General features: G+C 34.6%; 4 protein-coding genes and 3 pseudogenes across 5 annotated transcripts; 2 read left to right on the top strand and 5 right to left on the bottom strand.

The window, feature by feature from the left end:
* The first annotated feature begins 6361 nt into the window (after nt 1–6361).
* Nucleotides 6362–7807, top strand: LOC120125562 (annotated as a pseudogene).
* Nucleotides 7808–13441: 5634 nt separating this feature from the next.
* Nucleotides 13442–19981, bottom strand: LOC120125561 (annotated as a pseudogene).
* A 1329-nt stretch (nt 19982–21310) lies between these two features.
* On the bottom strand, nt 21311–27567 carry LOC120125523 (annotated as a pseudogene).
* Nucleotides 27568–28601: 1034 nt separating this feature from the next.
* LOC120125524 lies at nt 28602–28871 on the bottom strand. The gene has a single exon (XM_039143935.1). It carries the CDS (start codon nt 28869–28871, stop codon nt 28602–28604), a length of 270 nt encoding a protein of 89 aa, XP_038999866.1.
* Nucleotides 28872–31513: 2642 nt separating this feature from the next.
* LOC120125563 (trafficking protein particle complex subunit 12-like) lies at nt 31514–32954 on the top strand. The gene is made up of 2 exons (XM_039143966.1): nt 31514–32658; nt 32813–32954. The coding sequence occupies exon 1, from the start codon at nt 31561–31563 to the stop codon at nt 32650–32652; it is 1092 nt and encodes a 363-aa protein (XP_038999897.1). The 5' UTR covers nt 31514–31560; the 3' UTR covers nt 32653–32658; nt 32813–32954.
* Nucleotides 32955–36359: 3405 nt separating this feature from the next.
* On the bottom strand, nt 36360–36869 carry LOC120125546 (chaperone protein dnaJ 20, chloroplastic-like). The gene has a single exon (XM_039143951.1). It carries the CDS (start codon nt 36834–36836, stop codon nt 36360–36362), a length of 477 nt encoding a protein of 158 aa, XP_038999882.1. The 5' UTR covers nt 36837–36869.
* Nucleotides 36870–51948: 15079 nt separating this feature from the next.
* On the bottom strand, nt 51949–65870 carry LOC120125509 (FCS-Like Zinc finger 5-like). 2 transcript variants are annotated; one of them, XM_039143926.1, is made up of 4 exons: nt 65866–65870; nt 54145–54154; nt 52406–52748; nt 51949–52325 (listed from the first exon to the last, which is right to left on the bottom strand). In XM_039143926.1, the coding sequence occupies exons 3-4, from the start codon at nt 52741–52743 to the stop codon at nt 52202–52204; spliced, it is 462 nt and encodes a 153-aa protein (XP_038999857.1). In that variant the 5' UTR covers nt 52744–52748; nt 54145–54154; nt 65866–65870; the 3' UTR covers nt 51949–52201. The 2 variants fall into 2 exon arrangements, with proteins under 2 accessions (XP_038999857.1, XP_038999858.1); XM_039143927.1 differs by lacking the exons at nt 54145–54154; nt 65866–65870 and having other exon boundaries at nt 52406–52791.
* Between the last annotated feature and the right edge of the window lie 6219 nt (nt 65871–72089).

The following is a 72089-nucleotide window of genomic DNA, read 5'->3' on the forward strand; positions in this document are numbered from 1 at the left end:
AAGTGATTTTCCCTTCCAAGTAGAGCAAGCCCACACTATAAGAGCATCCCAAGAGCGAATTGTAAAATGAAGACCAGAGTGTGAGAAAACATAATTCCATAATTGATCAGCCATAGGGTATTGGATGAACAAATGTTCCCTTGTTTCACACAGATCATCGCAGAATATGCATTTGCAGTCAGTGATAAGTCCTATTCGGTGGAGTCTATCTTTTGTAGGAAGTCTATCAAGCAATGCCATCCAAGTAATCAAACCATATTTGGGGATATGAAGAGGGAACCATATAATTTTTTGCCAAGGAACATGAGGCCTTCTATCCCGTAAATCATCCCAAATATCATTCACTTTCAATGCTTCAGCAGTTAGAATGGGGTAGGCCACAGATCTAAGTTTAAAAATACACCTTAGGTTCCAGCTATAAGAGGAACGAATGTCAACATTCCAAAAGTCACTGCCTTTGAGGACATAGTATTAAATCCAAGCTACCCATAAAGAACCTTCACCCGCTAGAATGTTTTTAATTAGGTGGATCATACAAGCTTTGTTCCAGGTATTCAAGTCTTTAATACCTATCCCACCTCCATATTTCAAGAGACATATATTCTGTTAGCTCACTCTAACACCAGATGCAAATTTGTCAGCTCATTTCTAGAAGAAACGTGAGCATAGTTGCTCAATCTTGTTTAATACCGAATGCGGCAGAAAAATCTGTCTGCACCAGTAGTTAGAAATATACTAAACAATACTGCTTTAATTAATTCAAGTCTCCATGCATAGCTTAGAGTTTTAACAGACCAATGATTCAACCTTACTCTAATATTATCAATGAGAGCCCCACAATCCTTTTCAGTGATTTTTCTAGAGACCAGTGGGATTCCTAAATACCTTACAGGAAGACTACCATTTTTAAAACTAGTGATCGATTGAATGTCCTCCAGAATTGAAGAGTGCATTCCAGCATCATATAAGTCACATTTAAAGGCATTAAGTTTGAGGCCAGACATCTCATAAAAAAGATCTAAGACACTAGTAACCCCAATAATCGATTCAATAGTACCTTTGCAGAAAATTAAAAGATCGTCAGCAAAAGAAATGTGAGTAAGGCCTATTCCTTTACATTTGGGATGATAACCAAAGATGCCTCTAGCAGCTGATAAATTGAGAAGTCTAGAGAGGACATTCATTAAAAGAACCAATGTTATTAAAATCGGACCGGACCGGCCGGTTCGACCGGTTGAATCGTGAACCGGTGGCCTGTCCGGTCCGGTTAACTCCCAAAACCGGATTAGCACAGAACCGGTAAAGAACCGGAAGAACCGGCTGAAAACCGGGGTGAACCGACGGTTCACCTTTTTTCTTTAAAAAAAATTAAACCAAACAACGTCGTTTGTTCAACGAGCCGAGTCAAATTCGAGTATTGCTGAGCTCGACTCGAACTCGAAAACTTTAAAAGTAAGCTCAACTCGACTCAAAAACTCACGAGCTAAAAATTATCAACTCGAAATATAATATTAAAACTTGAAATCGAAAAGGCTCGAACTCAAAAAAAAATTAGAAGTTCGATTGAAGCCTAAAATTTGAGCTCAATTGAAACCTAAAATTTGAGCTCAATTGAAGCGAAAGAATAGTTTTTGCTTTGTGCTCACCAAAAGGCTCCATGATTTTTAATGTCAAATTACCTCTATTATTTATAGAAGTAAGTTGGGATGCTCTTCTATGTTTCTTAGCCATGTGGGATTGTTTTGTTCTCATATTTTTACTCTTTAAACTTTTTGGATACTCTTCTATGTTTCTTAGCCATGTGGGATTGTTTTTTTAAAACAATTAAACCAAATGACATCATTTGTTATGATTTTTTAAACCCCAATTTTATTTTTTTTATTATAGTTATATAATTATTTTTATTATTTAATATGTTTTACCTTAAATATTATGTTGTAGTTGATTTGAATCATTTTTTTTCACTTGATTTTATGGTTTTTTATTTATACATGTTATGACTTGTGATATTTTTATACCTTTTAATATTGTAAACTTAAAAAAAGTGTTACATATATATTAATATTATTATTATTTTGAATATTATATAAAATTAAAAAAAATATTATTTTATATAAAATCTGGTTTAACTGCGGTTGAACCCGGTTGAACCAGTGAACCAGTAAACCAGCACCTTCACCGGTTCAATGTTCAGTCCGGTTTTGAAAACATTGAAAAGAACAGATAATAATGGGGAAAGGGGGTCACCTTGTCTAATTACTTTGGCTCCCTTAAAAGAACCAATTAAACTCCCATTAAAGGAGATAAAATACCTTGCTGTAGAAAAACAGAGTTCGATCCAGTTAATGAAGGTACTTGGGAGTCCAATAGCTTTCAAAATGGCAGAGATGAAGTCCCAATTAAGAGTATCGAAAGCTTTGTGAAGATCAATCTTTAGAGAGCATCTTGAAGAGATATTATTCCTGTTGTATCCTCTGACCAATTCTTGGGCAAGTAGAGTATTATCTACAATGCTTCTTCCTTTAACAAAAGCATTTTGGTTGAGGGAAACTAAATCATGAATGAGTTTTTGCAGTCTACTAACCAGAATTTTGGAGATGGCTTTATAAAAGACAGAACAACAAGAGATGGGTCTGAAATCCTTAATTTTGCTTGGATTAGAGATCTTTGGCACCAAAGCTATGGTGGTATCATTAAAATCTGGAAGAAGAAAAGAATCAAAGAAGAATTGCTTAACAACAGCAATGACATCTTCTCTTATGATATGCCAAGTTTTTTTTTGAAGAAGTAATGAGTAAAGCCATCAAGGCCAGGAGACTTGTTATTTCCTTGGCAAAAGAAAACAACCTTGAGTTCTTCATTTGTGATTTCCTTTACAATGTCTTGGGCATTATCATCAGTCACAGAATACTACAGAATGTCTTTCAGCAATGAATGATCAATAGTTTTTACCTCATGATCAATGGTGCCAATCAAATTAGTAAAGTATCTTATCACCTCTGTTGACATTGAATCAAAAGTTTCCAGCCGATTACCTTGGTCATCAACTAGGATTCGAACGGTATCTCTTTTGTTCTTTAGAGCAAGAGCAGAATGAAAGAGTGTAGAACATTTCTCTCCCTCTTTTAGCCATTGAATATTAGCTTTTTGCTTAAGGAATAGGATTTCAGGTGCCTCAAGGCTTTTAAGTTCATTTTGCAGATGAATTTCCTTATCAATATAATCTTCACCCCAAAGAGTTTTAAGTTGCTAATGTTCCAATTCAGATTTTTTTTTGGAGGACCCTTGCAGTAATATCACTGTAGTTAGACTGATTGAGTTCTCTAAGCTTGATTTTCAGCCGCTTTAACTTAGAAAAGAGATATTGAATTTGGTTTCCTTGAGCAGGAATGATCCAAGATTGTTGAACAATATTTAAAAAGTTGGGGTGGTGAGCCCATAAATTGAAAAACTTAAATGGTTTTGGTCTATTTGCTTGAACTTCTTTAGAGGGCCAGACCAAAGACAAGAAGTGATCATAGATCCAGGAGCAAGAAATTCTACATGGGAAGTCTTAAATCTGCTTATCCAGTTTGGATTAACTAGGACTTTATCTAGATTCCTAGTAAGGAAAGAATTTTGCTGCTTATTGCTCCAAGTAAAGGATGGACCAAAAAAAGGATGATCGATGAGGTCAATGTCAGAAAAAACATTTTGAAAGTCTCTCATATCAGAAGAAACTATAGGGCCCAGAAGAACGGAGTCAGAACTTTCATTAGGATGAAGAGTGACATTGAAGTCACCTCCAAGAATCCAGGGGAACTGACCAAAACTTGAATCCAGATCACGAAACTGTTGCCAAAGTAATCTTCTCACAACACTATCATTACTCCCATACACAGTAGTTATAATGAGAGAGGCCCCAAGAAATAACCCCTTTATAGAAATACACTGAGCAGATGATTGAATAACAGAAAAATCCAAACCAGATTTCCAAAGAAGCCATATTCTGTCATTCGTAGCATAATTATAATTAGTAGCAGCAGTCCAACTTTTAAATTTGGTATGCAGAATACTTTCAGCCTTTTCAACTTTTACTCTAGTTTCCAACAAACAGAGAATTTCAACTTTATTTTGGATATCTCTTTTAACAACTCTTTCTTGTTTTAGAGGACAATTTAGTCCTCTAACATTCCAAAAAGCAATAATCATTGAGAATGATTTTCAATGGCAACCTCTTTGCCACCAACCACATTAGACTTAGCCATTTCTAATTTATATTTCTTCTAAGATTTTAGATCATTAGCTAGAGTTGCCACACCTAGAGAGGACTTTCGGGCTTTCGATTAAGGTCTATTGAAACAGAGGTTGAGTCATCAACCACACTTAGAACTTCAAACCTGTTAGAAGAAGAAGGTAAGGAAGCATTATGTTTGTCCTTAGTCGGCTTACCCATAAATTTCTTAATAACAGCCAAAGAGTTATCATATTTGTCAATAGTGTGAGGAGCATTGGGATCAGAACAAGATGGTACCTCCACTGCAAGAGCCCTAGGTTCCACTTCAGCCTCTTTACTAACAGTTTCAGAGGCTTCATCATTTTTGTTTTATTCCATAGAGTCCTGATGAAAAGGGAGTTGTTTTTCTTGTAGTAGTTCGATACCCCCAACAGTAGACCTAACCTCAGCAACTTTTGGAGGTATTTCTTTTTTCCTCCAAGTTTGAGTCTTTACAGGAACTTGGTTTTTTAGTTCCTTACAAACTTTATCAGAATTCCCAAAAATGTTACAGGACCTACATCGAGGTGGCAACTAGGTTACCTTGACTACAACCAAAACAGTTTTACCATCATTTAGAACCACATCGATCAATTTATGTATATTGTCAGTCACCCCTATTTCTATGCAAATTTTAGCATATTCTATATGAGACTTAGCAGTTGTTACAGAGTCCATGGAAATAGGAATACCAATGGCACTCACAATGTAGCTTAAGCCAGCATGGGAAAATAATTCTAGGGGAATATTGCAGAGATTAACCCAAACGGGTAACCTAGAGAGATCGAAGTTTAATCTACGTAGGTTTGGTTCCCATTTCCTAAGAATCAAGAGCTTGTTTAGGATATGCCAAGGCCCGTTCTCTAGTACCCAATCCCTGTCTGATTCGGAAGAAAATGAGAAAACATAGAGATTGTTGCCAGCATAACTTACCTTAACGTTTTTTCCAGCTAAGGCTTTCTTCCATAGGTTTTTCATAATTCGCTGCATATCTGCAAATCTGGGAGCTGCACCAAGAAATTGAACAACAGTCACGCCATCACGAACCCTAGGTGGAAAGTATTCTAACCCTTGACACACTGTGCACCCAAAGAGATTTCTCCAATTCGTTAGGCCTTCGCACATGATTGAAAAAGGAAATGAGCAGAGCATCGAAAGGAGAGGAGAACGGAGGTGGAGAAGCGACAGAGATCCTCATATTCCGTTAGGTCAGCTAACGTGCACCTAGAGAAATCTTATCGTGCGCCGTTTTTTCTAGTATACAATTAATAGTTCAATTAATAATAATTCATGCCAATAAAGAATTTTTATTTTTAGGTTGATATCTGAAATTTAATTTATCTATTATTTTAATATATTTACTAATGATATTAGTTTTTGGTGATATGATAATATAAGATTATGTCATATATCAATAATGATGTCATCAGGTGAATATAGTTTTAAAAAAAATTAATAAAAAAATATTAAAAATACCAAAAGTGTGAAAGAACTTAAAGTTCAAAAATCAACTTGAGACTAAATGTTCTTTAGGTTCTGACTTGGAAGTAAAAATTCTTTCAACTTTCAGTATCAACTTGATACGAATGGAATTTAATTTGGAGGGAGCTGAGGATTGCCAAAGTAATTTATATTACGAGGGAAATTGGTGTTAAGTTGTGTTTTGGCAATTGTAAAAATATAGTAAAATGAAATGCTTTCAACGTAAGCAAATTCATAAACATAAATGACAGCTTTGCTTCAACTATATATTCTATATCACCACGAAAAATATGTGCTATTAGAATTTGAAAAATTGAGTTTAGTAAATTAATTTATAAGACGAGTTTAGTAAAAATGATGTAATTGATATTGATTAATTATAAAATTCCATCGTCATCAAAATAATGGAGTAAGCCGTAATTCTACAACCCAACTCCAAAACCGTTTCTCCCAAAGGATTCAAGAACATTCCTAAGCCTCTTCATTTTACCGATTCCACGCGCCACCCTTCTCTTGACGTCTTCCTCCCCTCCTTATAAATACCCTATCCACTGTGTTTCTCGTTTCCCTTTACTTTTCAAGAATCCAAACAAACAACTCCCTCACTTTCTTCATTTCATCGAAATGGCGGTTATTTCTCTAAATCTCGTGATCTTCCTCATCTTTTCTTTTCTCTCCGTCGTCTCCCTCTCCACTTTCCTCCCAACTCTCAGCTCCACCATCACCAACGACGCCACTGTTCCGCCACCACTCTTCACGACCTCACCATCACCGCAATGACCCCAACAAGTTTTCCCGGGACAAGGGATATTTTCTCATACTTCTGCCCTAGCTCCGATCCTCTCTCACCTCAGCTTCAACGAACTAGCCACCGCTACTCCTTCACTCTACGGTGACTCCGTCACTACCACCACTTGGACAGGTCCTTACACTATCTTTGTTCCATCCGATTCCTCCATCCTTACGTGCATTTCTTGCTCCATTCCTTCCATCCTCCGTGAACACATGGTTCTCGGCCTTTTCACTAGTGATTACCTTCGAAAACTCCCTTTACGTTCCAAATTCGAAACTCTCAGCCCTGGCCATTGTATAACCGTTACCTCTACCTCCAGCGTCCGAAATGATCTGACAATATACAAGATATTTCATCGGCGGAGTTGAAATCACTCATCCGGATCTCTTCAACAACGGCCTAATCGTAGTCCATGGCCTCCAAGGCTACATCTCACATCTCTCTCCTTTCTCTTGTGATGTTGAACTGATGACCTCATCACTGGCTTTACAGTTCCACTACGATCATAGCCACAATAACTCACTTTCTCCACAGCAACATGTCACTCTGATGCGATTCATGCTTCAGGACTTCATCTTACGGCTGAGAAACAGTGGATTCTCCGTTCTGTCACTCGCTCTAAAACTCAAATACACCGAACTTGTCTCTCTCAGAAATGTCACAATCTTTGCTCTTGATGACGTATCAATCTTCTTCGGTTCCTACTCTTACATCAGTAGTGTAAGGTTACATATCCTACCGAACCAGCTCTTAACTATTGCTGATCTAGAGAGACTTCAAGTGGGAACCACGTTAACAACATTGGGTAGAGATCAGAGTTTGGTGGTGACGACGAAAGGAGGGATTATAAAGAAGTAAATTAGGATCATTTATGTGAGCATCAAGGTTGCTGATATGATGAGGAATTTGAACGTTATAGTGCATAGCCTTTACTTGCCCTTTCCTCATGTTTATCCGATGGCGGCAACGACTGATTCCACATTAGGTGGTGAAGATCAGAGTCCTCAGACACCTACGGTTCCGGGAGCGACGACTGATTCAACGTTAGGTGGTGAAGATCAGAGTCATCACACCAGATGATGCCGGGAGCAACAAGTGATTCGATATTAGGTGGTGAAGATCAGAGTCATCAGACGCCGAAGATGCCAGGAATAATCGATGCTTGTGAATCTTTGGATGAACAAGGCAAATGTGGAATGAACCAAGTCAATCATGTCCAGACTTATGTCAGGCCGCCTCATCATATACCGGAGATTGAAGATCACCACGGTCTTTGAAATGTTGATATGGTGAGTGAAGTGCAGGTTTATCTTATTTTTCTTGTTTTTAATCTGTGTTTAGTCAAATGAGTCAAATTTTGTTAAATCCGTTTTTGATTAAAAAAGGTTCAGTTGGATGATGAGTCTCTAAGTCGTTGTAAATAAGACGGAAGAATGAATACCGTCTCTTTGTGGACTGTTGCATTTCATGTACCTAGAGTACTAAAGAGAAGAATCCATACTTTTTTTTGGATAATTAAAATTTTTATTACCCAAATGAGCTGTGATATGCTACAAAACAAACATCAATAGGAAATCAACAAAAATCATGAATAACCTATTCACAAAACAAATTATAGGTTATTCAATACTCCAATTCTTACAAAGAATGATATTAATACTATCGAGTCTATTGATGTTCTGACCTCTTAGTTGCATTCTGACCATCTCCTTCATAGCTTTAAGAATTTCAACTACCGTTCTAGAGTTTCCTTTGAACAATCTTCTGTTTCGTTCCTCCCATAGAGAATAGAGGAATGCACATCATGTAAGCTTCAAGATAGTGATAAGTAGTGATTTACCTTTCCAAGCAAGGGAAGCCGATGCTAAAAAGTTGTTCCAGGACAAAGTAGTTGACCTTAATCCAGAGAGGTGCAGAATGGCCTTCTAGAGGGAATCCGCCAGTGGACATTGAAGGAACAGGTGGTCTCTTGTCTTCCGATCTTCGTTGCACAGTACACATAAGCCATCAGTTATAATGCCCATTTGATGAAGCCTATTCTGAGTGGCTAGTCTGTCCAAGATAGTCATCCAAGCAATCATGTTGTGTTTTTGGAATGTGTAGAGGAAACCAAATTATATTATGCCAATTAACTTTGTCTTCTTTTACTCGAATCTCATCCCAGATGGCACGAGTCGTCGTTGCTTTTGTAGAAAGAATAGTTTGTGTTTCTCTTTTAAGGTTTAGTAGTTTTATGAAGCTCCAACTAGCATTAGTACCATCTTTTGCATGTCAGAAATCTTTATTTTTTAACACATAGGATTTCACCCAAGCAACCCATAGTGACCCCTCTCCTGCTAGTATGTTTCTAATGAGCTGGATCATGCACGCTTTGTTCCATGCTTTTAGGTCCTTTAGGCCAAGCTCTCCTTCAGATTTCGAATGACATTTCATTTTCCAGCTTACTCTAGCTCCAATGGCAGCCGTGTCAAACCCTTTCCAGAGAAAGCGAGAACAAAGTTGTTAGATTCTGTTTATAATTGACTGTGGTAAAAGTAACTACCTACACCAGTAGTTAGCAACACTAAATATGACTGCTCTGATAAGTTCGAGTCTACCTGTATAAGATAGGTGTCTTCTAGTCCAGTGATGGAGCTTGGATTTGATTTTATCAATGAGAACTATATATTCCTTTTCAGAGAGTTTTCTCGTAACTAGAGGGACCCCTAAGTATCTTATAGGAAAGCATCCATGTGTGAAACCCGTGATCCTGCGTATAGTCTCTATACTATTAATAGGGATACCAGCAGCATAAATTTCACATTTGGCCGCATTGAGATGTAGTCCAAACATTTCGTAGAATTTATCTAGGACATTGATGACTCCTATAATAGATTCCACATTTCCTTTACAAAAGATAAGGAGATCATCCGTAAACATTAAGTGAGTGAAACCAATCTTTTTATATTTAGGATGGAAGCCAAACATACCTTGAGTGGCAACTAAATTAAGAAGTCTGGAGAGTACATTCATTGAGATGATAAATAAGAAAGGAGAAAGAGGGTCACCCTGCCTTATACCCCTAACACCCTTGAAGTAGCCAATCAGACTACCATTGAAAGAGATGGAGTATCGTGCTTGCATGTAACAAGCTTCAATCTAAGAGATGAAAGTCATTGAAAGATCCAGAGCCTTTAAAGATTGCAGAAATGAGTCCTCAATGGAGAGAGTCGAAAGCCTTCCATAGATCAATCTTCATACAACATCTTGGGGAAATAGATTTCCTTCCGTAGCCTTTAACTATTTCCTGAGCAAGGAGAGTGTTGTCAACAATGCTTCATCCTTTTACGAAAGAAGACTGATTCAAAGTTATCATTTCTAGGAGCATATTGGTCAACTTGTTGACTAAAATCTTGGTAATTGCCTTGTAGACACCAAAGCAGCATGAAATTGGTCGGAAGTCTTGAATCTTACTTGAATTTGGTACTTTGGGTACCAATGCAATTATTGTAGCATTGAAGGCTAACAGCAGCAGAGTTTCTTGAAAGAAGTATCGAATTGTATTCACCACATCATCTCCAATTACATTTCAGCATTTTTTGAAAAAGTAAGGGGTGTAACCATCTGGGCCAGGAGCTTTATCATTACATTGATTGAAAATTGTTGTTTTAATCTCCTTTTAGAAACTGCCATGACTAGATCAGATGAAGCTCCAATAGGTAATGTATAATGCAGCAGATCTTTAAGAAGAGTAGGGTCGCAATTGGTTACAGCTTGATCCGCAGTGCCAATAAGGCTCTTGAAGTAGTTTATCACTTCATAGGCCATATTATCAAAGGATTCAAGCCTTCTTCCTTGATCATCGACAAGCACTCTGATTGTATCCCTTTTGTTTTTGGCAGTAACGATAGAGTGGAAATTTTTAGTGCATATGTCTTCCTCCTTTAACCATTGGCCTTTTGCCTTTTGTTTTAAGAACATAAGCTCAGCTTCTTTGAGAGATTTTACTTCATTTTGTAGAGAAAGCTCCTTCTCGAGTGCGTCGTCTCCTTTTAAAGTTGATAATTGATGCATTTCCAACTCTGTTTTCTTTTGCTGGACTCAGATTGAGATATCATTGTAGCAATCTTTATTAAGTCTCTTAAGGCAACCTTTGAGGCGTTTTAGTTTGGAAAAAAGAGCTTGCATAGGATTACCTTGAATAGTAGGTTGCCAAGAATATTGTACCTCATACATGAAACTATGATGAAGAGTCCAGAAATTAAAGAGTTTGAACGGTTTGGGTTTGTTTGCTTTTACCTCTTTGTTGAACGAAACTAAAGCCATACAATGGTCTGAAGGACCTGGAGAAAGGAATTCAACAAATGAATTGTGAAATTCTTTCACCCACAAGGAATTGATGAGTATCCTATCAAGGTTCCTTGCAAGGAATGATTCTTGCTGTTTATTACTCCATGTAAACAATGGACCAAAGAAATGATGGTCTTGTTTAGCAAGTTCTTACGTGACTTCTTGGAAATCTTTCATTTCGGGAGATGAAACAGGGGAAAGTAACTCATGAGCAGAGGTTTCATTCGACTTAAAAATGATGTTGAAGTCCTCTCTTATTATCCAAGGGAGATGGCCATACTTGATATCAATTTCACGCAGCTGGTGTCATAGTAGTCTGCATGTAATATCATCGTTGTTCCCATAAGCTGCTGTAATAATCAGAGTGGTACCTTGGAAGGAACCTTTGACAGTAATGCTTTGAGCAGAAATTTCGCATAATGAAAAGTCCAAGTCTTTTTTCAACAATCCAAATTCTCCCGTTTAGAGTATATTCATAATTTGTGCATACATTCCACTTTGTAAATTTAGTTTCCAGTAAACCCATTGATTTTTCCTCTTTTACTCGGGTCTCCAACAAACATAATACATCAACTTTGTTTTGGTAGGCTCTTTGTAGCACTTTGTATTTTTTTTAGAGGGCTATTTAGACCTCTAACATTCCAAAAGCTGATGTTGATATTCATTGAGAATAAGAGGTCGAACCACCCCTTTACTTTCTACTGTTGAGCTCTTTGATTTATCTAAGTAGTATTTCTTCTTCTTTTTTAGTTCGTTGAGCAGACTTGTAACACCTAAAGTAGCAGTGCGTACTTTCCTTGTTTGATTCTCTATGGCAGAAAATTCATCAATTGAATTGAGAATATCATATCTATTTTTTGAGCCTTCCAGAGAAGCTTTGGAGTTGTCTTTAACCAGCTTGCCTCTTCCTTGTTTAGAATTTGAATGATTGTTAGTGTCCTGGCTATCATCATTTAGAACTGATTGATAAGGAGCAGTGTCCTCATTCTAGGCAGCAGAGTCGTCTAGGACTGCAAATTAAGTGGCCTCAGTTTTTTTAGCATTCGAAGCAGTGTGATTAGAGACTGTTTGCTACAGCAGAATCATTTGGGACTTTAGTAAGATATGTGTAGATTGTTTCTTTGTTGTTTTCACCGGTGTTGTTGCTAGGCAGTTTTTTTATATTTGAGACAATTTGTGCTGGTTCATACGTAGCTTCAGTTTTTCCTTCTGTCGAGGTTTCTGAGGTTATATGTGATGCTTCCTTTTTAATCCAAACCTGAGTTGTGTTCGGAGCAGAAGTTGAATTATCCAGGCAACCTTTATCGCTATGACCAAAAACCTTACATTTTTTACAGCATGATGGTATCCAAGGAACATCAACATCAATAGAAGTTGCTTGCCCATCTTTAAGAATAACGTCTATTTATTTTGGGAGTTCATCGTTGACCCCTATTTCAACACAAACTTTGGCATATTCCATTCTTGATTTTGAAGTTGTAATGGAGTCCATAGAGATAGGGACACCTATTGCACTTGCTATATAGCTTAATCCAGTACGCGAGTAGAGTTCCAGGGGAACGTTAAACAGATTTACCCAAACTGGCATTTTCGATAAATCGAAATTTAGTCTTCGAAGGTTTGGCTCCCATTTTATGAGAATCATAGGCTTGTTGAAGATGTGCCAAGGTCCGTTTTCTAAGACCCAGTCTCTAGCAGTTTCGGAATTAAAAGAAAAAATGAAGAGATTTCTTCCTGCTTTACTGACCTGAACTTGAGAACCTCGCAAGGCGTTCTTCCATATATAGGCAATGATTCTTTGCATTGAAAAGAAGTTTGGTGAAGCCCCAAGAAATTGCCCTACTAGGGAGAGCTTCTATTCTGAGATTCCAGCTTCGAAGACTTCAGATGGGGGATGAACTTTAGGGATCCCTTCGTGATTCGCAGGGGAAAAAATGTAGTTCTTGTGTGGCTGAGCTTCCAAACAGGTTTCTCCAATCCATCGGAGGAAATGAATGATTGATCGCTTGATAAAAAGAAAAGTAGCAGAAGAGATTTGCATATGGAAGGACGATCAAATCTCCGGTGACGCAACAAAATTTTCAGTTTTCATTAGCCCTGCTAACGTGCACCCAGAGAATATTACTATCGTGCGCCATTTACATTCCTTTCCAACATATGAGTTAAAATTTTTATCCATAGTTCAGAGTGATCATATTGTTTCTTTTTAAAAAAAATCATTTCTAAACCCAAAACATTTTCAGCTTAATTTGAAAATTTAACTCCAGGATCCATTTGTCTAAATTTATATATAAAAAAAACTAAAATAAAATGAAATTGATTCGAAATATCATTTACTCCTTGCAAATAACACTATGATCATAATTTTTAACATGAATTTAGTTTACAGAATCAGCTGCTGTATCTGTATGAATAATCAATTTATGTAATTAAACTTAATCTGTTGGACGGACACGACATGACCTCATTTCTTGTTTTATACAATCATTTCTTGTTTTATACAATCAACAAATATTACAGAAAGTGATTTGAAACAATTTGTGATTTGAACATGAATAAAAAAGAATCCATAAATCCCCAGATCAGGGCCTGTAAAGACCTTGAGTTTGACCACAACCCAATATAAACGACGGCAACTTCCCCAGCTTCTCAATCCCTTCTGCAAATAGCACACCCATTCCCATGAAAAAATGGGATTCTATATGGCAATGGAAAGCCCACGCCCCCGGATTATCTGCTCTAAACCTCAAAGCCGTCCGTCCATAAGGATGTACGGGCACTGTATTCTTCATTATCGGATTCACCAAATTGTACTTCCTTGGATCATTGAACTTATCAAACTTCCCTTCTCCGTAGCCAAGAACCCAGAAATCATGTCCATGGATGCGTCTCGCTGTTGTTCGGATTCATGGTGTTCGCATTCTGGAGTATCAAATCCACGGTCGTGTTGAAATCCAGCCTGTATATCCCATTGCTCGAGGTAGTGTTTTGATTCGGTTGCACGATGCGTATATCATAGTTCACCTCATCATATCCATTAGGCGGTGGGTTTTGATCGAAAGCGTCGGTTAAATTTTCCTTGAGTGCAATCAAGTAAGGCGTTTTGGGATGTGTGAAGGAGACATTGTTAACCGACCACCGTCTTCTTCCGTTATCTCGTTTTGTGTGTTGAGAAGAACTATGACCCTGTCGGAGACCGGTGGAGGGGTGATGATATAGCCTTGTCGAGCTTTAATGGCCTGACTCTGTTCCATCCGAGGGCGTCTGTTGTTCCAGACAGGGGCTACCGGAGGGGTTGTCGGAGGTGATCTCCTTAGATGATTTGGATAGTATACGAAAACACCCAGACCCGGAGGAGTGTTGGGTGCCGGTCGACTTACAATGTTCGATGTAATCCAATAATTTCTGGTGGGATCTTGATCGGCTGTTACCAGAACTGAATATGTTTCCTCCGAGTATATGAACAAGTTTTGTACAACAAATGGCTCCACGAAATGCCCATCGGCCTCAACAACTGTCAAATTATGTCCCTATATATAAAATCATTTGCAAAACAGTGAAAATCTGAAGCAATTTATAATCTTATTACAAAGCAACGCAAGAGAATTAATTTAATTACCTGAATTTGGAAGTTGAGAGCTGACAATGAAGTCAAACTGGAGATTCTCAATCGATATGTTTTTCCAGGGACTACTATCATTCTATAAGGAGAACAGTCTGAATGCGAGGCATTGCAAAGGCCAGGATCTGAACTTGGAATAGGTATATTAGAATAGTTGAATCTTCCTCTCCCATGGATCAAAAGTGACTGAAAATTTCAAAAATTATTAAAAAATGCCTGTAAAAACAAAAGGGTTGAACCAATTTCTCTGTGGAATTCACCTGAGGCTCTCCGACCCATCGGAAAGGAACGGAATCCAAGCCAACGGCTTGATCGGTAGTGGTGGTATGGTACCAATCATTGAGGATGATGTTCCTATCATAATCGTATGTAAAAGGTTCGGATTCTCCGTCAGGAAGTCCCACAATGATTGATCCATATAACCCAGAGTCTCTTTGCATCCCATAATGTGCATGATACAAGTATGTTCCGGGCTACATCGAAAAACATAAATTTTGAACTGTCAGTTAATAGTTCTGTACAAAAAAAAAACTATTAAACAGCTGTTCGAATTGCAGAAGCTTACTCTGTCGACGACAAACCGATATGTGAAAGTGGTTCCAGGCAAGATTGGACACTGAGTCACTCCTTCAGTCCCATCAAACCAGGGTGTTCCAATCTGTAAACAATCAAGAAACAGAGATTTTAGAAATGTTGAGGTGAATTGGGTGGTAATATGAAGATTATAGTATAAATAAATAAACAAACCTGTCGAATTCCATGCCAGTGAATAGCAAGATTCTCATTAAACAAATTGTTAGTGACTTCAACGATGATGGTATCATGTTGCTGCGCCCTGATTGTAGGACCTGGAGTTTGACCATTGATGGTTATTACCATTTTCCTGAAGCAATCAGGGGCCTTATATTCATTCTTCACTTCTGTTAACGAAAACGGGTAAAGAAAACAAAAGAACACGAGAATTTTACGAGGTTCGGCAATGTGCTTACGTCCTCGGTGCCTAGGCGGCGCTAGAAGTTTTTATTCAATTATATTTTAGGTCTAGGTTACATCTCTATTTATAATAGAAAACCCTGGTACATAATTACAAAATTAACCCTGTACCGTACCGCGGGGGCTGCGCCCCCGCACCCCCAACCCACATAATTCGTAACCCCACAACGAGACTTTCTTTGTACTGGTATATTTATGAGCCATACCTAACAAATATCCTGCCCCTTGAAAATTCAATGTGGGTTGAGTTACCTTGATTCTTTAACAACTCGAAACATTCAACAAGTCCAAGCAATGCTTGAACTTGTCTGTCGTAACTGGCTTAGTGAACATATCAGCAGCATTTTCATCAGTATGTACCTTCTGAAACAAAACCTCTCCAGATGCAACCAACTCTCTGATCTTGTGGAACCTTACATCAATATGTTTAGTTCTAGCACGATACACCTGATTCTTAGCCAAGTGAATAGCACTTTGATTATCACAAAGCAACTGAACTCCACCTTGTTGAACACCCAACTCCTTCACTAAACCAGTAAGCCATAAAGCTTCTTTTGCAGCTTCAGCCGCTGCCATGTACTCAACTTCAATTGTAGATAGAGCCACAATAGATTGAACAGTAGACTTCCAACAAATAGGCCCTCCACCAAGAGTAAAGACATACCCTGTCGTAGATCTTCTATTATCCAAGTCACCTGCATAGTCTGAATCCACATATCCTACAACCAAAGGATTATCCCGCTGACTCCCAAAAACAATTCCATGTCCCACAGTACCCTTTAAGTACCGAAAGATCCACTTGACTGCTTCCCAATGTTGCTTACCAGGTTTAGACATGTACTTACAAACTTGACTAACAGCATGAGCTAAATCAGGACGAGTACATACCATCGCATACATCAAGCAGCCAACAGCATTAGAATACGGAACCTTTGCCATATCTTCAGCTTCCTTATCTGTCTTGGGGCACTGTTCTGATGAGAGCTTAAAGTGATTCGCCAATGGAGTGCTAACTGGTTTTGCGCTGCTCATCGCAAACCTTTCTAGCATTTTCTCAACATAACCCCGTTGAGATAGCCGCAGTTTCCTTGAGTCTCTGTCCCTGCAAATTTCCATTCCAAGAATTTTCTTTGCAGCACCTAAATCTTTCATATCAAATTCCTGACTCAATAAAGTTTTCAAACCGATAACATCATCCATGTTCTTCGCAGCAATCAACATATCATCAACATACAGTAATAGAAAAATAAAAGAACCATCATCAAGGCTCTTAACATAGACACAACAATCATACTCACATCGGTTGTAGCAAATCTTGATCATATAGGAGTCAAACAGTTTATACCACTGTCTCGGAGACTGTTTCAACCCGTTCAAAGATTTCTTCAATCTGCAAACTAAATGCTCGTTTCCAGGTTGAGTGAAACCTTCAGGTTGCCGCATGTAGATCTGCTCCTCTAAATCACCATGCAAAAAAGCAGTTTTAACATCCATCTGCTCTAAATGCAAATCCCAACTAGCCACCAATGCAAGTACTGCTCGGATTGAAGTGTGCCTGACCACAGGAGAAAAGATTTCATCATAATCAACTCCTTTCTGCTGTGAAAAACCCTTCGCTACCAAACGAGCCTTGAACTTCTCCCCCTCTTTTTCTGTTACTACTGGTTTCTTCTTATACACCCATTTGCAACCAATCGGCTTCTTACCCTCAGGAAGGGGAACTAACTCCCATGTGCGATTGTGATTCAAAGACTCCATCTCCTCAACCATGGCTGCCATCCACTTGTCGTTTTCCTGACTAGTAACGGCATCATGAAAAGTAACCGGATCATCAATGCTAACAATAAGTGCAAAAGATACCAAGTCTTCAAAACCCAATCTGTTCGGAGGCTTTATTTTCGTCCGTCTCACCCTGTCTCTGGCGAGACTATAATCCTGCAAATCATCCGTAGTGGAACCACCAGAAGTCGGTTGAGAAGTTTCTGGTTTCTCAACTGGAAACTGCTCGAAATCCACCACTGTCGTGTCTTGCTTCTGCTGCAACATGGATTGTTCGTCAAAAACGACATCTCTACTAATCACAACTTTCTTCGCAACTGGATCCCAGAACTTGAATCCTTTGACACCTTTCTTGTAACCCAGAAAAATGCACTCCTTCGATTTTGCATCAAGTTTGGATCTCTCATCAGCAGGTACATGCACATAAGCAGGACAACCAAAAATCCGTAAGTTATCAAAACTAACATCATGACCAGTCCATACCTCTTCTGCAACTTTCCCAGCCAGCGATGCCCTTGGCGATCTGTTGATAAGGTAACACGCCATGTTAACAGCCTCAGCCCAGAAGTGTTTGGGAAGCCCCGCATTCAACCGCAAACATCTGGCTCTTCATTCAACGACCTGTTCATTCGTTCCGCAACACCATTCTGTTGTGGTGTCTTGCGCACTGTAAAATGCCTCTGAATCCCATGCTCCTTACAGAATTGTAGGAACTGTGAATCTGTGTACTCCGTACCATTGTCAGACCGCAAACACTTGATTTTTCGTCCTGTTTGGTTTTCTACCTCAGCTTTCCACAGCTTGAACTTCTCAAAAACTTCAGATTTCTGTTTCAAAAAATACACCCAAACTTTCCGTGAAAAATCATCAATAAAAGTAACATAGTACCTAGATCCACCCAAAGACGATGTCGTGGAAGGCCCCCATACATCAGAATGCACATAATCAAGAATCCCTTGAGTTGTGTGCTTCGCAGTCTTGAAACGGACTTTAGTCTGTTTACCAAGAACACAATACTTGCAAAAGTCGAGCTTACAGCTTTTGACACCATGCAACAAGTTTCTCTTGTGTAATTCTGCCATACCACGTTCACTAAGATGAGCAAAGCGCATATGCCACAATTTTGTCGTATCATCACAGGACTCAACAGAGTGAACTCCACCTGCAACAGTACTCCTTAACAATCTGTAGATATTCCCTGCAGTCATCTTGCCTTTCATCACAATCAATGCTCCTTTAACAATCCGAATGGTTTCCCTATCCTCGTCAGCCTTAGGGATAAAACCATTCTTGTGCAAAGTGCCCAAGGAAATCAAATTCTTCTTCAAGTCTGGGATATGTCGAACACCACTCAACGTCCGAACGGAGCCATCGTGCATCTTAATTCTGACATCACCAATACCAACAATATTGCAACATCGATCATCACCCAAATAAACCGAACCAGAATTAACCGGCCTGTATGTCGAAAACCATTCCCTATTTGGCGTGATGTGATAAGAACATCCAGAATCAAGAATCCAAGCATCCGTCAATTGTGTCGTTGAAATAGAAAGCATATCACCCTCACTGCAATCAGAATTATCATCCTCGACCACGTTCACAGACTTGGATGAGCCATCACGCTTCTCATCAGTCTGCTTTTTCAACTTCAGACAGTCTCGCTTCATATGTCCCGCCTCCTTGCACTTGTAACAGTGAATCGTCTTCTTATCCCTGGATTTGGATCTGGAATTCCGCTTCCCGGACCCTGCCTTCTCTGGCTTCCGTCCACGATCTCGATTACCCTTGACATATAAGCTATCGGCTTGAGAGCTTTCCCTTGCATTCTGCTTCCGCTGGTTGTGAGCCAACAAGGCTGCAGTAATCTCCTCAACATTGATAGTCTCTTTCCCATATGTAAGAGTAGTCACCATGTGTTCGTAAGAGGGAGGCAACGAACACAACAGAATCATCGCTCTGTCTTCATCCTCAATTTTCACATCAAGCCGAGCCAGATCAGAAACGATTTGATTGAAGACATTCACGTGTTGCGCCAAATCGTGATCATCCTGCATCTTCAGCCCATACAGCCGCTGCTTCAGATACAGTTTTGTCGTTAAGGATTTGGACATAAACTGACTTTCCAACTTCCTCCAAATTTCGTCTGGAGACGATAGATGCATGACGTGATACATGACCTCGTCCGCCAAGCATAATCGTATGGTTCCTGCCGCTCGCTGCTGCAATTCTTCCCAATCTTCCTCATCCATCGACGCCGGCTTTGTAGATCGCAAAGCCTTCAAGATCCCTTGCTGCGCCAATAGATCCTTCACCCTCGTTTGCCATAATCCGAAGTTACCCTGACCATCAAATTTCGCGACTTCGAATTTTGCTCCTGACATCTGATACCAATTATTGACGAAAACGGGTAAAGAAAACAAAAGAACACGAGAATTTTACGAGGTTCGGCAATGTGCTTACGTCCACGGTGCCTAGGCGGCGCTAGAAGTTTTTATTCAATTATATTTTAGGTCTAGGTTACATCTCTATTTATAATAGAAAACCCTGGTACATAATTACAAAATTAACCCTGTACCGTACCTAACAACTTCCCATTTATACCGACGAATTCTAGCCTCCACACTTGAACAATTTAACAAAGCTATAATCACTGTTAAAACCAGAAGCACGCTTCTGCATTTTGAAGCCGAAACCATGTCGTCAAGTAACTTTGATTAGAACAATCAAGAACTGAAGGGGGAATAAAAGAATTGAATGAACTGAGTCTAAGAGAAATTTGGGTTGGTGTTATTTTCTGAAATCAACCTTGTTTATTGCCTTATGGCCCTGACATATATGCATGGCCGTCTTGTAAATTTTGGTAGTCCTATGCCATAACAATAAAATAGACCTTTTAAAATTAAAATATTAGATATATAAAGAAGTTCACTAATATTTTAAAATTTGGTGGCCCTAAACTATAACAGTAAAATAGGTCTTGAACTTAAAAATTCTTTGACCAAACATTCTAAATATACATATATACAAAAGACTTAAAAAAATTTGGAGACTCTTTCAAAAATTGGGCCCTATGCGGTTGGGCAGCCCGCACAGACCCAAAACCGGCCCTGCATATGTGCCCTTTTATATACCAATCTTTTTGACTGAGCATGTGTGAGTTTAATGTATTAAAAAGTATACAGAAAATGCACAGAAAGAAGGGGTTCAACATTTGAGATTTCACATTTTCGAAGTGAAGTTTAAACGAAGGAACCGAGTAGTACCCAACTTGCATTAAAACAATAAAAGTAGAAAATGCTCCAGTTTGTCTTCCTCGACTTTTATGGTTGTGTGTGTGTTTTTTTTCTTTATTCTTTTGAGATCATAATATATATATAAAAATATAATATAATTGATTATTTGTTCGAAAGATTCTTAATCATTTAATAATAATATTCTAATACTTTTATAAATATCTTATTCAAATTTAAAACATTTAAAAATAACAATTATCTTTTTAATCATTGAATTATTTTGATTAGCGTGAAAGACAAGTAATTAAACTAATGTAAGGATAAAGTATATAAATAGTTTCCTAACTTTTAGGGAGATTGCATTTTGGTCACCCAACTTTTGAAACTTACAATATAATCATTGAACTTTTAGTTCGTTTTCAAAATGACCCCTGCCGTTACCTCATGTCAGTTCTTGCTGACGTGGAACGTTAACTCCGTTAAAACAACACCCCCAAGTCTTCTTCTTCTTCTAATGTAGAACCAAATTAATCTATTTTTATTATTTATTTTGTTTGCTATGGTTATAATCGTTTTCTATTATGTTTTAATTCCCCTTTGGTGTTCGCTTTCTGCTAAAATTTATGTTATGTAGATTCTTTAACACATCAATACTTGTTATATTTGCACCAGTTCTTGTTCTGGAGTTGTATAATTGCAAGTTGCATTAATCCAAAAACATTGAAGGTATGGAGAGTTGGTTGTCCCAATAATTGCAGCAATAGGGAATATAATAATATAATGAAAACCAGGAAAATTGAAAAGACGTCGACGGTCGTGTCTCAACACTTAGAAAGATCGGCGGGCGGAGGTGGTAGCTTCTGTTTACGGCCTTTTTCATCTTTAACCACCCAAGCCATCTTCAATCCGCAGCTTGTATCTACTTCCAAATGGCAGTGCATAAACCAAGCGTCTATTCATGCACCATTTATTCAAGGTCAAGAAAAAGATTATAAAAGTATATGATTTCGTAAGTGAAAATATACAGAGTTATATTTATGTCATGATGTTTCTCACCTGGGTTGTCTGCAAGGAATCGAATCGCAACCTACCCGCCGGATGGCACTCTGACCGTGTTCCTCTCTGCGGGGTCGATGAGATTGAACTTGGCTGGATTATTTTTGGGGTCAAAATTCCCAACACCTTGAGCAAAAACAAAGAAATTGAATCCATGAAGATGTAGAGAGTGGCTTTCTGCTCCAAGGATGCTAGTATCCTGCAACACCAACTCTACTCTAGTGTTGAAAGGTAGCGCCACCACTTTGTTGCCAGTGCTCAACGCGATGTTCTTCGGCGGTGTGTTGGTGTAGTTAAACTTGAAAGGCTAGTTGGTTGGGAAGTTGGTGGTGTAAACTCCCTTTGATAAAGAATTGAGCTTGGAGAAGAGCAATATTTGGTTGTACAAATGAAACATTGTTAACTGCAGCTACAGGCCTAGTGTTGTTGTTAAAAAGGCATATTTACATAAAACGTGCTCCAACTATCTTATTCATCATAATAATCAGTTTACAAAACTAAAGCCTTTATATACAGCCACTAACAGTTACTAACCTCACTTAACAAACTAACTAATTAACAACAACAACCTAACTAATTATCAACAACTTAACTAACTAAATATCTGACAACTAACACCCCCCTCAAGTTGGTGGTTAAAGGTGTTAATTAACCCCAACTTGGAACACAAATATTCATGTTGTTGAACTCCCAAAGCTTTTGTTAGAATGTCTACATGCTGATTTGTTGTCTTCACATACTCTGTTTCAATTATTCCCTCTTGAATCTTTTCTCGAACAAAATGGCAGTAAATTTTAATGTGCTTTGTTCTTTCATTAAAAACTGGATTTGCTGCTGTTTGAAGGGTTGCCTTATTATTACACATCAATTTTGCTGGTCCTGTGTTTTTAAACCCAAGTTCATTCAGAAAACCTGTTAACCACACTATTTCTGCAGTTGTCATCGCCATGCTTCGGTATTCTACCTCTGCAGATGACCTTGCAATTGTATTTTGTTTCTTGGACTTCAGAGATAACAAAGAGTCCCCTAATTTCACACAAAAACATGTTACTGACCTCATTGTCATCGGGCAAGTTGCCCAATCTGAATCACAAAAAGCCTGAAGTTGGGACTAACTTTCTGCACTCAGTAATACTTCTTGACCTGGACTGCTCTTGATATACCTGACCACCCTCAAAGCTGCATTCAAGTGTATTTTCCTTGGTTGTTGCATGAATTGACTCAGTAATTATACTGAATAAGCAATATCATGCCTTGTGTTGGTAAGGTAAATTAGCTTCCCAATCAACCTTTGATAACTTGGCTTGTCCTTTAACAGCTCATCCTCTGAAACCAACCTCTTATTTTGTTCCAAGGGAGTTACAGCAGGCCTTGCACCCCCCTAGTCCAGTTTCTTCAATTAACTCCAATGCATACTTCCTTTGGCTTATAATTATTCCCTTTTTTGATCTTAATATTTCTAAGCAAAGAAAATACCTTAGTTCACCAAGATCTTTCATCTTGAAGTTTCTATTCAGAATTCCTTTAAGTTCTTCAATCAATCCACTGTCATTTCCAGTCATCAACAGATCATCCACATATATGAGCATTATAACTATCTTGCTTCCTTGTGACTTAGTGAACAATGAGTAATCAAATTTGCTTTGAGAATATTCTGCCTCTAGAAGAGCTTCTGTCAGCTTCAAGTTCCACTGCCTTGAAGCCTGCTTCAGTCCATACAAGGATTTTTGCAGTCTGCACACCCTGGTCTCCCCTTGACTGTAAAAACCCTCAGGTAAGGACATGTATACCTCTTCAACTAGATCACCTTAGAGGAAGGTATTGTATACATCCATCTAAAAAAAGAGGCCATTGATGAATAGAAGCAAGAGTCAGGACTGTTCTGACAGTGACCATCTTTGCCACAGGTGAGAAGGTCTCAATATAATCAACCCCTTCTCTTTGAGTGTATCCTTTAGCAACGAGACGTGCTTTAAACCTCTCTACTTCTCCATTCAAATTATATTTGATACGATACACCTACTTACTTCCAATGTGAGTCTTATTAGAAGGTAAGGGAACTAATGACCAGGTATTATTAGATTTCAAGGCTAAAATCTCTTCATTCATGGCTTTAATCCACTCAGGATTTTGAATGGCTTCAGAATATGTCTTAGGCTCAATTAAATGAGAGATAGAAGAAAGGTAAATATGAGTTTTAGCAGGAAGATGAGAATAAGAAAGAAAGTGAGAAATTGGATAAGTACCTGGAAGAGAGGAAGACTGGTAGGACTGCACAAAATCATGTAACCAAGCAGGCTATTTTTTTATCCTAGTAGACTGTCTAAGAGGGATAGTAATGCTACTTGATGAAGAGTCATCAGAAATAATAGGCTGAGGTGAAGGAGGAGGTAAAAAAGAATTATCTGTTGAAGCTTGAGGTGATGCAGACCCAGAAGGTATAAGAGATTAGGTGTGACAGGGCATGACCAGAAAATCAGAGTCAGAAAGTTCTTGAATAGGAAAAAATAGGGAAGAAGAAGAAATGAGAAACTTGAAGGGAAAAATGTCCTCATGGAACTTTACATCTCTATTAACAAAGAATGTTTTTCAAGATTAAACAAGAGGTAACCTTTTTTAGTGGCAGAATAACCCATAAAGATAGAAGGTATTGCTTTTGGGGAGAACTTATCCTTGTAGTTTGGTTGAGTGGCATAACATAAACAACCAAAAATTCTCATATGAGACAAATTGGGAGGTTTACCATAAAGAAGTTCAAAGGGACATTTGCCAGCTAAAGAAGAAGAAGGTAGCCTGTTAATGATATAACAAGCTGTGTTGACACATTCCCCCCAAAACTTAACAGGAACTTGGGAATGAAATTTGAGGGCTCTAGCTACCTCTAACAAATGCTTGTGTTTTCTTTCAGCAATGTCATTTTGCTGAACACAGGAACTTTGATGAATAATACCCAATGAAGAAAAAAATGAAGAATACTCACTAGAAAAAAACTCAGAACCATTGTCACTTCTAATGAATTTAATTGTGACTGAAAAATAATTTTTTACATAGGCAAAGAATTGTTTTAAAGAAAGGATTGCATCACTCTTAATCCTCAACAAAAAAATCCAAGACATCCTTGTGTGATCATCAACAATGGTGAGAAAATACCTATGACCACTATGAGTGGAAATCCTATAAGGTCCCCATAAGTCAATATGTATCAAATCAAAAAGTGCAGAAGCTCTAGATATATTGTGGGGAAAGGGTAACCTAGATTGTTTAGCAAGAGGACAAATGGAGCATTTATGGACACTGTCAGCATCAAACTTATAAGATTGTAAATATGGGATTTTATGTAAACTAGAGAAAGAGGGGTGTCCTAAACAAGCATGCCAAATCTTTGTATTATTGATAGTTGAAAGATTCATACATTTTGAAGAACCCAAAGCAGGAGTACAAGAAAAAGAATGACAATGAGGAACAGAAAAAATACCATAATCAAAAGTTGAAGAATCAAAAAAATACAGCCCACGAGACTCTCTACCAATCCCCTTCATCTTTCCAGTAGAGAGATCTTGTAAAATGCAGAAGTTAAGATAAAACGAAACAGTACAATTAAGCTCTTTGGTCAGTTTGGAAACAGATAAAAGGTTATTTGCAAAATTTGGTATAAACATGACATTTTGAAGGGAATTATTCTGGTCAAGGTAAACAAAACCTGTATGTGTTATGGGATATGTTTGGCCATTAGGTAAGTGTACAAGTCTAGAAGCTGATATACATAGAACATGATATATTAGTCTATGAAAATCTGATAACATATGGTCAGTGGCCCCTGAGTCTAATATCCATTTGAAAGAAAAATTGGTAGTGGCAGAGTTAATACCTGCAGTGTTTGCTGCAGCAGGTGTCACTGTATCCACAGTATGTTTCGTGTTCAAGAGATGAAGTATCTGATCATACTGAGCCTTTATAAACATAGGAACATTGGAGACAGCTTCAGGTTAGGACTCAGAACTTGACTGATTGTGAGACCCGAGAGGAGACCTAGTAGAGGCCAAAGCAACCTGGCCACCTTTCTTCTTGGAAAACTTAAAATCAGCCAGGAATCCTATCAACCGGTAGTAATTCTCACACTTATGCCCTCGAATTTTACAATAATCACACACACCAGAGAATTTCTTTTGATCAGTAGTCCCAGCAGAGGTAGAGTATAAAGCCAAGACCTCAGAGATTGAAGAAAGGACAGAAGAGTGAACCCTCTGCGATTCCTCCTGAACCAACATCGAATATGCCATATTAACAATCGGCAATGGCTGCATAAGCAGAATTTGACTCCGCACAACAGTAAATGTCTTATTGAGACCCATGAGAAATTGAAATAATTTCTGCTGTGTATAGTGAGCTGTTGTGCATTGTGAAAGAGCACAACCACAAGGGGAAATGGGAGCCAATGCTTCATACTCATCCAAGAGCGATTTTAATCGAGTAAAATACGTTGAGATGGAATAATCGCCTTGATTCAGGAGCGCGATTTCTTGGTGAAGGAAGAAAGATCTGGAACCATCAACATTGGCAAATCGCTCCCTCAAATCTTGCCAAACAGACGCAGCACTAGACACAAAAACAATCCCAGCGGAGAGCTCCTTGCTGACGGTATTAAGGATCCAGGATAGGACGAGAGCATTACACCTCTCCCACTGAGGATGTAAAGATTCGTCGAAATCATTTCTTCGGCAATCACCGGTGACAAAGCCTAATTTTTTCTTCGCAAGCAGGGCAATCTTCATCGACCGACTCCACACACCATAGTTCTCGATGCCGAGAAGCTGATGCGAAACAAGGAGAAAACTCGGTGCATCGGAAGCATACAGGAACAGTGGGTGATTGAAATCGAAGGTTGAATTCTTCATGGCTGCGAAGGAGATGAAAAGAGAAGTAAAATCCCTAAATCAATTTTGACCGTACAAAGCAAAGTCAAGGGAAATTATCTGACTCGTGATACCATGTTTAAAAGGCAAATTTATAGAAAACATGCTCCAACTATCTTATTCATCATAATAATCAGTTTACAAAACTAAAGCCTTTATATACAACCACTAACAGTTACTAACCTCACTTAACAAACTAACTAATTAACAACAGCAACCTAACTAATTATCAATAACTTAACTAACTAAATATCTAACAACTAACAGTTGTTGGGACCTTAGCACGTTTGGGTTTTCGCGTAATGGAATATCCCTAACCCGACCTTGAAGAAGAACCGTCGATCAACTACTTTCGGGACTTTTACAGGGAATTTAGCGGTGGCGAGACTGGATTTTCCGATTGAATTTCATAGCATAGGTGGAGTCATTGAACTGTGGAAGTTTTGCTTTTAGAAGCGACACCTTTTTGTTATTAGATTTTGAGGCTAAAACAGATTTCTCATATTCTAGAATTCCTATCGTGGTGGTATTGTCAAAAGTGGCAGGGCCAGTCGCATAAGGCCTAGCTAACATAACAAACTTGATATTTCGGGTATTGGATTTGGCCCTAAGAAGGACATTAATGGTCTGCCCCGATGTAATAAGTACGGTATCGGTTTTGAAGGGTTTTACATACACTGTATCAGCTTCCACAATAGTGAGTGTGTGGTTCGCTATTCTGAAGAGGAGCTCGTCATTGAGTGCAGCGTTGACAAGACGAAGAAGATAGGTTTTACTGGCCTTTACCTTGAGCTTGAATGTTTCTACATATGTTTAGTTAACTTGATTTTAGTGTCCTTGAATTGGACCTTTCCAATAGAGATTTACAATGTTGTAATTGTAAGATGATGAGGTACCTTTTGTTGAGCAATTGTAAGAAGGCCCCTAGAGACCATTAAGGGTGAAGGCATCCGAGATATTCGGTGCTCCTCCAGTTGTCATTGACTGGTTAATTTGGTTCTACATTAGAGATTGGAGTTAAAATAATAAACAAGATATGGTGGATGGGATTAAAGGTTTACTAAATGAAAATGTTTAAGCTTGTAAGGAATAACAGAGGTGCAGCTCATAGTTGCAGCATATTTTTTTAATCTTAAAACTTAGAAGAAGGAAGAAGGAAGAAGGAATAAGAAACAAATAAGGAATAAGAAGAAGAAGACTTGAGGGTGTTGTTTTAACAGATTTAACATGCCACATCAGCAAAAACTGATGGGAAGTAACGGTAGGAACCCTTTTGAAAACGAATTAAAAGTTCAATGACTGTATTATAAGTTTCAAAAATTGGGTGACCAAAATGCAAACGTCTTAAAAATTAAAAGATAATTTATATACTTTACCTTTAATGTAATTGTGCTCAAAACCGCATATAATAGGAAGAGTTTGACTAAAATAATTAAGACATAAAAGTCAAAGTTATGTTGCTTTTGGAAGGGTCTAGATGAAGTAAAGTATCTTTAAATGTGTTTTGCTTTCTATATTGATAATGATGGAATGATTTAAAGATAACTATCAATTATTTGATATTGAACTATTGTACTCTTGATATTATCGATGCTTGAACTCGAAATCTCAAAAATTAACGACAATTCTTTCCCCATCAAATTTATTGATTTTTTGTTTAATATGGAAAATAACAAATAATTTTCAGTTAATGATTATGTGACAGCGCGCATATTAAACATATATATATATATCACATGATATATATAATATAATAGGACGAATTCATCGTTAATTATCAATTTACTCTATTATATATATATATATTAAAAACGTTATTAACGTTTTCTTTTGTAATTTCAATAAGGCCATCTCCAATGCTCATATCTACTCTAGCGCATCTCTATCTCTACTGTAGAGATGAAACAGTAATTCATCTCCAGCGCTATCTCTACATTACTACAAATCTACTTTATTCATAATATTTAACTATTATAATATTGATTTTAAAAATATAAAATAAAGCATATATATTTCTAATAAATATCAAGATAAAAAACATAAATAAAACATTCATAAATAGCAATGCGAAAATACAAATAAATAAGAAAATTACATTTCATAATAATATTGCAAAAAAACATGAGTTACATAATTATATATTTTAATTCTCGGAATTAGAATATTCATTCCACAAATGTTCAATTAGTGCATTTCGTAGAGCAAAATGAGCAGTTGCATCTTTGATTTGTCTAAATCGGGCAAGGAATTCTTGAAATTGAGTGTCCTCATCTTCAACAAATTCGACATTCGGAGGCGGCACATCTCTTTCTTCAACAATTGGAGAATTAAGATCTCGTTCATCCTCGATTATCATATTATGCATTATTATGCAAGCAGTCATAATATCTTTCTTCAAATCATTATTATGCATTATTATGCAAGCAAATCGAAGAAGACTCTGTTCTTGCAAATTCCTTCAATGAATCAACGGAAAAGCTTCGAGAAGCATTATGTTTATCAAAGGCACAAGGGGATATTGCTCTTCAACTGGAAAAAGAAAGAATAGAGGCCATAAATAGAAGATCTGAAATTGCACAATTGAGGAGAGAGGACAAGATTCTAGCGATGGATCCAGATACCATTTCTGACCCCGAACGACGCCACTATTTTCGAAACGAACAACAAAAAATTCTTCGGAAACGAAAAGAAGAAGAACAGTCAACATCTACTACTTTTAATGTGTTTGGAATGAACTTTGATGATCTTGGAGGGAGTGGAGGGGGTTTGTCTGATTATTAGTTAAAGTGTTGTGTTTGAGTTGTTGGTTAAAATGTTGTTCGAGTTTTATTAGTATTTTCTATGTTTTTATGTTTGTTGTAGTTTTTATGTTTCAAAAAATTAGTATGTTTATTTATCTAATTTCAATGTATTTTTATCTATCTTGCAAATTAATCTACTTGAATTTAAAAAAAATCATAAAAAATATAAAAAATCAGAAAAAATACAAAAAAAAATACAAAAAATCAGAAAAATTACAAAACAATTAATATTTTATATATATATAATTTTAATGTATTTTTTATCTTGTAATTTAATTTATTTGAATAAAAAAAAGAAAAAGAAAATTGTAGCGCATGCTGCAGTACCGCGCCAGATGTGGCGCGGACTGTAGCGTCTCGCTACTGTAGCGAGAGATGTGGCGATGGGCTGGAGGGGGTTTTTTCTCCATAGTGGAGATATTCTCCAAATGTGGAGAAGCATTGGAGATGCCCTAAGTGGTTGTTGAATAAGTGGTTGTTGAAAAATTTAATATTTTCTCCTGACCAAATACGATGATGACATTTGGCATCATTTAAATTTTCTTTAACCAATACGATAACGTCACGCTAAATAAAATAAAAAAATTATATTGTTCTTAATGGTAGGGAGAGGATTTGAACTTTGGTCCAGGCTCTCCATCGGCCCCATTATTATCATTTTCGTAAGGTCTATAATCGTGGGACTATTGTTGTAATTGTACCTCATTCTTTGTCTCTGCAGACAAAAATATCAATCTGGAAAGAATAAAAAGTCGATTACGAAGTAGCGGTTCAACCTACGAGGCGGGGATGACATAACTAGAAGGTCGAGGCAAGATAAAAAGAATAAGTTGTTGTTTTTCGAAAGTAGGGTTTATCGTTTCCAGTTGGAGGACTTGTACAACCGAAGTGTTGGGAAAATGTAGCGTCTGAACATCATACAAGGTGATGCTGAAAGAAGGGATAATTTTTATCTCAGCTTATCAGAAAAGGGTAACAGATTATGATTGGGAGATCAACCTTTTTTGAGATAGAGTGAAATCAAAGTAATAGTTTAATAAGATAAATTGGAAAAATAATAATAATTTAAGATGTAAAGTGAGGAAAAACATATACTTTGAAGGAAAAGTTATAAATAAAACCTTATTAATTTAGGTCAAAACAGTTGATATTTGGGATTGATTCAAATTGGTTCATTTACTAAGATCATCTCTAGCCCTCATCTGTACTCTACAACATCTCTATATTTACTCTAAAGATGAATCAGTAATTTTTCTTCAGTGTTATCTATACATTACCACCAACTTTACTTTATTCACAATATTTGACTATTATAATATTGATTTTGTAAATATAAAATAAAACATATATATTTCTGATAAATATCAAGATAAAAAGAATAAAACAAACATTCATAAATAACATTGCGAAAATACTGAGAAAATTGAAGAATTAAGATCTCTTCCCTCTACAATTAGAGAATTAAGATCTTGTAATTTAATTTATTTGAGTTTATTATATTATGTTTAATTTTTATTAGATAGAAATTACAATAAAAAACATAAAAGATATAATAAAAATAAAATAATGTAACAAAGAAAAAAAAAAGAAAATAATAAAAGAAAGTAAAAAAATCAAAAATAAAAAATATAACAAAAAATATATATATATAGATCAACTACAGTACAATATTAGCTATAACGTTGCACTGTAGTCGAAGCATTATCTCTACTCCAAAGTGACGATGGGCTGGAAAAATGTCTTTACTTCAAAGTGGAGATTTACACTTAAAAGGCATGTCAATTATAATGGCATTTTTTAAAAATAATTTGATTAGACATATGCAAGAGTGAGTTGCTCCGATAGGCTTTTATCCTGTCAAAACTGGTTTTGGTACCCAAAAATAATAATATGAACTCAACCATACTCTGAGAATACCAACGAAACAGATTAATTTATTGAAACGCTACTTTAATACACGCCATTATCAAATTAGGGCTTCACCAAGCTTTCAGTTTTATCTCAATCATAATTAGGGATGGACGAAGAGATATGAGTGCGATTGTACTCATCAAAATTTTATATAAATTAAGTATTTTTTATTTCTAAAATTTATTTTATATTTTTAAATTTCTAAAATAATTTTTTAAATTCATAAATTGATAAAATCTTATTCATAATTAATTTTTTAATGATTTACTTAATGTAAAGACTCACATTTTTCATCTAAATTTGCCATCGCCCAGGGTAGTATATATTATTCCAAGGCGAACAAGTGAAAAGTGAAACCGAAGTGAACTTCAGTATTCGTGGTTGTCAGCAATGGACGGACCCTCCCCGACCACCGACCCTCTAAGGAATGAATTCGGATCTCTGAACGACCTAGCCCACGAGCTCGCCTCTCTCCAAGACCTTGCGCTGCGCGGCTCCTGGCGTTCCATTCTCGACAAAGTTTCCCGTGCCCGTTCCCTCGACCTGCTTTCCAAGCCCCACGACCACCTCATCTACCTTTCCTACAACGTCCTCGCCCTCACCAAGCTCCGCCGCTTCACCGACGCTTCTGCCGAGATCGACTCTCTCCACGACTTCAACAGCCACCAGTACAAATACGAATCCTACCCTCAACTTTATCCCTCCCGCTCCGGTTCTATGGTCCCCTTCTCCCTCCGCTTCATCCACGCCCAACTCCCCTTCAAGCTTGAGAATCGCCAAGAAGGGTTAGATCGATTTTACCTTTTGCTTAGTTTTATTCGTCAGAAAATTAAAGAGAAGGGAAGTAACAGTTTTCAGGAGTCTATCAAAATTTGGAGAAAAAGGGAAAATTTTGTGTTACATTGTTTAATTGGGCATCATTTGGGGGCTAAGGATTTCATTGTATGTTTAGATTTGATTAGGGATTTGATCGATCATGATTATTTAGACCCAGTTTTGATTTCCAAATTAGGGTATATTCAAATGCAGGTTGGGGATATTGAAGGGGCAAAAGGATCGTTTCATCGTGTCGAGACAATGTTCAATGAAGGGAAGAATGATGGGTATTCATCCTTGAGTGAGGTTGAGTTTAGAAATCTTGTGAATAGAAACAAGGCCTTGATTTATTTGGTAGGCAAAGATTATGTTTCTGCTGTTAGGGAATATGAGGAATGTATTGAAAGGGATCACACGGATGTTGTAGCAGTTAATAACAAGGCGCTTTGTTTGATGTATTTGAGAGATTTGTCAGATTCGATTAAGGTATTGGAGAATTCACTTGAAAGGGTGCCTACCGTGGCATTGAACGAGACTTTGGTGATCAATTTGTGCAGTATGTATGAGTTGGCACATGTTAATCACTCAGAGATTAAGAGGACTTTGAGTAATTGGATTGCTGGAGTTGCTCCTGATGATTTTGATGCATCCTGTACCAGAGCTTGAGGTATTCTTCTATTGACTTGTTAATTATTAGTAGTTTGTTTCACTGTCTATTTTTTCTGTTCAGTTAAAATAAGATTTAATTAAAGTTATCATATTACTCAAGATGCATTGTATTAGTAGTGAATTCTATTTTAGTATTTCTAACTCATCATTTATGCAGATGCTTTCTTGTGTGTCCTATGATGTTATGCTGGTTGAGGTGGTTTATTTAGTGGTGTTCTTTAGCAAAGTATTTTGGAATTGTGGTTTGTTAGATGCAAATTAGTAAATTATCAGATTTCAAATGAATTATGGTGTTATGCTGGTTGAGGTGGTTTATTTAGTGGCGTGCTTTAGGAAAGTATTAGACAAAAATACTTGCATGGGAGGTTTCTCATTCCAGAACGAGCCTCAGTTTCCATACATATACCTACTATCAGCATGAATGCAATCATTGAGAGAGCTTTAGCACAACCTGTATTAAAAGACAATCATGATAAATGTGGTTTGGGGAGAAAACAACAGGAAGTAAATAAAATTAAAGCTCAAAACGAGTAAGAAAGAAAGAACTTTTGAAGATCAAAGGGTTATAATACCCCCTAGTGTGTGAAATCTATTAATTAAAAGAAAATAATAAGCTGGCTGGAAATTAATTTTCAGCTTATTTATATTAGGTTTACAAATAAAGCTTTAATGACTTATAATACTAACCTAAGGTAACTTAAATGATAACTCATAATCCTTGCCATCTTTCTATACATCTAAATACTAACTAAAATTGAAAGAATAAAATAACATAATAGTAGTAGGTCTTGTACCGCTATAAGTTTGTCATATAATTTGGGGGTAGTGTTAGCTGAGGGAAATGACACATGAGATGCACCTGTGAACTCTAGGGAAAGGCGAAGGAAAGAATTCCTTTACTAACTCTATACCTGCAGCCATGATCTAACAAAACTTCTGTAACATTCCAACCACATGTATGTAACATACACATTTCCACAATACAAGTAGTTGGTAGCTGCTAGACATGGTGAAGAACATTTGGATCTGGTAAATCTACAAGTACTAAAATAAAAAGGGTTTTAGCAGTAGAAAGTTTTGTCTGCATATTCTTTAGCAATTATGAAAATTTCCCAATTATCTACTATCTTCTAATTCTGAGATTTTCTAAGAAAATTATTATTTTGTTTAGGTAGTAATATAACATGTTCTTATGGTCGGCATTTCTTGTTATCCTTGGTGGTTATCGGTGAAGTTGGTCTCATCTCAATTGAACTCTAATCAGCTTTATGTCCTATTTGGTATTCCAGCAATGAGCATCTGATGCAAGTAAACTCCGTTGTTGTCCTTTTATGGTCTATTTCATTCTTTTGGGTCCTTAGTTCGTACCTGCCTTTGCATCAAAAGCAAAACACCGTGTTGGTATCCTTATGGTCTAATGAATCTGAATTTGAGCAGGGTTAGACAGTAAAGCTGCATAGAGTTGGTTCTGAACAGGGACTTGCAAGGTTCAACCTTTTGCACTCTTGTTTCTTTGCCTTGTGGGAGACCGAACTTGTGGAATTCATTGTCATATTTACTACATCCTTCATGGTTTCCTTTTGTTTTTATAGAGAGGAATAATGATTTATCAAGTGACGCACTCATTTATAAAATTTTAAAGATTTTGTAACTTTCACGTGGAGCTTTTGACCTAAAATATCATCAGATGGAGCTTTTAGTCAAAAGACTCTGATAATGATAAATTTTTGTGACTTGAAAACCGAGAAATTATCAATCACATCAAATTAGTTTGATCCCTCTTTATGTTAACTTTTGTTTCACATTTTTTTCTTTTAAGATTAAATTTATTGAATTAAATTAAAATTAAAACTAAAATGATAGAATGTAATTAGGATTGTATTTGTAATTATAAAAATATTTTTAACTGTCACATCAGTATTTTCGTTAATTGTTAATGGTATAACATTTTAGTAGTTGAGTGATTTAATTGAAAAATATTTTAATTTGATGGTTAAAATGAAGTCAACCCTATTATTTAATGACTATTAATATAATTTACCCTATAATAAATTTCTAGATGTATATTTTTTTTTATTTTGATAATTTACCCTATAATATATTTTTATATGCATATTTAAATTTTTAATCCAAATTAAAGTAAAACATGAAAATATTAAATTTTAGTTTTGTTCCTTTGAGATAAAAAGATTATGCACCAAAAACAATAGAGAATTGATATGGCTGCAATTTATTTGTTTAAAAACAATGAAAATTTGTAGCACCAAACTAAGATGACTTTTTCGCTTGTCGGATTTTCATTCTAAGAAGAGGAGCCTTTCTTTTCCCTTTTGCCGGCCCACTTGCTCTTATCCCCACCACATGCTTATCTTAAAGCATTTTAAAATGTTATTCCTTATTTATCCTTTCGAACTTCCTATCTATTTTTATTTTATCTTATTATTAAAACTAAATTTATTAAATGTGTAAAATAAATGATATTATTTTATGAAAAAAATTAAATAATATTATTTAATTAATATATATATTTATACGGTCAACCTTAGGGTAGCCATAAGTTTCAAAGAAACGATTGTTTTAACATAAGCAAACATTAAATGACAAAAGATTAAGTATCCAATTAAAATATTTAATAACTAATGTTTAGCTATGTCTATTGGTCATGCTTCTTTGATCAAACACGTCTATTCTTTGAATCCATTAATCACGGTGATTAATAAAAGTTTTGTTCTTGATAGAGGTCATGGGTTTGAATAGTTGTGTCGGTAAAGTTTATGTGCATTTTCAATAGTTAATAAATATTCTAAATATATATTATCTTATAATCACCTCAAACTATTTAATATATATATATATATATATTCTTTTTTTAATATGTTTAATTGTGTGAAAGATTTTTGTATTTATTCAAAATTTAATAATTATATTTTATAAAATAACGTTTATATATTATTTTTATTTAAAATCTTGATTTATCTCTTAATTTTGGTTTCATTTTAATATTTATTGTTGATCTGATTACTATAAAAAAAATATAAAACAGTATTTTAATTTTTATATTCTTTACCCTTAAAAAGTTGCAAGGGTAGATGATTAAAAAAAATTTATTCGATTAGTAATAGATTTTTAGATTCATAAAAAAAATCTATAAACATAAAGGATCAAATTTTGTTTTTTTCTTTTTACTGGTCAAATCATCAATTAACAATAAAATATAATATAAGTAACTAGAAGAAGGATATTTTCTATGATTAGAATTTAATAATTACAAGATAACATATATTCAAATGATTCTCAATCGTCTGACGATAAACATTCAAATATCCTTATAAATATCGACATACTTAAATCTTTTTAACGTTTTAGATCCGAACGGCATGCTACAACAACTAGCACGCCAGTGAGTAAGAATGATAACGAATACGACATCTGCATTTTTTTAAATTATTTCATAAATACATGTAATCAAACAATACTTAATTTGTGGACATAGATTAGCTCAATTGGTTGAATAATGATCATTATTGTTTTAGTAAATACTATAAGATTCAAAACTTGTCCTATTTAGCTTTATGGAAAACAAAACTAACTTAATTAGATTCAAGGGATGGGTACTTACAAGTTTTGTATTGATGATATTAAAACAAGTAAAATGTAATTAGATTTGAATGAAAATGTAGGTACAAGCCTGATTTCTGGCAGTCCTATTGTTTCATCCTCTGCATTCTAAAGAGAGACCGTTTCTTTAACCCGTCGAGTTGTTTTTCCCAAACATTTCTGGGAAATTTTGATTCTCTGTCCTCCATAAACCCTAAACCCAGCTCACAGTCATACATTTGACGAGAAACCGGATCCGAAAGCGTCTCGTAAGCCATTTGGAGCTCAAGAAATCGCTTTTTGGATTCCTCTTTGGCAGAAGGAGGGCAAACATCTGGGTGGTACTGAAGCACCATTCTCCGATAAGCTCTTTTGATATCGGACAAACCCACGTTCTCGGCATAACCAAGAGACAGAACTTCGTAAAAATTGGCACTTCCTCTTTGCATGGCTAAATTACCAGCCCTGCATGATATACCAGCCCTGTAATTGTTATTATTATTATTATTGTAAGGCTTTTGCTTCAACCCCAGCTTTGCTGTTGTTGCTGCTGTTGAAACCATTTGCATGGAAGTGATATCCATATCAAGTGTGCGTTGAAGAAGATGTTTCCAAAGGAAGAGTTGAAGGGTTGATTTAGGGAGAAGGAGGTGATTTATTTATATAGAAAATGTGCGTTTAGTTGATTGTGTTGTTTAGGTGAAAAAGAGGGAGATGAAGGCAGTATTGGGATTAGGTAGCCGTCCTTGGCTTTGTTAATTCGTCTCGGCTGCTACTTTCTATGGCGGCTGCATCCAAAATTTGAACCTATTTTATTAAGGTTTGGTTGACATGCACGCCAATATGGTTTTCTAAAGTCGTCAAATATTCTATATAAAAAAATAGTAACGAGAAAGAATTGCTATTAGATCTCGTTGCGTTGCGTTGGTGTTATGTTTGAATTCTTTGAATCCAAGCTTCGCCTTTAAGGATATGGCTATTAAAAAATTTAAGACTAAACTATGTATTTAGAAATCTACTTATTCTTATGGATTTGTTTTAGTTATTCAATTTTTTTAAAATAATCAATTTGTTTTAGTTATTCTTATGGCTATTAAAAAATTCACGCCAACACACTAATAATCAATGATAAATTTTTTCAGTCAAAAAACTAAATTAATATATTTTACGAGTTTAATTTAGGGATGTACATGAGTCTTGTTGGGTCAGATTTTCTGTCAACCCAAGCCGGGTTAAGGGAGACTTCACTCGATCTGAACACAACCAATCTTTTTGATATAACGCTCGAACCTGACTGACTTGATCTGAAATAAATACATTTATAAAAAAATGTTATTTTTATTCAACAAAAATAGAGATCTAATTAAAAATTAATATATAGAGAAATATTATAACAATATCTCAAAATATATAAAATATAATTATATTATTTTTGAGATCAGGTCGAGTCGGAACTCGTTGGATTCGGATATCATACCCATTGTTGCGAAATACGACTATCGGATAGAGCAAAATCGCAACTGATAATTTGAGAAAATAAAAATGAAGATAAAGAATACACAAAATTTACGTGGAAAACGACTAAATAATATAGGGTAAAACCACAAGCAATGGTAGAAGAATTTCACTATGAGAAAATATGAATTACAACTTCTCTCGATCTAACAAGGACAAAACAATGACAATTCTCTCTTGATAAAAAAGAGAAAACAACTCTAAAGAAACTCTCTAAATTCTCTAGTATTGGGAGAAAACTAGAATGATTTGAGATGGTTTTGAAGCTAAATGGGTTAGGGTATTTATAGTTGAAGCTTAAGGACTAATCTTGTAAATACCCTAAAGTACAATGACTAAATTGTGATTTTACCATTGTCCAAATTCAACTAAAAAACAATCTAACTTTCAGTGCATTTAATTAGGCACTTTTGGTGCCTACAATTGTTGAATTTTCAATAATCTCCCACTTGAAGATTTGATTAGAATAATCATATCTTCACACCATTTTTTCTACCTTGTACCTTCATGTTTCTTGTCTCTGACAGGCCACAAGAGGATCAACACCAGGTAAATTTATCAACATTGATTGCCTTCGCCATGAAATATGCTATGTTGTTTTTGGTATGGATTTTCTGCATATCTACCATCCCTTCTTCCACATTTTCACGAATGAAATGATACTGAACTCGTATGCGTTTTGTCCTTGAATGAAATGATGGATTACTTGCTAGATGGAAGGCGTTTTGATTGTCACAAAATAGAGAGACATACTCTTGATTGTGCCCAAGCTCCTCAAATAACATCTTCAACCAAATTGCTTCTTTACTGGCTTGTATAGCTGCTACATATTCTGCCTCTATTGTGGATGTAGCCACAACTTACTGCAATTTTGAAACCCATCTTATAGCTCCACCAGCAACTTTGAACACATATCCTATAGTATATTTGCTTTACTGTATTCCAATGCTCTTTGCCTAGATTCACCATGTACCGACTAACAACTCCCACTGCTTGTGCAATGTCTGGTCTTGTGCATATCATAGCGAACATTAAACTCCCCACTGTCGATGCATACAATACTCTAGACATCTCCATCCTCTCTTCTTTACTGCTAGGACTCATATTGGAGGATAATTTGAAGTTAATAGGAAGAGAGGTAGAAATTGGCTTACAATCTTGCATGTTGAATCGTGACAAGATTTTCTTCAAGTAATTCTTTTGTGAAAACCAAATCTTCCTATTACTTCTGTCTCGGTGAATTTGTATCCCTAAAATCTTGTTTGCTAATCCCAAGTCCTTCATTCAAATTCCCTAGCCAGTTATGCCTTCAATTCTTCAATATGATCTTTGTTGGGTCCTGCAACCAACATGTCATCCACATACAACAGCAATATAACAAAATCGTTATCACCAAACCTCTTGAAATAAGCACAAGGGTCTGCTTTAGACCGTACAGAGATTTGTTCAACCTGCAAACCAAGTTCTTCTTTTTTTTTCTTCAAAACCTTTAGGTTGGAGCATGTAAATCTCTTCTTCAAGATTCCCATGAAGAAAAGATATTTTAACATCTAGTTGCTCTAGATGTAAGTTCAATGTAGCACACATTGCCAAGACTACTCGAACTGTTGTTAGTCAAACCACATGAGAAAATATTTCATTAAAATCAATATCTTCTTTTTAAGCATATCCTTTGACCACCAGTCTTGCACGATACCTCTCCACTTGATCGTCACCATTTCGCTTGATTTTAAAGACTCATTTGTTACCAATTGGCTTCCTTCCTTGTGGTAGTGGCACAAGGTATCATGTATTATTTTTATGAAGGGTTTCAATTTCTTCTTGCATCGCCATCATCCACAGTGAAGCATCTGAGCTGTTTATTGCCTCTTGGTATGTTGATGGCTCACCGTCTTCTATTAAAAGACATTATGCAATATTTCCTTCTATAACATAATCTGAGTGCCAATTAGGACGTCTTCTCACACGATCTGATTAACGACTTGTTGGAGCTTCAGAACTCTCTGGTTCTTGTTCATCATGTGCTGGTTCTGCTTCAAAAGAATCTTATTGTTCAAACTCATTTTCCACATGTATCTGCGTAGTTTTTGACTTTTCAGTGCTACTATATTCTTCTTTTCTTTGTAGTTTATCTTCTACAAAGATAACATCCCTATTGATGATCACTTTACGGGCAATGAGATCCCACAAGTGATACCCCTTTACACCATCAACATACCCAAAAATTTGTATTTCCTGGATTTTGGATCCAACTTTGAAATTTATTGGGAGTTGTACATCACGTACACAATACTTCCAAATACATGGAGGTTTGAATAATCAACTGGTTTACCAGTCCACATCAACATTGGTGTCTTCAGCTCTATTGCAGTTGATGGAGCTCGATTCACCAAATAGCAAGCGGTATTGACTGCTTCTGCCCAGAATGATTTTTCTAGGCCTGCATCCCTCAACATTTCTCTTGTTCTTTTTAACAAGGTTTTGTTCATCCGCTCTGCTACTCCATTTTGTTGAGGAGTGTTTGACACTGTGAACTGTCTTTTGATGCATTCTTTCCTGCAAAAGTCATCAAATTTTTCGCTTGTGTATTATCCTCCATTATCTGCTCTGAAACACTTGATCTTATTTCCAGAATCAAGTTCCACCCGTGCTTTGAAGTTTTTGAAAGTTAAAAACACGTCTGACTTCTTCTTAATATGGTACACCCAACATCTTCTGGAGTAGTCATCAATAAATGAGACAAAGTATTTTGCTCCACCTAGGGATGTAAATGTGCTTGCCATACATTAGAGTGAACCAATTCTAGAACACTTTTGCCTCTAGAATTTGATGTGTTGAATTTCAACCGGTGCTGCTTACTTGTTATGTAATGCTCACACAAAGTAAGTGATACCTTTGTTAAGCCTGACAGTAGCTTTTACTTCACAAGGACTTTCATTCCTTGTTCTGAAATTTGTCCAAGTTTCTGATGCCATAGCATTGCATAATCTGAACTACATGAGGCAACAAAGGCTTTTGCTTCTAACAAAGTCGCTCCCTTCAGCATGTACAAGTTTGCTACTATCTTTTCGCCTTTCATCACCATAAGCGCTCCACGAAACACCTTCATTATTCCTTTCCGTGTTTCAATCTTGCTTGCATTATTATCCAACAATCCGTAGGATAATAACTTTTTCTTCAAAACTTTCACATGTCGCACATCTCGAACAACTTTAATTGTTCTATCATACATCTTCAATTTGATGGTTCCCACGCCAACGATCTCTAAGGCATGATCATTGCAACTATACACATATCCTCCTGAGATATGTTCATAATGATGAAACTATTCTCTTCTTGAGGTCATGTGATATGTTACTCCCGAATCAATGAGCCATATATCTGCATATCTCTTTCTACTTTCCACGGTGGTTGACACTTCACAGCATAGAGCATCTTCATCATCTGAAGTGTTTGCGGTATTGCCTTGTGGATTGGAGTTTTTATTTAGACTCCAACAATCCTTCTTCAAGTGACCATTCTTTTCACAGTTATAGCACTTTAAATTCTTCTTGCTTCTCGACTTTGATATACCATGTTTGTGACTGCTGCTTTTTCCACGTTCTGTTGATCTCTCCCCCATCGTTGTCAATGCTTTTGCTTGTTGCAGATTTACTTGTCTGTCTTCCTTGTTCTTACGCTGATTTTCTTCTTGTAAAACAACAGTTGCAACATCATCGAAGACTATACTGGTGACATTACTGTTTGTCAAGTTGATGATGAGTTGATCATACGAATCAGGTAGACTTTGAAGTAGAAGCTCAACACGTTCTTGTTCTCCTATTGTACATCTTAAGGATGTAAGATGAGAAAATAAAATGTTCAGCGTGTTTAAGTGCTCTGTCACTGAAGTAGATTCTGGCATCCGAATAGTGTACAATTTCCTCTTAAGGAAAATTTTATTGTGCAATGATGTGGGCTCGTACAGTTTGGTGAGATGATCTCATATCTCCTTAGTTATCTTCTTCTCCTCGATGTTTGACAATACTTCATCTGCTAATGCTAGATGAAAGTTTGTCATAACATTTCTGTCCATTTCAATCCATTTGTTGTCATCTGTGAAATCTACCGGCCTTTCACTGATAGCTGCTAGACAACCGTCTTTCCTCATGATGGTCTTCATCTTCAATTTCTACAATGAGAAATTTCTCCTATTGAATTTTTCAATATCAAATTTCGTTGTCATAACTTCTATTACGGATAGCTCCCACTATTTCACTATCATAAATAGTTTTATGGAACCTTCAAAGAATGGGTAATATCTTCTTACTTTCTTATGTTGGAGGATCCACCTTTTGGTGGCAACCACAAAGACAATAAGTAGATATTACACACTCTAATCTGGCTCTGATGCAAATTGTTGCGGAATACGGCTATCGGATAGAGCAAAATCGCAACTGATAATTTGAGAAAATAAAAATGAAGGTAAATAAGACACAAAATTTACGTGAAAACCCCTAAATAATATAGGGTAAAAACCACGGGCAACGATAGAAGAATTTCACTATGAGAAAATAGGAATTACAACTTCTCTCGATCTAACAAGGAGAAAACAATGACAATTCTCTCTTGATAAAATGGAGAAAACAACTCTCAAGAAACTCTATAAATTATCTAGTATTAGGAGAAATCTAGAATGATTTGGAATGGTTTTGAAGCTAAATGGGTTAGAGTATTTATAGTTGAAGCTTAAGGACTAATCTTATAAATACTCTAAAGTACAATGATTAAATTATAATTTTATCATTATCCAAATTCAACTAAAAAACAATCTAACTTTCGATGCATTTAATTAGTCACTTTCGATGCCTACAATTTTCAACACCCATCCCTAGTTTAATCACCTAATTAAATAGTATATGTTTTTAGAAATATTAAATTGATTACATAATACAGATTCCAAAATTAAAATACTCCTTAAAACCTAAAATATAGTATATATTAATGATCATGACTTTCATAATTAATCTATGATTGTGCGTCGAAAATAGTTGAGTAATTACTCGCGTATAGTTATGTTTGCGGCTCGAGATATGATCGGATTTTTGAAATCTTTTAAGTTTGAGCTCCGATTCAAGTTGGTCTAACCCAATGGTTTGTTTTATTATTTTATATTAATAAAATATTAAAATATATTCTATATTAATATTAATATACTTTTTTTATAATTTAAACTAAATATAAAATAATTTATTATTTAAAATTAAATTGAGACTCGATTCCTGAATAGATCTACGCCGATACTATATCAGAACAAAAATTGTTTAAATTATATAGAATTAATAATAAAAAAACCAACAGCATGGAAAGTGATGATCGCAAGTAGGAAAAGCATGAAAATGGTGCTGGCAATTAGGAATATTTATATTCAAGCTAAAATCTCGATTCAATCTCTAAAGGGCATAATATTAGAGTCAATGAACAAGAGTTGCTTGTATTTTTATTCACTCAAATACCAGGTTTAAAGTTAACAATTTATAAATCAATCGGATAGAAGTTCTCAAATGACACATTTTCACCTTTTAGATTGTGAATTCGATATCCATTAAGAAAATCATCTTCTCCTCCCTTGAATAAAAAATATTAAAAAATAAATATCATGTTTAAATAATTAATGATTATGCAATGTATATATTATATTATTTGTTAATTTCATTTAAAAGAGAAGGATAAGGGTTAGCTAGAGATCGAGTCCAAGACAACGTTAGTTGAAGATATAATATCAAATCTTTGATCCTTCTATTTGTGGTTTGATCGATTATATGATATATATTTGAGTTTTTATACCTTATAAAATTTAAAATTTGAAACATTATCAATTTATTAAGTGATCTCAGTAACAATAGAAAATATTGGTTTTATTAGAGGATTTTGGGTTCAAATTGCAACATTTATAGGGTGTGTTGTCAACAGGTTAAGAAAGCTATAAACATATTATCTTATAATCACTAGGGATGCATAATAGATTGAACATATTGTGAGTTCGAGAACAGATTTTTTAAATTCTTTTTATAAGTTTTTAGTAGTTGCCTTAACAATATTTAATTAAAAAAGTCTAATTAATATTTTATTATTTTTAATAAAAAACAATAAATATATTAATTTATTAGACTTTACATATAGTTAAAAAAAAGATAAAAATTCAGGTGAGTTTAGCAAGCAACGAGTCGAGTCGAGAAACAAGTTATTTTAACGAGCACGAGTCGAACAAAATTTTATCCAACTTAAAGAGTAACGAATTGAGTCGAGCAACAATTTTTTTTAACGAACAAGTCGAGCACTAGTCAACTCATAATCTACTCACTCGATAAGTACCCCTAGTAATCACCTTATACTATTAAAAAAATTAAATATTTTTAAAATAATAATAATTAGGTTTATTAAATTAATTTTTATTATTAATTTATATTCAAAGTATCAATTATAAATTTGATTTTTTTTAATTAGATAAAAACAATTTTGGTAATTAAAGAAACAAACTAACTTACTATTCTAACTACTCTACCATCTTTTCTTCTACCCATAAACTATAAACTTCTGATGGAGGGTTTTCCATTCTGCAGCTTCATATATGTCCAGCCCGGGCTAGTTCGGCCTAATTAGATCAATTTTAATTGTTATAATTTAGTTATATTACATTAAGTCTAAGGAAAGTCAGTTTAATATAAAGTTAAGAAAAGACATTACCAGAAATGTTAATATTTTTTTAATATTTCCGGTAGAGTACTAGCTAAAATGTTACTTTTTCTACTGGAAATATTAATATCGGACGCTACCTAAAATGTTACTTTTTCTACTGAAAATATTAATATCTGGCGCTACTTAAAATGTTATTTTTTCTACCGAAAATATTAACATCAGAAATATTTATTTTAAGTAGCGAAATTAACATTTTTAGTAAAAAAAATATTTAAATAACGTTCTACTAAAAATATTAACATTTCGGATAGCGCATTATAACCTTATATTATACTGCCGTTATATTATATAGTACTGTTTGTTTAAGTTAAGGCGATGGGAAATTGCAGTGAATTAGCAGGCACCAAACTAAGGTGACTTTTTGCTTGTCGGATTCTCACACTGTTAAGAAAAGCCCTCTGCTTTTTTGTGCCGGCCACTTGATCTTCATTTTTTTTTGCCTATTAGTGATCTTAAATAATTTTAACCCTTTGGATCTGCTCAATATTATAAATAGGAGAGTTAACTTCTCAGTTTTAATCGAATTAATTAATTAAATCGATCGAGAAATAATTAGTTTCTTTTTCAATATTCGTTATGTTTAATTCAGTTCGAAATAGATTAATTAATCGAATTTACTGAAAATATTAAATATATTAGTGTATATTAAATACATATTTTAAGCTCAAATCTATTAAAAATTAAGACCCAATTGTTTTTAACCAAACTAAACACATTAAATTATTTTTACCTAATTAAATTTCAACCCAAATAAAAAAACATCTTTATTAAAATCAAATTAATCAAATTATATATATAACTCAGTTAATTAACTGAATTTTGTTCGATTCAATTAATATTTTAAAAAAAGTTTGGGTCGGTTAACGGTTAAAAATAAGTCCAGTTAATTCGGTTAATAGAAATTCGATTTGGTTGGTGTCCGAATTAACCGTTTGAACACTCCTAATTATAAAGTATCGAAATTCGAATCGAATAAATTTTCAGTTTTTTATTTAATTCATTCAATTGATTGAACATATTCATTCATTTGCACGATATAATATATGTGTTTGGATCCATATACACCTAATGTAAAATTAAAAGTTTTACATTAGATGCAAGTAGATCATACTTCTCTCTCTATATAGTTAAAATCTACTTACACAATATATAATTCTTTTAGTTTTACACCGATTTAAGACTGTTAAATGAATGAAAATAGAGTAATGATATTAACTTATTATTTTTCTCAATAAATATCTTTTTATTTTTTACTATTAATATCAACAATTTATTTATAAATTTGTATAAGACAAAGTTTATATCGTATAAGAGAATCTTTCATACGTATATATTCATTTTAATTTGAATAACAATACTTGATAGACAAATTATACATAATATACTATAAATATCTTTTTGATGCCCATATTGTTTAGGGTAACGAATATTTAGATTTAATGACTCATTTTATTAGTCGTCTCTCTTTTATGATATATTTATTTGTATGTTTTTTGGCACGATTTTATTTATCATATTTATTCCCCAAGGCCTTTGACTGAATCTTACATATTTATTTTGATAATCTACTTAATGTAGGTCACTTTGCAAGTGTGGCTTTAGATAGTTGGACCTATCCTTCTCTATTGGGCAATTAAGAGTAGGCCATCATTTCTTTATATGAAGTGGCCCGTCAGTTCTTTTGTCTTTTCGAAATAAAATAAAGCTAGTTTGTTCAGGATTTAGAACTCTCCTATCATATGGCTCAAATGAATATTTTGTAAAATATTATTAATTGAATTATATTGTGTAATTATGAGTGTATTATACAGTCTCCAATATTCTTGAAAACCAAGTGTATTAATTTGAAAAATAATTCCATAAAATAGAAATCTCATTCAACAGGCACCTTTAATTGCATCAATGTTTATAATTTCAAAATTTTAGTGTGTATATATATAATCACTTGTTCAAGATAAATATAATTTAATATGTTTGTGGGGTTAAGAGAAAATGATGTCTTTTGAGATTCCAAATTAAGAAATATGCTGTTTTTGTGTATGTGTGTGTTAAAAATAGGCTCAAAATTCTTCTATTACATTGATTGATATGTAATTTTCAAATAAAAATTTGGTAGTCATGTAACTAGAAAAAAATGTTATAATAGACTCGAAATTATTTGAATAATTTTAATAATTGGACTTAAATTTTAAAATTCTGAAACTAGAGTCTTATTTTATTTTATTTATTTATTATTAATATGTGGTTATTATAAGATAATATATGTTTGAAAGACTCAATCATTTGATAACGAATGCTCAAATATCCTTATTGACGTCTTGTTCAAACCTAATGCCTTTAGAAATAACAATCATTGATTTAACCACTTAATTTACACAAATAAAAATAAAATCGAAGTATCAAAATACAACTTTGTATTTACATAATAAAATAAATAGAGTATTCAGTGTGTATAAATACCTATGAAGCAGACGTTTGTTTAAAATAAGGAAGGTGGTCAGTAATCCCCGCCAGGAAGCATGGAGGTGGCTTAATTAATACCCAAAATACAATATATATATATATATATAAACCAATTATAAAAAAAATATTGAAAATTCTCATTTTGGTCTCTTTACTTTTATTGTTTTTACAATTTGATCCCAAAATACAATATATATATATATATATAACAAATTATTGACACTTGTCGACAACTTTACCAACATCGTCATCAACTTCCAAATTTATCTACTACTATAACATTCATCCTATTTCTTTAAATAATTTCTCATAATCCCATTTTTTAACAATAGCTAGGTTTTAGTAATTACTTAAATGAAAAGTTAACAACATAATTAGTTTTTTCTCTCTTTATTTTGTAGAGAAAGTGACTTCAAAAACTATAATTAATGGGCATCTACTTGCCCAATTAGAGGGACAATTGACTCCATTTATTAATCCCACCAAATCTTTGTTTCATTATTTATTATTAAAGCTGACAAATAAATCATCAGACAAATTTATTTCCTCTAGCATACGAGGCTCTATTAATATTAGGAAATAGAGTCACTAATTTTAGACACAATATATATAATATTATATTAAAATACGATATAAAATAAAACATTAAATAGAAGTATACAAACGTTATAAAAATTTACGAATATATTGACATTATTAAAATGTTAAAATACATAAATAATTAAATATAAAACTGATTAAATTTAGTTTGAATGAGACAATAATGACTAAAAAAGAGCTTAAATGTAGGCCTCAGCGTTTACTTTCGGTGGCTATAAAAATTATATTCTCTAAAACTATATATAATATTATTATAATTTATTAGTTATTGAATGAGACAAGGACTTTTAATTGAGTCCTCGAAACAATAAGATTTTAGAATTGTTTATTCTTAGTTATTGAAAAAGTAATAATTATATGGGCCTTAAGATGTACACGTAATATTAAATATATAAAGTCAATTGAGTTTACGTATAGAATAACAATTTTCATCTAACATCACATTTGAATTATTAAAGAGTATAAAATTCACTTTATAATATAACTATAACTTAATTTAACATGATAACATATTAAATTCCTTAAATATATTAAAATTTAAAATTCTAATGTTTAAGTGAAATACATTAAATTAAAAGGATTATTTCATAATTTAAATGATGATTTTAATAATTTTTATTTTTCAGAAAACCATTAATAAGATATAAAGACTCTACCCAAAGGCCTAAGCAGAGCAACATCCGATCTCACACAAATAAAATAATCAACAAAAGACTCCAACTTGATAATTTTCATAATTTTAATTATAAACGACAATTTTACAGCTGATGATGCCCCTCTTCTTCCTTCTCATTTTATCTATACCTTAAAAGTATTTATTTGATACAGTTTGATGATGAAACGTGAAATTTTATTATTATCAATATTTTCTTTTTAGCTTAACTATTTTCTTCTGTAATTGTTTAGGCTAAACAATAGTTTAAATTAAAATTGAAATGCACAGATAGAGATTTTAGTGTGCTGGGATTATTTTGATCTTTAAATCATTTCAAGTTGTTGGTAATTAACCTTTTCATTTTCTTAATTTTAAATTTAGATTATTAAATTTTTTAATATATAATTTCAGATTAATCATTCTGAGTGAAATTTATATCGTGTTAAAATATTTTTTAGTTTTAATACATTTGAGATCTTCAACTTTTAAGGGTATCATACTTCCCATCTTTCACTTCATAAGGGATATTATATCAGATTAATCATGTAACCATTAAATATTCAATACATATAATAAATCATCCCATAAAAGAAAGAGAAAAAATAAATCCTGCCATATATTTCTACAAAATAGCCAAACAAATGAACAATTGTTTTTTCGTCCACATAAGAAGGGTTTAAATGGTACATCAATATTAATACAGTGACACGAACCAATTGATTTCAGTGGCTAACGGACTCATTATTTTTCTAGAGGTCAGGAATTCGAGCACCGACATAGGTATGAACATTCATTGTCAATTAGTTGAAAGTCTTTAAATAGATAATGAATCATCTTTACCTCATATGTATAAAAAAATAATATAGTAAGTGAATTTTTTTCGCTATAAGATGTATTAATAAATATTGAATATGGTAATATGATTTATTATAATTTTAAAAAGTCTATAATTAAATTTTATTGATAATATTATTAAAAGAAATACGAATTACGAAATTTAAAGATGAATACTATAACATGAAAGAAAAAGAAAATCATATAAATGGTAAGGTGATTGATTGCACCATTAATGGAAGAATGTCAAAAAAGTATAATTAATAGAAGGCCACCATACATATTTGACAAAATTGAGATTTGACATTTATTGTTTCAGAAAAGGACACTCACCAAAATATCTTAAGCCTCTACCGTAATTATTTGTAAGTGGAAAAATAAAACTAAAACTGAAAATATTTTTGTTAATCTCATTAATAAAAAAATATTATCAATAGATAAAAATAAATAAATTCATATATGATTATTTGTAATTTTAATGTTTAGAATTTTAATTGAGTTTAATATTATCAATTAATCAAGTGTTAATTTAATTGAAAATTTAAAAAAAATATTTTTATTTGTAAAGTAAATATGGTAAGTATTACTGTTAAAGAATTGTTGTTTCTTCACACTTTCGCTTCTAATGTATGGTTTATTATATATGCAAGTCCTTTAGCATTCCACTTATAAACATTTGACAATTTAAATTTTATAAAAACTTCAGTGATCAAAATAAGAGAGAGAGGAGAGTTGAATGATGGTTTAATGTAATTTACTCTTATTTTTAAAAAGGTGAATTGTATTAAAAAAATTAAAAATTGAAATTCCTAACACTCGTAATCTTTTTTTTTTCTTTTTTCATCGGATGGGATTTACCTTGTGCATTCCAAAAGTAAGCTTTACAATTTTTTTTTTTTACATTGAATTTCAGGAAATTAAGTACATTGTGCGATAGGGACCAGAGCAAGGGATTTTCTAATGGCGACGAAGAAAAATACAAAGGGCAAGTTTAAGTTGGAATATATGCTATTTTCACCTCTGAAAAAAAGTCAATTATCAATATTTGTATAAAACTTTTATGTTGTTCTAATTCAACAAGAAAATGCTTTTAAAAATAATAAATTATATGTATCAAAATATAAAAATAACAAATAGTATTATAAAAGTTTTATGTTTTTCAATACTGATAAAAACTTAACCACTTTCTTTAGAGTAATTAATCTATTTTCATCGTTATTTCAGTATCGCCTAAACCTCTCAACATTGAACGGTTACATTCCTAGTATGTATAGTGTTCGAATCCAAATCTTCAAAGAATAATAATAATTCCTTTATCACGGAGATCACTTGATTTGTGTCATCCAATTGAATATTAAATAATAATAATTGAATAAAAACAAAGGACACATCTATAACAAATGGAGAGTATCGTTTGGCATGGGCTAAGTTGGTCGATTGTTGTCCCTATCGCAGTCTGCAAAGTCCATAACAATATTCTTAATAATGTGAACCAAAAATCATACACTGCCCCCACCTTTTCTTCATACCTTACAAGTTTATTATGTACCTTATCAATAAATTTTCTAACTTTTTTATTATTATTTTGTTTTCTAAATTAAAATGTTAAGATTATTTCTTACTTTTGTCATCGATTAATTAGCTTTAGCGATAATAATAATTGTTATGCAAATATTTGGTTCAAATTATTATTTTAAATCATTACAATTTCATAGAGAAGGAAGGACTATCATGGCTCTAGCCTTTTGTTAAAGAATCTAGACTAAATGATCAAGGTCTCATAATAATACATGCACACTAAAAAAATAAACCATGTACTATCAATAATACAGATTACTTTATTACAGCTACATGAAACTGGTAACACAAACAAATTAAGCATAATCATGGAACAAACTATTTAAGGCGTTTAACGTATATCATAGAACAATAAGTTATATGTTGATCAAACACCTATGCTTGTCCCAACAACTTAGCAAATACATAATCATAAAGGAGCGTATCAGAACATGATGTAGAATAATTGTATATGCGTATTATGAAAATGGGGTATCTAGATAGTACCTGCATCGTTAAGGTGAAATAAAAACCCCCATTTAATAGGAGTGTCGATCAGACGATATAATATTCTTGTCATTACAATTTAATATCTAGATGTCACTAAGACAAAATAATTCTATCGATAAAGTAATTTAATTGATTGATTCCATATCGCCACTAAAACCCATCATTATGCTAAACTACCATAACACATCAACATATTAAGCAATCAAGCAATCACGTTACACTCATTCACGAAACACTCAAGATTATAATATTGGATTGAACTAAACCACCATGCATCTTTAGAGGTCTTGAGCTCATCATAAGGTTCATAATAAGGGAAAGAAGGTAATTATCTTTGAGTACCTTGATGGGTGGTGTAACTTCATAAAGTTACCACCTTGAAAGCAAGCTTTAAGATTGAGAAATATAAGAGATGAAAGAGGGGCAAAAGAGAGGGGACAAAATGAGAAAGGCTTTGGGAAATGAGGACAGAAGTTGAATATGAAGGGAATAAGCTAAATGTTAAGCTAAATATTACTGTTATAAGTTTGCAATAATTTTGTATATAAATATTTATTTTAATATGTGATCAACTTTTTATTTTATAATATCTATAAAAAATTATATTTATTTTCTAATATTTACTAATTAAATTACTATAATTAATTCATTCATAATATGATCAATTTAGTTTGCCATTAAAAGAAAAGAAGCAAATAGGCATAAAAGAAAGGAAAATGAAAAAGCTCGAAGATATTGGAGAGAAGTTAAAATAAATGCTGATCTCAAGCTCCAAGATTTGCCAATTTGCATCAGCATCCACATACTCCTACAACAGCACCCACTAATATTTGTATTCCATTTTATATAATATATTACAGCACACCCATGATATTGTTTTCATCATCGTCGTCATCAATCTTTTAATAATACTGTGAAACATGAGAGGGTTTCCGATAATGGAGTGGAACAGATTAGTGGATGACGAAAGGCGATCCAGTTTCACTGTTTCTTATTTTGGGATGCGCTACTTTGGAATCTTTTTGCTTCTTCTTCTCCAGATTTAGAATGTCGGAAGCATGCCACTGCCAGTTTTAGCTATGGATATGCGTATGCATGGCGATCTTCTTTCTTTGAAGGTAAAAGGTTGGATTTTTCCTTTCTTTCGTCTTGCTTCATCTGCTGTTCTCTGCACTCTAGACTACAAAACGCTGTATCCCCCCTGCAATAATTTCAAACTGGACTTAAACAAGGTTTTGTTGGAAGAAAGAAAAAAGAAAAAGAGAGAGGGGAATTAGTTACCTATACATATATATGTCACGACCAGGAGCTAAGTGGCGTTTACAGAGGCAACAGGAGCGTAAAAAAGGAGCAGTGCCGTTGAGATCATGGTTACTAGTAAAACCCGATCTTCTACCATCGCCGCCGGGGTTTCTTGGAGACACCATGGACAACAAACGGAGATCGTAACCGGAGTTGGCGTTAGGGAGTTCATGGAAAGGGTGGTTTTGAAGGTCATCCGATATGATAGGTTCTTGGACAATAACACCATCGTCCACGTTGGAGACGACATCCACCGTGATCCCCGTCATGCTTGTCGTCCTTTTGATAGGATGGCGTATGCGTTTACCTAGCAACATGGTCGTTTATATATGTGGGTGTTTTTTGCACTTTTCTCTTCACTGATTTATTTACAGAAGAGAGAGAGAGAGAGATTAGAAATGGAAGAAAAAGGCAAGACAAGTAGCAATGGAGAGAGAGGGAGGGACAAGAGAGAAGATGATAAAGAGAGTGGAGAGAGATTCTGGGCCGTTACTTACGGGCACTGGTTTCAATGATGTCCACCTCACTGAAACTAACCATTCCAGTATTTCAAATAGTCAATATACAGTGTTTTCTTCTTAATGCTACTACTATTTTATTATTTTACAAAAACAATTAAATTTATAGTATATAATTTAATAATATAATATCTATTAAAATTGAAAAGATCGAGTAAATTTGTGATCCACTTAAATCGCATGATATTTAAATTTAATTCAATCGATAATTCAAACAATATATCTCATTTATACCCTTATGTCGCACTCCAAAATAATAAACCCAAATTTTGTTTTAATTTAAATCATAACAAATAAGTCCATTTTCCTACTTCGTTTTCTATGCCATCTTTGATCAAATTTATTCCACGTCCTCTAAAGATGAAAATGTGAAATTAATTATTCAGCTAACTAAACATTATAATTTTAATAAAATATATTTTTTATTTATAAAAAAGAAAATATCTTAAATCATTTTGATTTTATTAGGGAATGGAACAACATAGTTTGGCAGTTGCAGAAGTTCCAGAATTGTGGCGGTCTCATTCTTACCAATGATCAGTGGGACTCATGGGATCAGATTGACAGCTTTCAATTTTCCATTCTTAAAATTAGAAAAATAATTAAATAATATATGGTTCTCATAAATATAAAAATTATTGCCTAGAGACAGACCAACCTCCGTGAATCAAAGTGAGATTACTTGGATGTATCTGTTCTGTTAAATAAGCTTAACTTGTTTGTCTCAAGAACTCTACTCAAATCATCCCGTTTTAATAATAGTTTTGAGCTATGAATTTTGAGGGTTTAATTCACAAAGAAAGCATATCACATATGAACTAATTAATGACTTCACACCTTAATTAATTAAAACTATTAATGTAATGCATGACTCAACTTAAAATAAACAACAATAATGATTTAATAATAAATATACAACAGTGCTCGAGTATATAGGTTGAAACAATCTGAAGTACCAAAAATCTCTTAAACAAAGTAAAACTTAAGTAATGTCAACCTCTTTTGCTAAACTCTCTAAATAAGACTTACACTGCGTTTAATCGAGAGCTATCACATAAAATATACGTCTGTCCTTACATATTATAAAACTATCAATACCCTAATGCACACATCAGATTGCCCCGATGCAAATCACTTGCAATGTGGCACACAATGAATGTAAATCACATCGTTCAATTCTCGACTAATCATCGTGATGCTTTCTTTTCTCGTCGTGGTGTACTTTGACAGTGATTATCCTTTGTTTAATTTGTTTCTTTCCGTATCAATTCCTAACTTGATTTTATACTAAAAATGATACCAAATGAGTTTAATAAACAAGATAGCAAAATGCTAAAAAAAATGTTATATGCATTCTAATCTTAAAAAGTACATTTTCACTACTTATGATGTAGGATGGTGCATAAGCTACCTAAAAATTAAGCTTAAAATGAGTGAATTAGGAGATAACAATAGGGTTTTTTTTACTTACATATCAACAATACCACTATTTATAAGGCACAATATCTTCCTTTTTTGTTTTCTTTTTTAAAGGGGATAAATTCTAAAAAATAAATTTTTTTAAAAAATATATGTATACTTTTAGAAAAATTCTACAACGTTCGTCGAACGTAGATGAGCACCATTAAATTAATTTATAAAAAGTTAAATTATAAAGTACTAAATATATAAATTATAAATTAGTTAAAAATCTAACTGTAATTTAATTAAAGTACAATATTTATAAAACATTAGTTTTTATAATCTTATTTTAATTATAATTAGATTAAATATTAATTTGGAAAATTCATAAACCATAATTTATTTTTATAGCTTTAAAGTCAGCGCCGTAGCTGCCACCGATACCATCTTTCACGTCGATTTAGTCTTTTTCGTTCGCCGATAGTGAAAGATGATGTCATCAGCGGTTGCGACAGGATCTTCAAATCTATGAAAATAAATTAAGGTTTATAAATTTCCCAAATTAATATGTGATCTAATTATAATTAAAATAAAATTATAAAAACTAATGTTTTATAAATATCATATCTTAATTAAATTACATTTAGATTTTTAACTAATTTATAATTATACGTTTAGTACTTTATAATTTAACCTTTTATAAATTAATTTAATAGTCTCATCGTCAACCGTGCTCATTCGTGTGGCTGCATCATCCATAATTTTAACCAGATTTATGTATAATGATAATTGTTATTATTGAAAATTTTAAAAATATAATATTTTCTTTCATTCGTATCGTATGTGACAAAATCTAATATGTATTGTATACATAAAAGGATCACAATATTTCTTTACTTTTTCATTCTTTTAAAAAATCTTACTTTCAAAATAAGAGGATTTATAATAAATATATTAAGCTATGAAATGTAAATTTATTAACTATCACATTTTAACAAATATTGGCATATTTGAAACAATAAAATTATTGTATAGTAACATTAAAAAAAAACAAAATTCAAGTCTTATGTTATCTATTCCCACTCCAAACTATGATGGATTCAACATTTCACTTCAAAAAATATAGAACTTTCAATAATCATATATGAAAGAGAAGAAGGTGGTCACCTGCTATTTCCTCTGTGTAAGCGATGATTCATGATTATTCCAAATATATATATATATATATATATATATATATTGGATAAATGAATAATTTTATTACCCAAAGAATCAATGTTTGCTACAAAACAATTTCCAATCACTGAACACAATTACTTGAAATACAGAAAAGAGCGATCAGTTAGTAGATACCCCAAGAAGTACAAAGGTTGGAGTTTACATAATCTAGCCTATTAATGATTTTTCCCCTAAGCTTAATGCCAACTAAGTCTTTGATGCTGTTGAATAGTTCGTCATCAGTTCTGGAGCATCCCTTGAAGATTCTTCGGTTACGTTCCTCCCACAAAACATAGATATTAGCACACCAAGCAAGTTTAAGAATAGTAGAGATGAGAGATTTACCTTTCCATGTGTTGCACGCCCAAGTTACCATGTCCTCCCAAGTTGAGAGTGTTTTGCTAAGCCTATTAAGAAGCATAATTTTACCTCGAAGGACAGAGGCAATGGAACAATCAAAGAACAAGTGATTCCGGCTTTCAAGGGTTGTATTACACATAACACAAATTCCATTGGTATTAATCCCCATGCGAATAAGACGATCACGGGTGGGAAGTCTATCTAAAATCGCCATCCAAGCTAACATACTATGCTTAGGAATATGTTGAGGGAACCAGATCAAGGTGTGCCAGGGAACTTTATTATCCTTGTTACGGATCTCTAGCCAAATTTCCCTAATGGTTGAAGCTCCATTCAAAATGATAGGAGAAGCTGAAGTTCTAAATTTAAGAATTCTATTAAAGCTCCAACTAAGGCTAGGACTTCCTTCAAGATTCTAGAAATCCTTATCTTTGATAACGTAAGCATTAATCCATGCAACCCAAAGAGAACCCTCACATGCAAGAATATTTTTAATGAGTTTGATAATGCAGGACCTATTCCAAGACTTGAGGTCTTTCAATCCAAGACCTCCTTCCGATTTCAGTCGACAGATATTCCCCCAGCAGACACGCGCACCAGTAGCCGATTTATCGGAGCCTTTCCAGAAGAATCGGGAGCAGAGTTGATCAATCTTTCTGATTACAGACTGAGGGAGCAGTAATTGCCTACACCAGTAATTAACAATGCTGAACAGAACAGCTCGTACGAGCTCAAGTCTGCCAGCGTAGCTCAAGAGTTTACTAGACCAAATGTTGAGTCTAGATTTAATACTATCAATCAGAGGTCCACAGTCGGTTTCAGAAAGTTTTCTAGTTACTAAAGGAAGACCAAGGTATCTAACAGGCAAGCAACCGTGATGGAAACCAGTAACTCTTCTAATAAGATCAATGTTATTGTTAGAAATACCAACAGTAATGAAGACATATTTTCCAGCATTGAGGTTAAGGCCCGACATTTCATAAAAACGATCAAGAACTGAAATGACTCCTACAACAGAATCCACATTTCCTTTACAAAAGATTAATAAATCATCAGCAAAGGATAAATGAGTAAGCCCAATTTTTTTGCATTTAGGGTGATAGTTGAATAAACCATTAGAGGCAGCTAGGTTAAGCAGACTGGAAAGGATATTCATGGAGATAACAAAGAGGATAGGAGAAAGAGGATCACCTTGTCTAATACCTCTAGCTCCCCTAAAATAACCTATCAAGCTTCCATTAAAAGAGATTGAGTATCTAGCTTCAGAGAAACAAGCCTCAATCCAGTTGATAAATCTCTGAGGAAGATTGAGGGATTTGAGAGTAGCAGAAATAAAGTCCCAATGAAGAGTATCAAAAGCCTTTTGAAGATCAATTTTTAAAGAACATCTGGGAGAAATCGATTTCCTACCATAGCCTTTGACCAGTTCTTGAGCTAAGAGGGTATTGTCAACTATACTCCTTCCTTTAATGAAAGCAGTTTGATTGAGAGAAACAATTTCAGGAATGAGATTAGTGAGTCTCTTAACTAGGATCTTGGTGATGGACTTATAAATAACAGAACAACAAGATATAGGCCTAAAGTCTTTGACTTTGTTGGGGTTGGGTATTTTGGGGATCAGAGCAATTGTGGTTGAATTAAAAGCAGGAAGGAGGGTGGACTGCTGAAAAAAGTATTTAACAGCGGTCACAACATCTTCACCAACAATTGACCAAGCCTTTTTGAAAAATAGAGGGGTAAACCCATCAGGGCCAGGGGCTTTGTCATTCCCTTGGCCAAAAATGGATTCTTTAATCTCTTCAGTGGTGACTTCTTTGACAAGATTAGAGGCATAGTCAGGAGGGAGAGAATAGTTCAACAGATTTTTAAGGAACTGGACATATGTTCCTTTGACCTTAGGGTCAGGGGTCCCAATTAAGTTAGAATAATAAGTTATCACTTCAGTGGCCATAGAATCAAAAGATTCAAGTCTGTTACCCTGGTCATCAATGAGCATACGAATGGTCTCCCTCTTGTTCTTAACATTAACAGCAGAGTGAAAGAGTTTGGTGCAATGGTCACCGTCTTTGATCCATTGAATTTTGGCTTTCTGTTTCAGGAATAACAATTCATCTTCTTCAAGATTTTTTAATTCTTGTTGCAGATGGAGCTCCTTGTCGATAGAATCTTCACCTTTTAAAGAGAGAAGTTGTTGATGTTCAAGTTTGCTTCTCTTATTCCTTACCCGAGAAGAAATGTCACTATAACAAGAAGAGTTGAGATTCTTTAAGCTGAATTTAAGGTGCTTGAGTTTAAGGAAAAGAGTCTTCATAGGGTTACCTTGAAAAGAAACTTACCAAGACTGATCAACCTCTTTCAAGAAGTCAGGATGCAAAGTCCAGAAGTTGAAGAATTTAAAAGGCTTAGGCCTGTTAGTGGGGTTGTCTTTAGAAAGCCAAACTATTGCCATACAATGGTCTGACACCCTTGGAGAAAGAAATTCAACAAAGGAACTATGGAATGTACTTACCCAAAAAGGATTGATGAGCACTCTGTCAAGTTTTCTGGCAAGATAAGATCCTGGTTGTTTATTGCTCCAAGTAAATAATTGACCAAAATAGGGATGATCATAAAGATCTAAAACTTGTGTGACATCTTGGAACTCTTTCATTTCGGGAGTAGGGGAAGGACAAAGGAGTTCGAAGTCAGAACTTTCATTGGGATGCAAGGTTATGTTAAAATCTCCTCCTAAGATCCAAGGAAGGTGTCCAATATTTCTTCCCAGATCGAGCAGATTCTGCCAAAGATGTCTACGGGTAATAGTGTCATTACTGCCATAAATGGCGGAAATAACAAAAGGAAAACCATTGTGCTTACCTTTGGCAGAAATGATTTGGTCAGAAACATGGAAAGTAGATAATTCAATATTTTTGTTCCAAATGATTCAGATTCTACCGTTGGTAGCAGAGTCGTAATTAGTGGTAACATTCCAGTTAGCGGATAAGGAATCAAAGATGACATTGAATTTATCAGCTTTAACTCTAGTCTCTAGCAAACAAAGAATGTTAATGTTGTACTGAGAAGCTCTAAGAAGAACTTTTTTTTTGTTTTAGAGGATTGTTAAATCCTCTAACGTTCCAAAAGCTAACAATCATTGAGGAATTGGTTCAAGGGAGGATCCTTCACCCTCAACAGAAGAATTTTTAGATTTATCCAATTTATCTTTCTTTTTATGTTTTAAATCTTTAACCAATTCGACAACACCCTTTGATGCAATTCGACTTTTCCTTTATTGGGGTCCTCCAAAAGGGGCAGCCCTAGTTTTCTTGTGATAAAAGCCTAACATATAATATATATAAAAATTAATAAAATTATAAATCTATAACAACCGATTGGAATATGACAACACTGTATCATCGTATGATATGGTCCTACCAACAATTATTGCACAAGTCAAACATTACCAAGTGTTCCTTCATCTCATCTCCTCTTGTCATTTTTTCATTTTCTAAAATAACATTTAAGAGGAAAATATTATTAATATATTACTCATGATAATTCACTTTGCGTATAAAATTTTATTTCTAATGTCAATTTTAATTCAGTTAATATAATCTTCAATATATTACACAGAAGAATATAAAATCAAACATATTTAAACATTCAACATCTTTCGTCTTATGGATTGAAATAAATCTATCTGATAAAGACATTACAAAAAAATATGAACTCAAATATGTTATAATAACTAAATAATTATTAACTCTTACAATTTTACATTAAAAGTAAGTTTTCATATAAATCATGACAAGACTTTGATTTCATCAAACTATATTAATGGACTTCAATTATTATAAAATTAGGTCTCTTATATATCTAATTTCGAAACAAAAGTTTGATTCACCATCCACATCCTCATGTGACAGACATGATATCTCAAAGTTTATTATGTAAGAAAAATAACTCATATATGCATGGTAGCAACTTCTACAATAAAATTATTTAATGGAATTACCATTATCTCAAAATAATTTGTCTTTTTGAGACAAAAAGACCCCTCTATGAATAGAAATCATTAGTCAATAAACAGACCAAAATAAGGGTTTTTTGTCTTATAATAAAATATTAGAGGCCAAAATGTTTCAAAAAAGAATAAGGGTTAAAATGACTATTTAATCAAACAAGGCCTTAAAAATGAACGTTGGGGCCAAAATACTCAAAATAAAAAGAATAGGAGTCACAATGATTATTTAGACAAATGTTAAAAGATTTTTTTTCTTCAGCATAATGGGGTTTTGCCTACACAAATATCAGGAGTAGTGAACAATTGTTTTAGCAGTAGGGTCATTTCACATATATAAAAAGATGGGCTCACCCACACATGCAAACAAGTGCATGGCTGTAGGGCAAGAGATTCCATTAAATAAGAGAGGAGGAATAATTGATGCTTCCTACCAACTTAAAAGCAAAAGAAAGAGCAATGGGCCTCCATGGCTTGCATAAAGGACACAGTCCTTCCTACCATCGAGTCCCACTACAGATTGTGTGCAAAACTAAAGGTAATTGCACTCATCAGCCACATCATTGGGAGCCAGAAAACAACACACAGACACCAATAGTCCTTCCTTTCAACTTCAATACATCTTTTATTTTTGGTACAAAAGAAATGATTGCAGACATTCTGGTGCAAACTAAAGACTTACTGGATGTTACATCTTAAGGATGGTTGCATTAACTATTAAGGCTAAACCTGGATTCATACAACTACCTTTGTTCCCAAGGGTTGCACTCAAATATTGAAAATACTCATCTGTTGAGATCTTTTTGTGAGTGCAAAAACCTGGAATGCTATTCAATCGGTTAATACTGCTTTGGAGATTTTATGAGTACATTTGTTTTCTAGTATATGTTTCATTCATGAGGAGGAATTGCTGCTCTAACTTAATTGAATTTCAAGGAACAAAGCATTCTATATAAATTTTGACAACTAAACAAACTCCTTTGATAGAACAAACTTCAAGAAACCTACTTTTTGGAACAAAAAAAGTAAAAATAACTTGCTAATGGATTGTCCAAAAAAAAAGAAACTTCCTAGGAAGGGATGGATATAGAATAAAAGCCTCGAGTAGACCATGTTTCATTAATTTACAGAAAATTGGAGGAAACATATGGATAAATATCGAGTCTTATCAATTACTACCAGTAGCCATCAGGAACTCACCCTCACATACCAAGTCACCTCCAACGTATGCTTTCCCTTCCAATTTTGCTATTCCGAACCGCTTCTGGAGTTTGATCAGTGTCATCTTCATAACCAAAGTATCTCCTGGAACGACAGGTTTCCTAAACCTCACTTTGTCAATTCCAGCAAATAGAACTTTTCTTGAGAACCTCCCACGTCAGGTTGCATAATAACCACGCCTCCGACTTGTGCCATTGCCTGGACCAAGTAAATACTTCTCTTATTATCTACTAACAATAAAGATGCACTGATCAGTGTAGTATTTAAGATACTGATCATCTAATGCCAAACAATTTTAAGCAATTTATTTTTGTTGATGCGTTTGAGATGACAATGTTTGGGTAACCAAGGCCTTTCCCCTTGGAGGATCGTCAAGGTAACATCACCCAGCCTAGTTTTAGATCATCAAAACATGAGATCAACAGAGTGGAAAGGCAACATAGAAAAAATGGAGTTTCGAGGATAGATTCCTAATTAAAAAGTGCAAAAAGTATAATTTTTTTCTTGTTTCTCCAATTAAATAGTCAAGAAGTTTAAGTAACAGAAAAACCAAGCAGGATGTCTAGCCAAAATAGAACACACAAAACTGCCAGCAGATAATCTATTTTAGAATAAGAAAATTTTGGCAATATGGGGTATGATTTTTATGCAAAGGTTGCAAAAAAGGAAATGAAGGTTTTCGAGATAAAACCACCACTCAAAGGCTCTAAATCCAAAACTATACAAAGAAACTACAAGAGCGAGAAGTTTACATGGTTGTGGAGGAAGATCTCAAACAATATAAAATTTTGCCACAGGTTCTGAAACATATGGAAGAAATAGCTCAATTTTACAAGAAAAATACACATTGAATGACAAATGAATCAAAATATATTAACAGAATAATATTCATGCTAACACACTTTATGCATTCACGAAAGCTAATTCTCCAACAAATCCATGTAGTGAAGCCCATGTTCATTGAGTACGTTAAATACAGGGCAAATGATATATGAATCGCTACCAATGTAAGGATGTATAGAGAAACAAACAAGGGGAGAGGGGACATTCTGAAACCAATTTAAATGGATGAAACAGATAACTTTACGTATTAATGTACTACCTATATATGCATGAGATGAATGAGTTGAGTAGGTTACAGTAGCCAAACCATGTGTATGACAACATCTTATACAAATACTCAGAGCGAAACTTTCAATTTTAGGCAGAGTAAGATGGCAGGGTAGTCTTGTAAAATGAAATAGAAGAGACACAAAAGAAGGTTTGAAGGATGGCAACTAAAGCATCTGCTGTACACATAATAAAGAAGGAATGAGGCAGAATAAGATAGATACAGAAAATACACGCCACTGGGATCTCTAGCCATTGATTGTTATCACGTTTTGATTGTTATTTGTTCTTTTACTAAATGTATGTTCCCTATACTAAGTCTTCAATCTGCCAATCTACACCGCTGAGTTTCTAGTGTTAGCCTCCATATCTGTAATTTGGTATTAATATATTCTTTAGTCTCATCCAACCAATACATTATCATCTGCAAATAGCACACGGATAGGTATTTTATCTTGAATGTCTTTAGTTATCTTATCCATTACTGGGGTAAAGAGAGCCGGAAAGAAAGCTGAGTCTTGGTGCACACTTATTACAATTCAAAACTCATACATCAATACACTACGAGTCCTTACATTTGTAACTACTCTCTCATGCATATCTTGTATTACACTAACATATTTGAAAGAAGCAACCGTATTCTTCACCAAAGAACATCTCAAGGTATTCTGTCATAAGTTTACACTAAATCAATAAAAACCATGTGCAAATCTCACTATGACACTCAAACTTCTCAGTAAGTTGTTGCAAGAGATTATTAGTATCTACAGTGGGTTGTCTTACTAGGAGAGCATGTTGAATATTAACAAGTGGGGCGGCTGGTTTTTTCCCCACATGGGTGGCTGAATAATTCAACAATTTGGGCAGCACCAAATTGTTGAAATTGTCAAGTGATAATTATAAAATTGAGTCCTTGAATTTTAGGGTATTTACAAGTTAGTCCTTAAACTTCAACTATAAATACCCTAGCTCATTTAGCTTCATAATCATCCCAAAATCCCAAATCATTTTTCTCCCAATACTATAGAGCTTTATTGTGAGTAGTGAGTGTTTTGTAAACACCTGTAAATTTTCTCTCTTAGTAAAAGATCTGTAGCAGTCCGGAGACGTAGGCAAAATCGGCTGAACTCCGTTATCAATTTCGGGAATTATTTTTCCGTTTTTATTTCGCATTCTTACTAATATGTTTATACGAAAATTACTCGTACTCTGTTTATTTCCCAACAACTGGTATCAGAGTTTTTGGTTGTGAATTTTATCAATTTTTTGCGAGGTTACTATTCATGTGAATAGTTAAATTTTGTCGGCGATACGAATTTGTCGACGGAGGTGTTCTAATACACGGTGGTTTGCAAGAATTGTCAGAAATGATCCAAAGAAGTCATATTCGAGTGGGAGTGATGACTTTGAGAAACGAAGTTGATGAGCTCAAGAGGGAGCTGCTCAGATGCAAGGGAACAATGAGTGAATGGAATGCGCTCAAGACCTTCTTGGAAGGACTTAGACCAGGGGCGATGCTCGGGGAAGAGCAAGGAAATGCCAAGAGACTTTCGGAGGCCATAGCTGTAGCCGGAAAGCTGACTGAGCTTGCAGGTGAAGGGCCAAGTAGCGATGTGTCGTCTAGGCACATGCCCAGAGATAGTGGAAACAGTGGTGGAGACAGGGAAAATGTGCAGCAGGGAAATGGTAGAGAAAGATCTTCGAATGGCCAAGGTGAGCCATCGACTGTTCGTAGCCAAGGAAAGCCATCGGGAAAGAATGGCAAGGCTAAGTCAGGTGTAAAGAAGAATGAGAGCAAGGAAAAATTGAAATGCTACTTCTATGATGGTCCTCATTTCATTAGAGGATGTCCCGAGAAGCGTCGCCTTACAGCCATCATGAAGAGGATGGAAGAAGGAGAAGTAGCGAGAATTGGCGCGGTCGCAAGTGTTAAAGCTACCAAGCCAGGAAAAAGACTTGGCCCGATTAATGGGATCAATGCAGCCAAGCAAGGATCGAGACGAGGCAAGGCTGTTGATGTTGAAACAGCCGAACCCGAAAGAAAACATGGCGAGACTGCGGGTGTCAAAGCAGTCGAGCACAAGAAGGGACCCGATGCGATAGTAAGAGATAAAGTGTCAAGACGAGGGTGCAATGTGAGCAAGTCCGCTCACAGTATGCCAGGATGGAGGCGTGGTCCAAGTTGAGGCGTCTCAGGTATAAAGGGACACTTAAGGAGTATGTGAGTCGATTCAAAAAACTCATGCTCAAAGTCCCAAGTTTGACTGAAGAAGATGGATTCTTCACCTTCATGTTCGAATTGAAGCCATAGACAAAGAAAGTGTTGGAGCGAAGGGAAGTCAAGGGGCTGTTTGAAGCCTTGACAACCGCAGAGTCCTTCAAAGAATTTGGAGTCAAGAAGAACAAGACTTCCAAATCAAAGCTGAAATCCGAGGGTAGCGGCAAGAGATTCCGTGATGAAAGCCAGTCAGAGGATGAGGAAGGTTGGTCATCGAGTGGCAAAGAAAGTCCACTCAAAGATGAACCCGATGGTGGATCTAGTGAAAATGTGTGCAGTCTTGGCACAAGTTTGTGTGTCAAAGCTGTTAAACCGAGGGTAAATGTCGAGCAAACGAGGGGGCACATACTTAAGATGCCAGAAGTGTTGCAAAATTACCCGAGGGGAGCCGAGTCATCCAAGGTGATGGATGAGCCCAAGATCGAGTTGTCCAAAGAAGAGGACGAGCCCAGGATCGAAGAGGCGTTGAGAGTTGGCTCAATAAGGTTCATTTCTGCCAAGATGAGTAAAAGCCAAGTACAGGAGTAGTTGTCTGTGTCCAAGGAATTTTCCGATCATGTTCGTGTAGAGAACATGGCTTCAGAGACCATCTTAAGAGAATGGTCGAAGCAAAGGCTTGCCGAGGATGTTCAAGTGATGAACAATCCTTCAAAGACTATTGAACAAGAGTCGAAGGGAGCTAAGACGTTGAGAGACAATGTAACCACGGAGAAACTGCCCAATAACAAGTAAATTTACAGGGCGGTGACTACGGACAAACTGAAGTTGTGTTCAGCTTCAGTTGAAATGCTACAGTAACAAGAGCATAAATGTTGATGCATTGATCGAGGTGTGAAGACAGATTAAAATTAATCTTCAAGTGGGAGATTATTGAATATTAACAAGTGGGGCGGCTGGTTTCCCCCCTACATGGGTGGCTGAAGGATTCAATAATTTGGGCAGCATCAAATTGTTCAAATTGTCAAGTGATAATTACAAAATGAGAAAATAACCTCAGTGACCGAAAATGCCTTATAATATACGATTTTGACCAACTTTTTTTCGATTTGCCAAAATGACCAACAAAATCGCAATGCGATCTCTAAATCGCAATGCGATCTCCAGTATCGTAAATCAGTTTACAGATTCGCAACGCGATTTTGACTATCGCAACGCGATAATACAAAATCGCAACGTGATTCTGACTATCGCAACGCGATAATACAAAATCGCAATGCGATTTTCAAAGCGCCATTAGTATCGCAATGCGTATTTTATTTTCAAATTCCAAACACGAATATTAATATATCCCGTAATCGTAACTCATAACCTAAAACCCTAAATCACAACTCAGTCCCATCTCCATCTCTCACTCTCTACGGCGACATCCGTCCCCATCTCCGACGAAATCTGTCCCTATATCTGGTGAAGTCCGTCTATCTCCATCTCTCAGAGCCACCCTCACAATCATTCACGGTCAGAAATGGAAAATCAACCAAATCAACCACCGAGGGTTAGTTTTTTTAATTATTTTTATTTTGAAAATTTTGCATTATTATTAGGTTTTTCATATTGAAATTGATGATAAGTTTACTGGTAATTTCAATAATAGATTAACCATTTCACTTAGATTGCTTATTAAATTCATTCGATTGCTGTCAATACTGCTAAACTGTTTAGTCTTTAACCCTGTGAAGTTAGTATTTGTCTTTGTTTTATCTTTTGGTTGAAGTAATGCAATTCATTCAATTTTCAATTTTAGACAATGACTATTTGAAACCAAGAATCGCAACGCGAAATGAAAATCGCAAGTTGTGATTTTGTCGTTGTGATTTTCATTTTGCGTTGCGATTATCTCGTTGTGATAGTCAAATTCGTGTTGCGATTTTCATTTTCGTGTTGCGATTTTAAGTTTCAGAAGCTATTCTTCTTCTGCAAATTGAAACTTGAATGAATTGCATTACTTCAACCAAAAAACAAAGACAAATACGAAATTCACAGTGTTACAAATTTAAGTTTGAAGAATAAACTACTACTACTCTTTATGTTTATTATTGTTTTTGGTATATCTTCACAGTGTAGTTTTTGGTATATCTAACTTGGTATGTTTATTGTTTTTGTAGAACTTTCTTCGGCTCAATTGACCTTAAGGAATAAAATAAGCCTAATCACTACAATTGCGTCGAAGCTTTCACCTGTATAAAGAAAATTGTTTGAGGATACTTGCTTCGGGCCATGGCTGAAAGTACAACATCCAGGTGGAGATTCTATGTTGACCCATTTGTGGCTTTAGACCATGACTAGCGATCTACCCGAGAGTATAAAACGTGGTAATGAAGAGATATGGTTTCATTTTCTACCGGCGTATACGTGTTTTGGGCGGGAGGAGTTTTGCTTAATCACTGGTCTACGCTTCGGACACGATGATGTAGGTCGATACACTAGTCATATTACCTGCCCATCATGGTTATCCCAGGTTTTTCCTGAGCTGTCAATGGAGAAGCCGAATTTACACGTCGACGACTTGACGAGATTATTTAATAAGAAATATGGTTTTACTCAGATGGATGACGTCGATATTGTCCGAGTATGCCTTTTAGTAATTTTTCATGCCGGTTTTTTAGGCAGAGAGGCCAGACAACCTATTCCTAAAGACCTAATATTATTGGTAGAGGACCTAAATGCATGGAACCTGTTTCCGTGGGGTTCGTATCTATGGAAAGCTACCAAAAATGAGTCAACAAAATTATATTGATTTACTAACCGCAACACCAATGGAGATAAACAGCAACTCAAAGTGTCCATCTCTATATGTTTTGATATAAGTTACCGACCCAGGATTTTTCAGCTTTAAATTGTGACAATAAGCCGGCAGTTGGGCAAACGATGCTTCTGGCGACCCCCTCAACAATTTCAAGGCATAACATTTGGCTCTCCAAGCTTTAGAATATGAGATACTAATTGTTGAGTTAATCAATTGACGGATTTGGCCAAGAGGGGGTGAATTGGCAATTAAAAATTTGGTGGAAGCTTTTGTAGAAAATTGAAAGTAATTGCAAAGCGATTTAGAGTGGTTCGACTTTCTCAATCAAAGTCTACGTCCACTACCTTAGCTATCCACACTAAGGATTTCCCAACAAATTCACTAATTTGTTCTTTTTTTTGAGGCCAAAGAGATAACCTTACAACACCCTCAAGAATATACCCCAATTCTTGAGAACACTCTTTCTCAAAGAGAAGATTACAAATTTGCAAACTTACAAGGAAAACCTCACAAGGTAAGATGTTTGCACAATTCTAGAACAAGAAAAGAACACTCAAAGATAATTACAAATGAGCACAAATGGTGTTCTTGAAAGCAAAATGAATATTGAAAGGAAAATTGGCTTGATTTGCACAAACTTGGTGTTTGATGCTTTCTCTCTTGTTTCTCTATGATTTCTTGTTGATCAAGGGCTTCAGAACTTGTTTAAATATACCTTGAATCACTTCTGAACGTTGGGGATAATTAATGAAGATAATATAGCCGTTTAAGTGTGAAAACATTTAATAAAAATGCTTGGAGCGTGGGGGGAATCGGTTCCCCCTCATAGGGAATCGGTTCCCTAAGTGTAAAATTCAAATATTTCGACCGTTGAAAAGGGGGGAATCGGTACCCCCTATAGGGGAATCAGTTCCCTTCGAGCATTCTGGAAATCTCAGAGCCAAACCATTCAGGGGGGAATCGGTACCCCCTTGGGGGGAATCGGTTCCCTCTGAGCAATCTGGAATTTTTGACTTTGAAATGGTTCGAAATACTTTGAAAGATTATTTTGAAATTGTTTTAAGATTAAAACTTAATTTTACACTTAAGTAAGGATTAAAAATGATTTTTGAAATATTTGGAGTAATGTTTTGATATTCGAATAATTATATCGAATATACTTAGAAAATCATTTTGGAAAATCTTAAAATTCATTTAACTTAATTTGTTATATCGAAATATCAAAATTTTTTCAATAATCTCCCCCTTTTTGATATAACAAAACATTTTAGTAATTTTAAGATTTTGAAATCAAGTTTTGAAATTACTCCCCCTTACTTTAACACTTCTCCCATTTATCATTTTAAAACACACTTAAAACACACACTTCTCCCCCTTTTTGTTAAATCAAAAAGATTCAAAGAAACGTGAAAAACATTTAGCCAATTGATTAGGTATATGTATGCATAAGCTGCTAAGATCACAATCAAGAGAAACGTTAGCCATTAGTTCCATAATCAATATTCATAAACAATGTGATATGGTAAAATTGGTCATATTGCTAATAATGATAAATGATGCAATAATGAATAAATCACACCAAACATAAATCCAAACAAATTCACAATCCACAAATTCAAACATTCCAAAATATTCAAAATGTTAAAACAATAAGATTGGAGTTCAAAGTAAAACATTTAATCACATATCCGGATCAGGAGGAGGAAAACGAGCTCGCATAGCGGCCATTTCGTTAGTGAGGTCATTAATACGTGCGTTGGTTGCTTCATTATTTGCACGCATTTCCCGAAGAATTTCTAATTGTTGAGTTCCCATTGTGGATAAATGAGACTCTATAGAATTAAAGCGCGAATCCATGGTCGCATATCGGTAATCAAATGTCTCCATAAAAGATTGAAAATATGAAGGCATTTGAGTCGATTGTTGTGCTTGCTCTTCAGGCTGCTCCTCGGGCTGCTCAGGTTCATCTTCAGCTTCATCGATGTCTCGCATTAATTGCTCAAGCTCGAGATCTTCGTCAGCTTCGGGTGGAGCTTGTGAAGAACTAGCTCCCGGAGTAGTTGCAGAAGATCAAACCCATTCACCGATTTCTTTATTTTTTACCCATCCGGCTCTTGTTAAAGAAAGAAGATTGATTTGTTTCTTAAGAGGAAAAGTGGCATCTAGACCAACTCAAAGCTCGGCTTTAGAAAAGAGATTACTAAGGATACAACCGTAAACTAGTGAAGAACAGAGTTTCTTATTTGGCACTAGGTTAACGGTTTCAACGATCTCAGCAAAGATAATCTCGGAAAGGTTTATTTTTATGTTGTGTTCAAAACAATGCAACCACCAAAGGTCTAAAGCTCTGAGAGTAGAATAACGACCCCCGGATGGTCGAAACCATAAGTGATCATAAGATGAAAAAAACGCTCATGAAGATCTAGAACACTTGCACTATCATTTCGTTTATATCGTGAGCCTAAAACTTGTTTTTCATTTGATAAACCTTCATTATCCAAGCCTAAGGCATTTGCTATGTAAGCCGGATCAAGATGGAAATATTGACCTAGGAGGTAGGAACGTACTCCTATGGTTTTGGTTTTGTCACGATTTTTGATACAAACGGCATTACAATAGAATATACGAACAAGTTGATGATAGACAACGGGTTCAAGTTCGAAAAGTTTATCAAATTTCCATTCGTGCAAGATAGGGAGATATTTAAAGTTAATAACAACCATAGCTTGAAGAGATGAGATACATTCTTCCCTAATCTTATACGAGTCAAAATATTGGTAAAACCAATAACGATAATCTTTAGGACCCGGTTGATTGAAACAAGAATTTTGGATAGTCAAGTTAGGATCAAGATTTGGAATAGGATTTTGAGGAATAGGAGGAGGATTTGGAGGAGGATTTGGTTGACGACTAGAACGACTAGATGAAGACCTAGCACGTTTAGGATTAGACATGGTGAAGGAAATCGGAATAGATTGGATAACCTGCAATTTTAAAAACAAATGTATGCAATTCAATTAATCCCAAAACTCAATTGAGTCCTCAATATTTCAAGGTTCTCTAAATCAATCCTAATGGGAAAAGTTTTTGAAAAACTTTTGAAAAATATGGTTTTGAGAAACAATATATGTATAGTTTTCATAACAACAACATAATCTAATCAAAACATAATAATTTGAAAAACAACAATTTTTTTTTAATTTCGAAAATTTAATTTTTTTGGAAAATTCTTGTGTTTTTGATGAAATTAGTTGTAACATCTAGTTTCTAATCACTAAACAATCAATGCCCGATCACTATTTCAACCTAGAACTAATTAAAACTAATCCTATGTTCAAAATCAATGAAATAGAGAGTTTAGAAAAATTTACCCTGAAAGATGAAGATTGAGGGGATTTAGATGTTGTTTGCACGATTTTAATGATGATTGCAAGTTTAGGAGATGATATTTGAATCGAATTCCGATTAATATCTTTGATTTGAGGCAAAAATGGAGATTTGAGAAATTGAGAGAGAGAATGGTGGAAGGGTTTTGGGGTTTTGGGGTGTTCTGCCCGATGTTAATAGAACCCCAGGGGGGTATCGATTCCCCTGTGGGGGGAATCGATTCCTATTCAAAGGGGGAATTGGTTCCCTCATGGGGGGGATCGATTCCCTATGCACCAAAATGCTAAAATCCGACTTTTAAGCACACAAAATGCTAAATTAATCTTCTTTAGTGGTATAGGCAACTCATATATTGAAAAATAATTATGTTCAAACAATTAAATTAATCTTTATCAATATTTGAACATAAAGTTAATTTTTCATCAAGAATCATAAACTCCCCCTAACTAATAGTAATGAATGCAATCAAAAATTACTATTATGAGCATTTTTCAGTAGTTATTAAAAGTGCTGAATTATTTTAAACACTAAGTGAAGATAGGTCAGTTAAACCTAATTCTCTCCTAAGTATCCAAAATCTTTCCTTATCTAAGGGTTTTGTAAAAATATCCGCTAATTGATGCAAAGTATCAACAAATTCTAGAACTACATCTTCCTTAGTGACATGGTCTTTAATGAAGTGATGTCTAATTTCAATGTGTTTAGTTCTAGAGTGTTGGATGGGATTTTTAGTGAGACAAATAGCACTAGTATTGTCACACTTGATAGGAATAGTACCTACTTCAATTCCATAATCAAAAAGTTGTTGTTTCATCCATAAAACTTGTGCACAATAACTACCGGCTGAAATATATTCCGCTTCAGTGGTAGATAATGCACACCAATTTTGTTTTTTGAAAACCAAGAATCATCATATTTCCAAGGAATTGGCAAGTACGGAGGGCTTTTCCTATCTAATTTACATCCTCCATAATCCGCATCAGAAAAAGCATGCAAGCTAAAGCTAGAGTCTCTAGGATACCAAAGTCCTACAAGGAGTGTCCTTAAGGTATCTAAAGATTCTCTTAACAGCTAGTAAATGTGATTCCTTAGGACATGATTGAAATCTAGCACATAAGCAAACACTAAACATAATGTCCAGTCTACTTGCAGTTAGATAAAGCAAAGAGCCAATCATTGACCTATATATTTAACATCTACACATTTACCTCCTCATCTAAGTCAAGCTTGTTGAAGAGCTCATTGAGTGTCATGAGGTTTTCCCATTTTCCAATCCAAACTCTTGAGCATATCTTTGACGTACTTAGCTTGATTAATGAAGATGCCCTCTTTCTTTGCTTGATTTGGAGTCCCAAGAAAAATGAGAGCTCCCCCATTGCTCATCTCAAACTCATTTTGCATTAGCTTAGAAATTCTTGGCAAAGAAC

Source organism: Hibiscus syriacus, unplaced genomic scaffold (genome assembly GCF_006381635.1).
Source record: "Hibiscus syriacus cultivar Baekdansim isolate YM2019G1 unplaced genomic scaffold, ASM638163v2 tig00110432_pilon, whole genome shotgun sequence".
Taxonomy (NCBI): domain Eukaryota; kingdom Viridiplantae; phylum Streptophyta; class Magnoliopsida; order Malvales; family Malvaceae; genus Hibiscus; species Hibiscus syriacus.

What these genes read in the sequence shown, in the direction of transcription:
- LOC120125524 (XM_039143935.1), bottom strand. Translation starts at nt 28,871, where the DNA reads ATGCATAATAATGATTTGAAGAAAGATATTATGACTGCTTGCATAATA.
- LOC120125563 (XM_039143966.1), top strand. Translation starts at nt 31,561, where the DNA reads ATGGACGGACCCTCCCCGACCACCGACCCTCTAAGGAATGAATTCGGA.
- LOC120125546 (XM_039143951.1), bottom strand. Translation starts at nt 36,836, where the DNA reads ATGGATATCACTTCCATGCAAATGGTTTCAACAGCAGCAACAACAGCA.
- LOC120125509 (XM_039143926.1), bottom strand. Translation starts at nt 52,743, where the DNA reads ATGTTGCTAGGTAAACGCATACGCCATCCTATCAAAAGGACGACAAGC. An exon ending in CGTGACATATATATGTATAG is followed by an intron (nt 52,326 to 52,405) that starts GTAACTAATTCC and finishes AAATTATTGCAG; the next exon opens with GGGGGATACAGCGTTTTGTA.